Source organism: Magnolia sinica, chromosome 17 (genome assembly GCF_029962835.1).
Source record: "Magnolia sinica isolate HGM2019 chromosome 17, MsV1, whole genome shotgun sequence".
Taxonomy (NCBI): domain Eukaryota; kingdom Viridiplantae; phylum Streptophyta; class Magnoliopsida; order Magnoliales; family Magnoliaceae; genus Magnolia; species Magnolia sinica.
This window is the reverse complement of record NC_080589.1, coordinates 20373927-20446015: the sequence shown is the minus strand read 5'-3', so window position 1 is coordinate 20446015 and position 72089 is coordinate 20373927. Positions and strand designations below refer to the sequence as shown.

Sequence of the window (72089 nt, the reverse complement as noted above, 5' to 3'; positions counted from 1 at the left end):
GTATTCCAATTCATAATTTAACTGATAAACCCTCAATGGCTGAAAAACGCATGCTCACTAGAGACTTGTGCAATATGGATGTTCAATGGACTCAAAAAGGGAATGCGCTCCCCGCAAGGTATTTGTTACCCAAATACAGAATTCTCCACAGAATCTTTGTGTCTAATCTGTATCCTCGTTCGGATAATAAATCTGACCTGACTTCATTTATGGTTCGTGTTATCCATGCTATCTCAAATGGTACTCAGATTTGTTTGCCATCCTTAATCTGTCATTTCATTCTTCAGTTTCGACTCCATCCTGGTCATAGTGACATTCCATTTGCATACTTTATGACTGTATTGGCTACTCATATGTTAGTCGATATGCCTGATGAAGCACCAATCCATCATCTGATCTTCAACAATACAAATATTAATAAGATGAAGTTGGATCTGCTTCCTGAACAAGGTGGTGGTGGTGATGGTGGTCCTGAAGAAGCTGGTGTTGACATTAATATGGATGACATTTTTGAGGAACTGGATTCTGACTCAGCTAATGATCCAGATTTTATACCATCTGATGTTGATGCACGTCTAAGTGCATTAGAAGGTAAAGTTGAGAATATAAATGTTAAGTTGGAAAATATGTCTGTTGCTCATGATTTGCAATTCAAGTACATGCGCAAATATCTTAGGCGCTTGAACAAAGGCATGCACCAACTTGATCCTTCTATTCCTGCTCCATCTTCAAGTTCCAGTTCTGACTAGTTTCTATGAGACTTTTTGTATGTAATAACTTTCTTACTTAGCACTTGGCTGATTTTGATTTGGATTCTATCTATGTTTAATGCTGGATATTTGTTCTTGATGTAATATTTATGCTGGATATATGTGATGCTATCTTGAGTATCTCTATGACTCTTTTGCTATACTCTATTTCCTCCTTCTGTTTACTCTCATTCTTTATTTAGTTCTCCTTTGTCATATTGTGACAAAAAGGGGGAGAATGGTTTGTTGTTAATATGATTGTGAGAGAAGTAGCATTGGTTATGTTACTCAGGGGGAGTGGGATGTCAAGAGGAATATATGTTTGATCTTGAATATATGTTTGATCTTGTTGAATGATAATGGTTGAACGTTGAAACTGGTTGAATGTTGAATGTTGAAACTGGTTGAATCTTGTTTATCTTGATTATGTGTTTTGTCACTAATTTGACAAAGGGGGAGATTGTAAGTGCTATAGTTTCTATCCCTCTTTGTTGTCAAATTTGTAGTGCCAAAATCACTATTATACTCTGTTATATATAACTTGCATAAGTGAAGCTCTCTCAAGGATCAACATTCATAAATAAGCTAAGCTCACAACAAGCTAAGCTCTCAAGTACAAGACAAGACTCTGGAATGAAAGAACTGCTCACAAGACAAGACTCTGGAATGAAAGAACTGCTCACAAGACAAGACTCAAGCTGAACTCAAGACTCAAGCTGAAACTCAAGCCACTTTCAAGATTGAGTTACATGAAGAGTTCAACTACATCAAGACTTCAAGACTGATACTTCAAGGTCACTTGTTCCTAATGCTTCAATGTCCATACTTCATGATTGAGGTTTGTTTGACCATAGGTTGACCTTAGAAGTAGGTCATTTCGGATACATAAGTCGAATGTTATTTTTCATGTGATTGGTCTGTTCTTCGACTAGTCCTAGGCCTTCTTCGACTAGTCCTAGACTTGCTTCGACCAGTCTAAGAAATTCCTCGACCAGTCGTAAGTTTGTTACAAATTCCAGATAAAATCTGTTAGCCTTCGACTAGTCCTGGAATCTGTTCGACCAGTCGTAGGAACAGTGTCGACTGATCTTCGACCAGTCGTACAACCTTCGACTCGAAGTCCAGCGATGGTTTACAGGACCTACGACCAGTCGTAGGTGACCTACGACCAGTCGTAGAACGGTCAGAGCATATCCCGCCGGATTTTTCAAATATCTGTTGTTGCTTCGACTAGTCGAAGAGCACTCTAGACCAGTCGAAGACCCGATCTTCTCACCTATAAATAGTGCACGAATCTCAGAAGAAATTATCGAATTAATTAATCCATTCAAGCCAATCTTCGTCGAACTTCTGAGAGATAATTCTGTGCTCCATCTAAGCTAAGTGTGCTTATTTAATATTCTCTTTCCTTAGCTTTATTTTAATTGATTTTGTTTCTTATATTCCAATCTGATTTGATAAAGAGGAATTATTATTCCCTTTCTTTGGAATCAAAATCAATTAAGGCAAGCCCTATTTGGTTTAATTTAAAATCTATTAGAATTAGAACCATTGTAATCGAGTACTGGACATTGAACTTGGATATTCAATCATCTACTTTGATTTGGTTCTCTGCTACAACGAAGGAGATTTTCGTATTTTACATATTGTAAATTCCTTTCTATTATTTTGGTTTCTTTCAAGATTTGAGAAAAATCTTGTTATTTTGGTTATCTCGAGGAAAGCCAGAAAACTCAAGTGGGAGTTTTTTTAATTGTGTAAGCCCACATACAAAGACACAATTGTAAGGGTTTTGGGTGAACCTGGGAAAACCTATTTTTAGTGAACGCTAATATCCCCTGTGTGAGGATATTAGGAGTGGAGTAGCATTTTGTGTGGCTGTTGTTTAACAGTTGGTGAACACACAGGCGAACCACTATAATCCCTTAAGTTGTGGTTGATTGTTTTATTCTTCTAATTTTTTATTCTTTTTGTGGGATGTATGTATGGTGGTGAATGTTGTAATTATTTCAAGCTTTGTGAGAATGTTGTAATAGCTTAGAATTTACTTTCTGTTATTCCTTTATAAGCTTGATTTTCAATTTCATTTGAAAGTTGTTCCAGCAAGGTTGCCCTGCTATTTTTATGGTGTATGGCTGTCCCTAGAACAATACATCTTTAATTACAAGTTATTTCAATTCAGTTTATATTTATTTTTGTATTCCTCTTCGATTTGAGACTTGATACAAAGACCTTTCTAGAAATAAGGTTGTCCTACCATAAACTCTATTTTTGGTGTAAGGTTGTCCTTAGAATAACGTTTGTATCAACCTCTCAAGATCTGAATTTTGAGGTTGTTTTTCTTTCCTGCATTGTTATTTAATTTGGCTATCATTTTCTTTATTATTCCGCTGTTATAAGTTTTTATTTGGCATTGTCCTATTCACCCCCCCCCCCCCCCTCTAAGACATATAGCTTGGCCTTTTCAACACTACATCACGTAATTATAACATAGGTTCCGCTACACAACCACTTATACATTTCATCGAACATGTAAGCATCCATATGGTATTATATTTACTAAGGCATTAAATCAAACATTTGAGTATGCATAAAGTAATACAATCACTTAAGCATTAAATCAAGCATATGAGCATCAATGAAACAACACATCTAGTTAAGCATTTTATCAAACATGTAAGTATCCATAAACAACCAATGACACATATTGTAACCAAACTCGAAATATGGACATGCTAGCCATTTACAAACCATTCACCATAAGTCATCATTAAATGAGACCCTAAATAGTCGATAAATGGAAACCTAGGCATAATGGTCTGCACCTCTGCAATGATTCACCAGCTCGTAGGGTTAAGGTTTTACAGAAAATCATTAAAAGACCTAAACAAGCATACAAGCTTGTGAGGTTAGGGATGAACAGCTATTGAACCCTAAATTACAAGTAAGATTCAACACTTACCTCCAATCGTTACCGGGAAAGCTCCAACGACGGCTCCGGTTACGGCGAGGCGACTAGAGAGGGGTTGAAAGGGTGGAGGTGCACCAACACTCACACCCCAAGTTCTCTCTCTTCTCCTTTGTCCTCTTTCTCTTCTTCATTTCTCCATTTTTCTCTTGTTCTAGGCATGAAATTCGTACGGAAATAAGGGGTGCCCAAATAAGAGCCTTATATAGTGCCAACATTGGTGCAAATGGCTCCAATGGTCCTTTATTCATTATATTAACCCTTGAGGGAGATGTTTTCCACTAATGGGACCCAACGGAATGCATATTTTTCAATCTAAGTCATGGGATAGGTGTCCCATAAGGCGATCTATGTTTGGACACAAACATACGATGACCGACCATGCCGATTAACCAGGAAAACCCTAACTTAAATCGACGGTCATCGATAATCAATCGGAACTGTGGCTATACAGATATGTGTGGAAAAATGTCTTTAGTTGGTACTCCGACTTTGGCCATGAATTAACAGTCCAAAAATTACAACTTAAACAAAGAGCAAAGGAGTTAGTTTCACTTAAATTCTAAGTTTTCACCTAAGGCACCCACACATCCCATGCACTTGGCTTACTGGTCCAAGTTGTGCAATTCGAGATACAACCTCAGCTTGATGTCCAACAATGGACGTCAAGCCTACTGAGAAGAATGTCTTTATATAATCTCAGGTTTAGTAGCCCACTAACGAGCGGTTTAGAGTTTATTTGGATAACCGGGGCATTTTGGAATGAATTGGGTAATGAGATTTGTTGTGTATAATGATTAGGGTTTATATTAGTTAAGTTCACTGTGTGGCCTATTCACAACTAACGTAAATGAAGATTCGATCATAATCACCATAAACCATTGGTTCTTAGGTTAAAAGGATAATTGGTTTGGCTTAGTTTATTACTTAAGATCTGATAACTAATTGTCTCAAAATTTGGTATGTCTTTATTTAGTTATGGTTGTCTTTATTAGTTAGTGATAGGTCGGCTAGAGTTGTGCTTTATGTGAGCAAGTCACATGGTTAAACTCGATGTTTAAGTGATTGGACAGATTCATTGGCTTCCTACGGTTAATTAATCGGATTTATGTGGTTCTTTATTGGTATCACCGCGTATAGGCTAACATCGAATGTTAATGGTTAGTAATGACAATATAGATTAATTATAATGAAAATTATCAAGGGTTTTTGGAAATTCAAAATAGTAAAAATCTGGGACATTACAATCATACGGCGAGATCTTGCACCAGACTCCACCATTTCTCCCTTCCCTCTCTCATTCTCTTCCTCTTTCTCTCCTTAGCTTAGAAAAAATTTAGATTTGGGGGTTTATGGCTCAATAGTGAAGTATTTATAGTACCAGATGTGGTGTAAATTATCCTAAAGCCTAGGTACTTAATATTTTAACCTAATGGGAGGTTGTTTCTAACTTTTGGGGTCCACTATGGAGCATACAGGTCGATATACACCGTAGGATAGTGTAGATGCTGGAGGGCAAATTCTCTTAGGGTATGGGAAATCTACTTTCTTCTTTCCACTTGGTGCCTCGCTTGAAGGTTATTATGATGGGGGTAAAATATTATATTTAACCAGAATCATCACTAACCAATTATTATGATTCTAATATCGGTTAGAGCTTGTAGAAATGCTTAAGATTGAGAACTTGGAGATTTTTAACCTTAAGATGACTCGTAAGTTTACGTTCTAGATATTCCAAGTAAGAGACCACAGTTATAGAGAGGGAAAGTGTTAGGCACCCACTCTGCCCGTATAGATGTATAGTCTTTACTTCATAAGATCTGACTAATTTTTGAAGAATAATGGTAGTTCTCATGTGCAGAAAATGTAATGCGATGAAATAATAGATGTGTTTAATCGATTTGAATTTTTGATAGACAAGTTATGATTATATCGACAAGCCACAGCATACATTCGAAATGATCAAGTACAGGGTGCAAAGGATGCTTGATGTCGTATAAATGCTTATGATAAAACGACGGCCAATCGGTTAAGGTTTCTGGTGGACCTGCTACGATTATATTGACAAGTCTCAGAGCATATGCCCGCCAGACAGATATGATGGAAAATGATGAAATGCAATGTATATGCTAAAACGATGGGTAACTAGACAAGGTTTCTCATGGACAAGATCCAATTATATCGACAAGCCATAAAATATACGTCTGCAAGTCAGATGCGTGAAAATAATGAAAATGCACTATGATGCCGATGTATATGAGAAATAGGAGGTGGAGAAGGGAATGAATGTTACACGATGCTAATGCACTTTATTTGTTAAAATCGATAGAGGTTTGGATGGTAGGATGAACGATAATATCACAAGGCTAGATTGAATAGCTCATATTTGAACTTGGGTGGCTCAAGAGGCTAGGACTCTGGCTTGGCTAGGCTAGGCTAGACCAAGATTGGGCTCTCTCTCTCACTCTCACTCTCTCACTCTCCTTAATGGAAGGGATGGTTAAGGCTAAGGGTAAGGGATTTCTGAAAATGGGAGTGGATTGAAATGAGAGTAAATCCTTGAAATGAGAATGAAAGGGAGCTATTTAAAGTCTCCCAACTGGGTTTTCTTATAATTCCCAATGATCATAAGGACAAAAGGTGTTTGAAGGGTTGGAATTGGAGATTGTCATATGGCATCATCCCATGAGTTGGATCAAGTGGTAAAAGGATAATTTTGGTTAATGAAATGAGCGTCAAAGAAAATGCACCTCAACCGCACATTTGAGGTTCGAGAAAAGAGTGTTCCACATGCTTGAGGGACGCTACCTCGAAGAGGGGGAATGCCACGTGGCCGGCAGCAACTTAGTTGTTTCCAATCCCCACTTAGACTCCCTACTTTGGCAGGTAGCATCCTCCAAGCGTGTGGAGGCTCTGCTATGAGTAGGGGTGCACATTGAACTGGTAGAACCGTGGAACCGGACAGGAACCATTGGATCGGTCCGGTTCTAGACAGCACCGATTCCGGTTCCGGTTCCAAAATTCCAAGAACTGTTGGATACGGTTCGGTTCCGGTTTAAGGGCATGTAGAACCAAACCATTGATCTGAATCGTGGACCTGAACCGTGGATCCGAACCTTGGATCCGAAGATTTCATACCAAAAAGTAATCTATTTGTTTCTCCAAAATGCTCTTGATAAAAGTGGAAAATACGTTAATAGGGAGCTCATTTAACAATTTATTTTCTTTCATATCCCTCTCGAAAACAATTTGCAAACAGGTTTCAAGCTATATGAATCCATCTTGTAAGCTATCTGTTGAGCTTTAGAAAGTTAGGTGACTCAGCAGTACTTAAGGTCTACAGGTTGCATTTCATTATAGAACGAGTGGCATGTCTTTAGCCAATAGTTCCCTAAAGTGGAAGCGAACTGGTAATTACTATTTGGGTGTGATACAAAAGGCAATTGAATTTAAATGTAACTTCAGACTGACACCATGAACTGAGTACCAATACATCCCTTAAAAAAATAACTTTTGTTGAATTCTAAATACATCTCATACCAATTTGGGCTAGATTTTAAAAAGCCTAGAACCGTGGAACCGATCCAGAACCGAACCAGTTTTCACGGTCCAGTTCCGGTTCGGTTCTAGGGTGCTAATGGTCTGGTTCCGATTCCGAAAATCCTAGAACCATTAAGAACGGTTCGGTTTTGATTTCACCCCAGAACTGGACCGAACTGACTTGTGTGCACCCCTAGATATGAGGGTTGTGAAAGTGCCCTGGTTTGTCAATTAGCGTGAGTGTTGAGTTGACTAGACAGAGAAGCTCCATAGGAAGATCAATCAACCGTCTGCCTCAACCAGATGTGGGCCCGAACTCGCCACAGGTAAATCTAAGCCTCACATCCCATGTCTCAAAACACTAGGTAAATAAAACTCATAAAACTAATTAGAATATCATAGGGCTTTTAAGTTAGAAAACTTTTTCAAAATTCAGAAAAATCTCTAAGTTTTCTACCTCTGTCGATTTATCGATAGTTTGATCGATATAATCGAGAAATGTTGTCGATGTCCTCGGAACTCACTCGATAGTATCGGGTACGTATGTTGTCCAGCAACCGCATATACTTCTGGACGGAATTATTGATGTATCAACAGCAGTATCGATATCATCGAAACTTGAATCTCGAGTATATCGAAGTTGACACGATAAAATTGATAGTAAAGATTTTGTGTCCCTGTTTTTCTATGGAAAATCATAAAGACCTTTGATATATCGAAGTATCCCTCGATATTCTCGGAATTCAAGTTTCGATGATATCGGAAGGCCTTCGATGATATCGGTCTTGGACATAATTTACCAGTAATATTTTCAGGTAGTTTTTATCTTGGATCGAGGGTCACTCGATAGAATCGATATTCAAGTATTGATGGTATCGAGGTTGGATCGATTACATCGAAAATGGACATAAACTGTCCAGTAAAGCTTAACTGGAAAATCATTTGGATTTATCAATGCATCGACCCGACTACCGATATCATCGATATTCAAATTCCGATGATATCAAGTGTACCTCGATTATATCCTTGACCTGAAATATTTCTAAGGCATGTCTCTCTCATTTTTCAAATGTCAAGGAATCGATCCTCATGTCAATGAAATCGGAGTTCGAAATCTGATGACATCAATGCAAGTTCGATTCCCTTGACCAGCTGGCAAAAAGTTTCAAAAGCATATGACATCTGAGTTTATGTCATCGAGCGGCAAGTCGATACAATTGAGAGTATACGCTCGATGATATCAACCCTTCTTGATAATATCGAACTCTATCATAAATGTGACCGTTTTATATCCTTTGAAACTTTTTGCCTATATATAGAGAACTTGTCTTTAGTTGCTGGTAGAGAAAGAAGAGAGTGCTTTTGAGTGTCTAACCTCAGATCATATACCCAAAGCTCTTTCTCTCATGGAAGTTCATCCTCCAATCCACTTTCATCATTGACATTCAATAGAGTGGATTGGGGAATGAACTTCCGCATTCAAGGATCCTCCAGCTACCATCTTAATGGCAAATCATTGAGCTGGGATGCCTTGAATGCATGAATGATTGGAATCGCTCTATCTCCCTTATAGAAAAATCTTCAATAACATAGGATTCAATTATAGCCTTGACCCAACCCGCTGCCATGCATTGGTACATCTTCTGAGTTGCGGTTCAAGGAAGTAGAAGACTCTTCATCAACAAAGGAGGAGATCTTCGACAACGAGCAAAGAAGGACTCATCCACTTATCTGTAAGTTATTAGAGTCCAAAGGACCCTTGTGATCATTCCTTTGTAGGATTGGGTCTAAAGTGTTTCTCACCCCTTGCAAGTCCTCTAGGAGGCATCCGACAGGAGTGTACGTGGTGGGTACGTTGTGTTGATCCTTACTCTGTAGAGAGCATAAACAGTTAGGTTCCTTGTGTGGATCCTTGGCCAGTGTGCCTAAAATTGGGTGCTATGTGTTGACCCTTGCTCGTGGGAGCATAAACTGTCAACCTAGGTGTAGGTTGTACTGGTTAAAGGTGAACCTGATTTAAAACCTTGGGTTTGAGGTAAACCGTGTGAAACCTCCTTAGTAAAATCTGGTGCACTCAGAGGTTGAGTGCGGTTGCCAGGAGTGGAGAAGACAAGTAGTCGAACCATTATAAAAATGACTGTGTTTGAGATTCCTATTGTCTTCCATTTACTTATGTGATTTTCTTAAATACTTTCATATTTGATTATCTGAGATCACACCTCACACACACGCACAGTCATATCGATCATAAACTAAATTGCATATTGTTCATCTCTCAAATAGTTTGTGATTGGATCCTCTCTAATATATGCTTGTTGTTAGGATTAGAGTGATAGGATTTTAAATTGTTATAAAATTATTAAAAAGTTTTATTCACCCCCCTTTAGGACATATTGGCAAATTCCTACTTCAACTAAAACGGTTTTTACAGCAATTTCAGGTTGCTGCTTTAAGATTTCAGCCATTTATTTGATTGAGCTTGGTTTTGGGCTTGGGTTCGGGTTTGGTTTTAAGCTTAACTAGGTGAGTTGACTGGGTTGTGGGATTGGGTAGGCTGACCGATTGAGTTGACTCGCCGAGTTGACTCAAGGCTTTAGGGTTTTTGGTTCCTAAGGTTTAAGGTTAGGCTAACTGGGTTGAATGGGTTGTGAGGTTTAGGACTAGGGTTCCTAGGATTTATACTTCTAGTGTTATGGTTTAAAATTAGAGTTCGATTGTCCATCCATTTATTCATACTTTATCATCTTATCAGCCTGAGGTGGGGTGTCTACAGATAATTAACCCTAGTGATGATTTACATATGGATACGATCGGCTTGACATTTGAATACATTGATCGACGGGTATGATCAGAAGTCAATTCGATAGTCAACAATGGTCGATCAGGGCCACGACTATATAGATATGTGTAGGGTATTAATTTAGGTTGTTGCCCTAAATTTGGTCACGATCTAATGGTTCGAAAGCCACAACTTTAGGAAAGACCGACTACAATCAACTAACTTAAGTTCTTAATTAATTTCATTATTATTTACATATTTCATTCATTAACCTTATGAGTCCAAATTGAGCGATTGGAAACGTGATCTCGGCTTGATGTTCTACGATTGACGCCAAGCCCGCTAAGATAAATGTATTTCTATAGTCTCGGGTTTACTAGCCCACTAACGAGCGGTTTAGAACTTGTTTGGAAAATTAGGACATTTTTTTAATAAATTGGATAACAAGATTTCTTATGCCTGATGATTAAGGTTTGGATTAGCTAAGTTCACACTGTAGCATATTCGAAATTAGTAAAAATAGCAACTCAATCATAATCACCCTAAACTGGTGGTTCTTAAGCTAAAGGAGTAACTAGGACAGTTTATTTTAGTCCAACTCCAATTGTCTTGGCTTTTGGCAAGTTTTTATTTAGTTACGGTTGTCTTGATTAATCAATGATAAGTTAGCTAAATTTAGGCTCTATATGAACAAATCATAAGACTAGACTCGAGATTTAAGTGATCGGGTGGATTCGTTGGCTTACTACGGCTGATTAATCGGATTTGTGCAGTTCTTTACTGGTATTACCCAGATATAGGCTCACCTAGAGTGTTAGGGGGTGTTTGGTGCATGGGATTAGATGGGTTTAAGTGGGATAGAATTAGCAAAATATAATAATTACATCGTGTCAAGGATTGTCCGATAATCTCATGGCTTGGAAGCCATCCCACTTAATGTTTGGAAGAAGCACACCAAATGAATGTGTTTCAACCCTGCCACTACTGATCAATGCTCTGTGGGCCCCACCATGATGTATGTGTTTCATCTATGTCGTCCACCCATTCTTCCAAATCATTTTATGGTATGAGCCCGAAAATGAGTTTGATCCAAATCTCAAGTGGACCACATAGTGTTAATTGAACGCCCACCGTTAAAAACTTCTTATGGGCCACAAAAGTTTTGGATCAAGTTGATATATATTTTTTTCCCTTCATCCAAGTCTTTATGACCTAATCAATAGGTTAGATGTCAAATAACCATTACAGTTGACCCTAGGAGGTTTTTTAATGGTGGAATTCAATCACTACTGTTTTCCCATGGTGTGGTCCACCTAAGATTTATATCTAGTTCATTTTTGGGATCAAACCCTAGAATTATATTTCAAAATGGATGGAAGGCGTGGATAAAATACATACATCATGGTGGGGTCCGCCAACCACTAGCCACCTAACACAGCGACAATCCCTTGCTCAGGCGCATATTTAAAGAAGGGCCTTCAAAACTTATACTTGATGTGAGTTACAAACAAGAAGTTGTAATGGTCCATGGGATCTTAAAACCTACTCCCACCTAATTCCCTTAAAACCCGTACCCAAAACGCGGTCAATAAATAACAACGTAAGCTAATTACATCAAAAATTTTCAAAAGTTTTTTAAAATCCAAAATAATGACAATTCAAGGCACCACAGGACCGTAGTGAAAAACAATGATAATCTACCGTTAAAAACTTCTCATGAGCCAAAAAGTAATTCATCAAGTTGATATTTGTGTGATTTCTCCACCTAGGCCTTTGTGACCTTATCAACATGCTGGGATGGTGAATAAACTTCCCGGTGGACCCACGAAGTTTTTAATGGTGTGAATTCAATCATGAACTAAAATGATACGTAAAAATGGATGGCGAGTGTAGATGTAAGTAACATACATCACTGTGGGCTCCACAGTTAGGGATCCACCGACCGACCTCGGTGGACTGACGGGCGCGGCTTGGGCACTACCTCCACCAAACCTGACTAGAGACGGACTGTCAGTCATGTCAGTGAGCCAACCATTATTATTATTATTATTATTATATAAATGACGGAAAGGATGTCCACCTTTTGCAGGAAATCCGCGTCCGCGTTATTCCGCCAACGTGTAATACGTGTTGGACATCCTAGACGTCCAGAAGGATGTCGTCATCAACTACTGTGAAAAATCAGGCCGATCCAAGCTGTTTATCTGACCGAACATACAAGTTTGGCCTGCCTCATAAAAAGATCAAAGCGATTTTCACGTCAGCCGACTCCGATATTTTGAATGGCTCGGATGTCCTGAACAATGACAGTGAGGCATGGAAGGGAGGGAAGCGGATTGCGTACTGAGTAAACTCTGTGGGGTCCACCGTGATTGATGTACTTTATCCACTCCGTCCATCCATATTTGCAGATTATTTTATGGATTGGGCCCAAAAATGAAGCATATCCAAAGCTCAAGTGGACCACACCACACAAAAAAGTGTGGATTGAACTTTTACCGTTGAAAAATTCTTTCGGGATCTGTTTTGGATTAAGCTGATATTTGTGTTTTCCTTTAATCCATGTATGTGTGATCTTATGAACAGGTTGGATGACAAATAAATATCAATGCAGGTCCTAGCAAGGTTTCAACGGTGGAAATCATTATCCCTGTGGTGTGCTCCACTTAAGTATTGGGTGTACTTAAATTTCAGACTCAACAGCTGAAATGAGATGGAAAGACAGATGGACGGCATGCATAAACCACATACGTTAAGGGTGGGCCAAAAAGAGTTTAATCAGTACGCAATCCGATTTGAGAGGGACGGCAGAAATAGAATAATACGAAACTGATGAGTGGGTGAGGATAAGCGTGTTTGTCGGATATGCCAGTCTATGACAGACTCAGTCGTGGCAGGACAGGAACTCACGGACGCGGATAAGCCTTTCACAGGAACTTCCTGCGCTGGGTTGCCAGGTGGGGACACTGTTCTGTTTGTTAGAAATCTACCCCGTCCATCCATTTTGCTACGTAATTTTAGGTCATTCTACTGAAAATTAGGTGGATCCAAAGCTCATGTAGTCCACACGAGATAAAACAGTGGGGATTTAGTGACAACCGTTGAAACATTTTTATGGCCACAAAAGTTACCTATCAGGATAAGGTGTCCGTGTTTTCACTTCATTACAGTTGGGATGACCTCATAAACGGTTTTGGATGGCATATAAGCATCAAGGTGGAGCCAAGGAAGGTTTCAACTGCAGGAAATTATTTCCAGAGTTTTTCCTCTGGTATGGCCCACTTGAGTTTTGGATCCAACTCGGTCTCATGTCCTTAGAATGACCTGACAAGTAGGCACGCCCCCACCTGACATCCCATTTTATGAGCTCATTTTAGGAAATCAAACCAAAAGTGAGCAGAATCCAAGACTCAAGTGGTCCGTACTGAAAGGAAAATGTGGTTATGGAAATTCCTACAGTTGAAACCTCCCTCTGATCAACAGTGATGTTTGCATGCCATCCATACCGTTCATAACATCATTCCTACTGGGATGAACTGAAAACACAAATATTAGCATGATTCAAAACTTGTGGCCCCATGAATATTTCAATTGTGGAAGTTCAATCCTCACGTTTTCGGCCCACTTGAGTATTGGATCCAGATCATTTTTGGCCTCATGTTATAGAATGAACTCACAAAAAGGAAGGACGGAGTGGATTTCTCACAAACATCACAGTGGGCCCCACCTAAGTTCCCAGTGCAAGAACTTCTTGGGAAAAAAAAAGGCTTTCGCAGGAAATCCGCCTGTGGGACTCACATCCATTTTGTCAGGGCCTGTATGATTTTCCAGCTAATGATTTTTTAGCATAAATATAATTAAATATATATTAAAATTATAATAATTGCTTATGCAATCTCTTTAGAAACAGTGGAATTGCTAGTCCCTATTAGAGTTAAAACTCAACCTTGTTTCATAGGTGTAGCTCAATGAACCCCACTACAACTCATGCATTATATTCACCTAGGAATCTAAATCTCTACATTTATTCCACTTTCATAGAAAACTATCGTCTAAGAGAGCAGTAAGCTAATCCTAAAAGGAAACTAGGCTTAAAACTTTAGAAATAAGAAAGGAAAGAGACAATTTTTTTTTTTTAATTTAGAAAGCACATATGCATTTTGTATGCTCAAGTAACTCCACTGCCTTAAAAATTCTCCTACTCCGAGACTTGTATTTCTCGAATGGTACAAAAAACACACTCCTAATAACATTGGCCTAAATGCTATCCATTACGTTGTCATTGGTGTTGTCATTGGTGTAAATCTTATATAATGAGATCTATTCTTCTTTCACCGTACCGTGAACAAAGTAATAATATACATCAATGTACTTGCTATGTGCATGAAATATTGGATAATTTAGTTAAGTGTAATGCGCTCTGACTGTCACGATGAATCACCACCTCTTTCTGTGTGAATTTTGATTCTAGCAATCTCTTTAACCAAGTACCTTCCTTAAATAGTGGCAACTTATCCACCACACACCTGGCATGTGGCATACTTGCACATCAATCCAAACCACCCAAATCTCTGATCAAGTCGGCATAGCCATCCAATTGGTGATCATGATAGCGACAGTTGAAATGACAATGGCGTGCAGTCCAGATTCAAGAGGCAAAATATAATCATCAAGTCAGTGTGACTTTCAAGCCATAACGTGGCCCGTGATTTGGATGGTATGGATTAAGGTACTTGTTTGCTACGCATTCGTTGTGCAAGTTGCCACCCTTTATTAAACCAACCCAAGACGCAAACCAAAGTCCACAACCTCTTGTATTGAGACTTGAGTTCCCAGTGTTTGAGACAGAAAAACCAACAATCATCCCAATGACAAAAATCTCCCTTGAATTTTTTCATCAAGGTTGCTTTTCTGTATGAATTTCTTTTCTTTTTCTCTTTCGGCAGGAGCATTTCAGTCCAAAAAAATCATCTCTCTCTCTCTCTCTCTCTCTCTCTCTCTTTTTTTACACACACACACACATGCGCCTTAGTGGGATTTCCCACCTATGGGTACTCGAACCCTTGAGCCGGTGTTGAAACTCCTAAGAGGCTACCACCAGAGCAAGAGTAAGGAGCCAAAAAAAAAAAAAAATCATCTCGAGTGCTAATTACACCCATATAAAATAACAACAATCAGAAATTGTGTGTGTGTGTGTGTGTGTGTGTGTGTGTTTCAGTGCCTAATGTCCATTCCATTGCCTTCTTCACAACAGCTCGAACATTTGGTGGCAGCAGCCAAAGCAGCCCAGCAGCAAATATTGAGAAACAACTGCAGAAATAGTCGAGAAAAATCATTCAGCAGCTGGAATAGATACCTTGGATATCAGATAGCATCCATTCCAGCAAGTTGACGCAGCTTCTCACAGACGAGAAAGGTGATCATGGTTTGAGGACCCAATCTTGCAAAGATTGCTAAACCCCTGAGAAAGAGAAAGTACTTAAGAACTTTAGTGTCCAGCTTTTTGTGCAGAACTATCAAAATGTTAAAAACAAGTATTGAAGTGCATGACTTCATACATCTCTTATCATTTTGCAGCTCATACAGATGATTGGTATTTTAGGATCAGAAATGATAATCAAGTATTTTTACACACGGAGCCCATGATTCAGTGACAAAATCATTGGTTTGATGTGCCACCATGGATTGGGGATGCCTCAGAAACAAGACTACCCGAACCACCCTTCATACAGTTAAAATGATGGAAAAGGGCAAAATATTGAAGGGTCGGGATCTTATCTGGGAGATTTTTGCCCATCCATGTTGTGGCCATCAGAGAAGTATGGAATGGACCCCACATTTACAAAATCCTAAGTCAACAAAAGTATATGTTTGCTGATGAGCAGGACCCTTAAATTCCTCTAATCAGTAGCTTGGCCAAGGAGAGAGCTGCCTAACACTGATGTTAGATCCTAAAACAGCCACCATCTTTTTTCCCCTGATAGTTAGACTAAAGAGCTGAACATTGAAACAATGAATGAGAACTGATTGTATAAAAACTTTTTTATATTGCATAAAAACTTGGACAACTCTAGCAAAACCTAATTTTTCAGGCAGATCATTGCCGTTTTCTTCTTTACTTCTGCTTCATCTTTTTTTTTCTTTTTCTTTTTTCTTTTTTTTTTTTTTTCTTTTGAGAGGATAACGATAATTTATTAAATAAAAAATGGAGATAGAAATTCCCAATACAGGGACGCTGGCCAAGAAAGAAACAACATGACTAACACCATTGGGAGTCAAGGCAAACATTGTGGACCATTGACTATATGTCTCTAACCATCATTGAAAGGCTGCTAATCGGATCAGTAACATTGTTCAACCAACATTATATATATATATATATATGAGCAAAGGTACTATGCGCTCGACCTCACGATAAGCTCCCGTGAGGTCGAGCTGTGTGGGCCCCACCGTGATGCGTGTCGACCATCAACACCATGCATTTGAAGGGTCCCCTCTAAATTATGGGATATCCCAAAAATCAGCCGTATACGGAACTCAGGTGGGTCATACCATCTAAAATCATGTGAAGACACCGTTAAAACATATAAAAGCACTTGGTGGGGCCCACCTGAGTTTTGAATGCTGCTGAAACTTGGTCTGAACCCTCATCCAAGTGGGACACACATAATGGATGGGCTGGACTTGCAAAACACATCTCAGTGGGCCCAAAAAATGATTATGAATGTTTTAATGGTGCACAGCCCCTCCCCACTTCTGTATGTGGTGTGGCCCACACAAGTCACGGATTGACTTGATTTTTGAGACCTAGGCCCACGATGGAATGTTGCATCTGACTGATGGGGTAGATGTTCGAAATGCATCACGGTGGGGCCCACACAGCTCGACCTCATGGGACGGACTCGTGAGGTCGAGCGCATAGTACCTTTTCCCTATATATATATATATATATATATATATATATATATATATATATATATATATATATATATATATATATATACAGCTGCTCATAAACTGCAGGGCCCATAAAGTGGATGTTCCAGATTATTCATCATGGATTGGCCAAATCAACGGATTGGCCAAAAATATTATAGGTTCCCCATGCCTCAGACAACATACAGTTTGCTGAAGCTCCCAACTCCATAAACATGCAGCCTGTTGCTTGATGATCCAGACCATTGATCTGATGGGGCAACCACAGATGGAGGGTAACCCAAAATCCTCCCAGATTGGAAGATCCTAACCTACAGCAGGATGCGCTCGGTGGAGGTGGCAAAAGATGTCGAGTCATTTTGATGGGTTTTCTTATCGTTTTAGCCTTTCTTTCAGTCAGATGTACAGACTTTGATTAGTGGCCTGCGAATATAAGATTGATAAAGAAACAGTGACAGTCAAATTCAACAGGGAAAAAAGGGCAAATGGTAGTCACCAAAAGGTTCTAATAAACCATTAGTTCAATGTATCAAATTTCATATACAGGAAGGGGAATTGAGAATGTATTCAGTAAATCTCTAATTTGCAGAGACCAGATCCAGCACAAAACATGCTTGGATATGACGATATGAGGTCAAAACTTGACAATTGAATAGAAGAATGAGATGATATGGATCACTTTTGAAAGTTTTACCCAAATCTCGGACTTGAATACCTATGAGTAGGTACTGAGATTACCCAGACTAATCTCGTCAATGACCATGTCAGTGAGATGAATTCTGTAGGCTCAGTCAATAACGTATCACAGAAAGATTGTCACAATGAGTATGCTCAAACCATTATTGACTGCTGTATTAATTATATTCATTATATACGCTGTGTTTGGACGCACAAGTGACTTGCAAATAGTTGGCTTAAACAATAGAACTGATGATGTTTCCCAGCATTCACAATGAGGGAGGGCCTTCAACTTGGAAGTGATGTCATTGTGCCTCCGAGCCCAATCCCTGATATTCATGCTGGGAAGGTAATTACAATTTAGTCATTTCCACTTTATTGGACCTGGCAACAAGCAGGCCTAGGGTTGGTTTAGGCCTGGAATTTGAACTGGTCAAGGCCAAGCATGTCAAGCCAGCCCTGTTCAAAATTTTGCTTTTACTTGGCCCAGGCCAGACTCACATTTATTAAACTAAAGGACTGCAATGCAATTGGATTATGCATCCAAAGCAGGAAGAACAGGAGTGAATTCAAGTGCAGGACCAAGCTGGCGGCCAGTCCCAAAATGTCAGGATGTTTGAATGCCTAGGAAAAGACAGCAGGAGAGCACCTTGGGTTGAAGGATCCAATAACTAAGTTGCATACTCAATCAGAACCTCACCATCCATAATTCAAGTATCATCTTCAGACAGAGAACAAAAAATGATCAGAGAAGGTGTAAACTTGCTAACATACCCTAAAAGAACAGCACTATGGTTGCAATTAGACTGGGCCGGGTTGAAGCATGCCTAATTCCACACCATGAGCTAAGGACATGAGTCCAGGCTACGCCCAGCTCTTCTCCAGGAATTTGGGCTCGGGCCAGGTTTCAGTAGCCAAATGTTCAACTCACCAATATTAAATAAGTTAGACGACTTGGACCAGGCCAGGCCTTTAAGCAGATGGAAACCTTGGTCCAGCCAATTGTTTATTGGACCTAAAAGTAAAGCCTGGGTCCATAGTTGAACATAGCATGACGCGAAATGGCAATAGAATCAGGTGTTGGGGCAGGGAAGCATCCATTTCAAAATGTTCACAAGTATAAACAGCTAGGAAGCAGGAGCGCCCCCCCCCCCCCGGCTCTCAACTTTCTTGGAGGTAGGAAGCATACCCTGTTTTAGCTGGTTGCAAGACAAGGAACCATTACTTGGATGGAAAGAAAAAGTCACACAGGTAGAAAATGGTGAGAGAAGACAATGGAGGGAAAAAAAAAAACACCAAAGATCACTCATAATCCCATAACCAAACTCATCAACAACTAGCATCATGCATGCATTCATATAATACAAATGGGCATGCATGTAACACCCCAAAACTAGTAAACCAAGAGAAGATGAGATTCTCACCCTTTATAGAGCGCTCTGGGGCCCTCAGTAAGTATCACCTAAAACCACAAGTTAGGCAACATTAGAAAACACGAGAACTTAAATATCACCATGGAAGATTATCTTGTGAACCCCTATGAAATGTTTGGTATATAACTAGCAAAATGGCACATTTTACGTAGCAAAATCTGCAAAATTCACAGAAGTTAAAAGATAAATTTAATTCTTGAAGATTAAGTAAACTAAAACGGTATTTCAAACAACTCATTGATCTAATCAAACTATGTACTAGACTATTAGATAGCACTTGATTGTAATCAACCTAGGTAGTAGTCCATTGCATTGCACCTGTGGGAGTTTTGTGCTCTCATTGCCGGTCCCAAGCCTGGATAAGCTGGCATCAAACTTATGCACCATAACTTCCATCATGAATCCTATCAATATGACATTCCAAACTCATGCTAGGGTGTTCCCTGTAAGCGACTCGCTACATCGAATCGGGGTCTAGCAGGAAATGGGCAAGGGTTTGCTAGGGCGTCCCCCAGAAGCAATGCACCACAACGACACCCGGTTGTTGTGAGATGTGTTAGACTTTCTACATCCCATCATACCATTATTGACTTGTGCACATATTTATTCATTGGATTATATTGAGATTCTCCCATGTTTAAGTTTATATGGATGTAATCGTTTCATGATAATGTCTGTATATAGACACTCAAATTAGCCTTCACGCTGAGGTGTGGCCAACATCCATCGATTAAAAGCTTTGTCCGCTTCCCATATGGCACAGACCATTGTGCAGGAATGCACAACAAGAGTGATGCATATTGAGATGTACCTCTGCCCTGATTTATAAAATGATTAGGATGAGATCTCACACAAATCGGTAAGATTAGCTCCGTACCCAGTCAAATCGTGTATGCCTATATATTGCAGCAGGGTAGGTCACTGGTTGATCAAATGGATCCCATGTAATGATCACATAAATGATGAACGCTTGATCATTAACAATGTGTAAATTAGGCCACACATGATGCAAGACCAATTACCTACAAAACGACAAATTGATTCCAATCCAGTCGTTGTGGGAGTATGCTAGTCCTGTAGGTGACTCTTGTGTCTGTGTTGCTCTATGCTAGATGACAGGTCACGCTGAAGTGATGTACTTTGTGCATTCTCAAGGCTATGCAACAGATTCAGCTAGGTCAGAAACACACTAGGAAAGCAATCAAATCAAGATTGGATCACAAAGATGGGATAGATGAAGATCATAGCTGACCACATAATGGCGACGATGCATGGGTAACTTATCTAAGGTCCTAGATCAAATGACTGGTCGGATTCATATTAATATTTTCAGCTGGTTTTAATCGATCAAGTTTGCAAAGATAAAATCTGTTCAATCTCCAAAGTAAACAAGTGTGTATTAACAATCGGAGAAAATATGTTAAATCTCCAAAGTAAATAAGCACGTAGTCACAATCGGAGATTGGAATTTGTGCACGTGCACACAAGGAATCAAACATGCCCATATGAGTGAGATCAAATCAACGGTCTAGGAGAAGTGTTGTCCCAGTTGGAAATTGGGACAACATTTTCAGTCCACTTATGGATTTGGTGCGATGTCACCCATAGGAGGATTGTAGTCTCAAAGGTCTTGCACTGGATCGATTGGAGGGTGTCAAACTGTCAATTGAGTTTTCTTAATAGGAGGGGTGTGGTAATTCAGTACACCTCATTACCACCAAAATGTAAGACATACTGGAGTTAGTCTCTAACTGATATTTCTCTAAGATGGAGATCAATAAATACAAGTCTAGGGCTCTGGTTTGAGATACCTCTCTCCTCTCTAGCCCTAGCCTCAAAGAAACCCCTTCTCTCTTAGAAAACCTGGTCCAAATCTAAAGATCTCATAGTATGTATATTGTTTCTTCCCTCATGGTTGAGAATAGACATCTCTAGTGAGCTTCCCCTTTTCTCTGTATGTTTCCATGCGGCAAAGGAGATTATCATGGTTACTAATGCAAGGGCATTTTCACATCCGGGCTCGAGTGGGGTTGTTTTGGAAACAATGACTATTACGAGCCTTCCATCTGTACCAACAGATTCCCATTGCCACTAGTCTCCAAACAGATTTCCAAGATTTACCGACAATACCCCCATGCCAGGCCCATAAAAGAAGATCGACTGACTTTGGCATTACCCAAGAGATTTGGAAAATGTGAAGTGCTCCCACACCTTGCGGGCAAAAGAACAATGAATGAAATGGTGGTCAATAGAATCTGCATCCTTCATACACAACAAGCAAATATTTGGGAGAATGAGATATCTCCTTTGAAGGTTGTCTATGGTTAGGATTCCTTTTCTCCCTAGAAGCCAAACAAAAGCCACAACTCTCGTATCATAAGACCACTGGAGGTAAGGAAAGGAGTGAGATGAGGAAGGGTTGGCAACTAGCTCATGGAAGGAGCGCATAGAGAAAGAACCTGAGCTATGAGCTGTCCATATCAATGAATCTTCATCTTGGGCTGAAGGTAGGTCAAGCTTCAAGTGGTCGAGAAAGATAAGAAATTCTTCGAATTCATCATCCATGAGATTTCTCCTACAAGGAGGAGACCACGTGATTGATCCACCAATAGACAAACAACATCTATCCACAGTAATGAAAAGATTAGGGGCGAGACGAGCCAACCCAGGGAAGCGATCTTGTAATAATGTATCCCCGCACCACTTGTCGATCCATAAGTGAATGCGATTACTTTTTCCCAAAGAAAAAGAGGTTCCTGAACAAAAGAGATGTTCGGTAAAAGCTATGGCCTTCTAAACATAAGACACACGATAAAGAGAAGAAGACTTTATACCCCAACCGCCCGTTTGAGAACCGTATTTGGCACCGCAAAGTTTCCCTACATAACTTGCATGTCTCAACATTGAACCTTCAATGCCATTTTCCAAGAAGAGCGACATTCATATGCTCCAACTTTTTCAGACCTGCTCCTCCCTTGTTAATCAGCTTGCAAACTTCGTCCCATTTGAGTAAGTTGAACTTCCTTTTATCTTCGGACCCTTTCCACAAGAAAACTCTTCTCGATTTTTCTAGCTTAACCAAGATTGACTTTGGGCATTTGAATAGAGACATAAAGTAAATGGGCATGTTAGAAAAGGCCGTTTTGATGAGCAACAACCGACCTCCCAAAGAAAGAATAGAATGCTTCAAGCAAGAAAGCTTTCTTTCAATTTTGTCTATAACTCTATCCCATAGGTGTAAAGGTGGTTTTCCCATGCACAAGGGTAGACCCAAATAGGAAGAGGGGAAGGAACCTAGATTGCAGCCAAAGACATTAGCCGAGTGTTGAAGGTCTTCATTAAGAAGATGGATACCCAACATTTGGCTTTTGGAGACATTGATATTAAGCCTGGAAGCTACTTCGAAATAGACAACAACTTTCCAAAGATTATCAACCGAGATGACATCCGCGTCGCAGAAAAAGATCGTATCGTCCGCATATTGAAGGAACTTGCATCTTCGTGATGCAGGACATGAAAATTAAATATGATATGCGAGATTTCAGGCTTAAGATCACGTTAGTTCAGAAACAATTACACAAATTCCATATCCCACATGAAAGTCCAAACATTCAATTAAGGGGAATCTATGCGGGTCCAAACCTACACATGATAGGGCTGGATCAATAAAAATTATGAACCAAACGATACTCAAAGATAAGAAATAATCATCCATGCATGCAAAGTAATCAATCCCTAATCCAAGGGATTCAGAAATTCCAATTCGAGGAGCCCCTGGGGTAAGAAAATTGGCAAATAACTTAGGAAAAACGTAATCTAGGGCCAGGATTCATGAAAAACAGCTATGAGATGATAAAAGAGGATAAAAACCTTAACCAAAAGACGATCCCGCGTGTGGACAACAACAATGGCCCAGACAGACGTGCATGTGATCCCGTCCGTACGTGTGTGGGGCCCACTATTTAGGAAAAGGCCACCTTGGCCCTGGTCGGCCAGGGATAGTCTCCAAAACCCCCAAATTTCAGCTCGATCTGATGTACGGTTTTTGCGTGGTGCTCCGCCAAAGTTTCAGCTCGCATGCGGGCCGAAATCTGGAAACGTGCTGTAATGAAGAAATCTGATGCAACATAAGGACGAATTCAAAGTACGGATGGTGGGGGAAGATGGGAAAAAAAGATGAGGATGGGGGTGAATCGGGATCGATGTGGCTTCGCACCACGATAGTTAGCCCTTCGAAAAGGAAGGGCTTCGCACCCACTTTTGAATTCTTCCACAACTCACGAAGAGAGCAGAAAAATAAAGCAAGAATTTTTTATTAACTTCAGTGAATCAAAAGAACTACAAGGGGTGCCTATTTATAGGGAAAATCCTATACCCTAAAACTCGCATCATGTGCGCAACTTATTACTTGGCGATGAAGTAAACTAAAATAAAAACCAAACAGAGAAATCTAAAGCGTTCACAATGTTCTAAATAATAACAATAAACAAAACCTAAAATATGAAATCAATCCGACGAGTGGGCCACGATCATGAGATCCCATGATGGGCTTTTCTTGATTATCGGGTCCAATCTTTTGAACTAAACTTCGTCTTCTAGGTAGGAGGCCTTCCCTGGACGTCGTCATCAAGACAGATCAATGGTGGGGCCCTCCTACTCCGTGCGTACGTGCATAGGTGAGGCGGCGTGCGTGCGTGCACGTATGCGCGAGATGTCCCCATCACTTCGTCTCCACGACCTTGAAGCCCCAAATTAAACTACTTTCCTTTTCCTTGAGAAGCATTATGCTAAGAGCTTGTCCGATGACAACGAAGAGAAAAGAAGATAAAGGGTCACCCTGCCTTATGCCGCGAGAAGACTTGAAGAAGCTGAAAGGAAAACCGTTAATGAGAACTAAGAAGAATGGAGATTGAATGCAATATTGGATCCATCCTCTCCAAATTACCCGGCAACCAATTTTGTCGAGTAAATAGTCCAGGCATTTCCAATCGATGCGATCATAGGCCTTTTCAATATCAAGTTTGCAAACAACTCCACTCTTTCATTGCTTGTGTCCGATACATTCATGTGTTATAATGGCGGTGTCGAGGATCTTTCTACCTGAAATGAAATCTCCTTGATTCTCTAATATAACTATGGAGAGAATTCTAGATATGAGACCAAGAATTTTGGCTAGAATTTTATAAGGGCTCCCGATTAACCTTATCGGCCTAAAGTCTTTCAACAATTCCGCTCCTTCAATTTTTGGGATGAGGGCAATGAAGGTAGCGCCAAGGTCCTTGCAAAGACGACTTCTAGCATGAAATTCATGAAGGAAATCCATAACATCGGCGCTCACCACCAACCAAAATTTTTAACCAAAAAAAAAAAAAGTAATCGGGAAGCCATCTGGGCTGGCGCTTTATACCCGCACATCAAATCAAGGGAAAATTTTACCTCCTCCAAAAAAGGCCTTTCAATAGAGTATGCTTCATCATCGGACATGAGGGCGAAGATAAGATTATCCAGCCTAGGACTTTTCCACTCATCGCAAGATAACAATTTCCTATAGTAGCTAACAATGGCATCAAGTGTCTAATTCTTCCTCGTAGTTCTAACATACTGACACCCTCCACTACCAAACTGCTTATTTTATTCACCCGAGCACAAGCACTAGCCATATTGTGAAAGAATCTAGTATTCTTATCTCCCTCCTTAAGCCATAAAGCCCTTGAGCGCTAACGCCATTTAATTTCCTCCTCTTTCGAAAAAGAGGTGTACTTTGCGTTCAATTCAGCTCTCTAAAGTTTGTCTTCTTCCAACGGATGATCCATCTCTTCTTTCCAATCTAAATCATGAATCTTGGCCAATATTGCTTCGAATTCTGCCTCTCTGGAGCCCAAACCTCCTTTTTCTAGGTTCTATTTTTTTCTTTAAGCAATCTAAGCCTGTCCCAATCTGAACCCTGTGAAACTCGAAACTTGAAAGGAGGACCACCACTCGAGGACTAAATCGTTGAAACATTCAATTTCAAGCCAAACTAACTTGAAGCGGAACAGACGTGGCCCCAGTTATCTTCTTCAACTTCTAGAATGATCGGCCTATGATCTAAAAATAATCTCGGAAGAGCCCATTGAGCGACAAGGGGGAATTTCTTGATCCAATCTTGAGAAATGAGGAATTTGTCCAAGTGTGAAAGCGTAGAGGCAATTTGGTTGTTGGACCAGGTAAATTTTGCACCTCCCAAAGGAAGATCAACGAGTTCATGGAAATCCACCCACTCAGAGAATTTCCTCATACTACTAGTCATCCTTCCCCCATTCGACTTTTCAAAAGAGAAGTGAACAACGTTGAAATCTCTTCCGATGAACCACTACAGGTCCCACCTGACGCGAATAGAAGAGAGCTCTAACCAGAACTGATCTCGCAATGACGGGTAGCAGCCATAAACTGTGGAGAAAACCTAGGAAAAATTGGAAGCATAGTTGTTGAGAACCACAGTGACCAAAAAGGATCCAAAATGGCTGTCAACGAGCTTCCAGCAATCTGTATTCCAAGCCGAATTTATGCCCCCCGCGGAACTAGAAGCATTGAGGGCAATCCGGTCGAAGTCTAAGATGCCCCAGATAGAACGAATCATACCTTTATCGACAAACAGAAGCTTGGTCTCTTGCAAGGATATGATCTTGCCTTAGATTTTTTGCAAACCTTTCTAACTCGGGCACTTTTCAGCCTGCTGCCCAACCCTCTTACATTCCAGGAAAGAACTAACATTGGTCAATTGTTATGCCCATTCTCGCCCTTTTACCATCACTTGACCTGGTCATGGAATCGTAATTTGTTGAGCACTCCAAACTAAGAACTTCCCACTGCCCCTTTGGAGATTATTTTTGCTTTGGACATCTGCTCTTCATAAAATCTTTGAGCTCCTTTCCTTTTGACGATCTAAGCTTGAGATAGATAATTTTTTTCTAAGGAAATAGATTATTTGGTGCAAATCTGAAGCAAGCCTTGCAAAGTTTCTGAAGAGGGTTCGCCCACACCTCTCGCAGCGCATAGCAGAGTCAAGATCAGGGGATCCTTCAATAGAATATCTTCCGGAGCCATTGTTTCCACTGCAAGAAGCTCTTCGTTGTGATCTTCTAACCTATCATCGCACGTGGATTCATCATTGCTCACATATTCATCAGTCGAAACATCTTCCCCTTCATCGGAATCTCATGACTCTTCGACTTCAGGATCTCTCGATTCTTATTTGGAGATGCTTGTGCTTGCCGAAACAGAAGCTCCATTAACATGAGCCACTGTTTTGCGACGAGGGAAGTTCTTCTCAGTCTCCAAGAACATCTCCTTTTCCTCCAGAGACGAAATCACAAGAGTGAAATGGGAAGAGGAATTGTAAAAAGGGATCAGATTGATAGCATTGCATGTGATGTTGAGAGGCACACGTTGTTGTAAGCTTAAGTCATTAATACATGTGGGATGGCACACAAGCGCCAATTCATGGTTCGGTTCAACTCCGGGTGGCGAGATGTTATTGGTTTCTGCAGTCGCACGTGCCAAAGAAGGACACGTGTTTAGAGAAAATGTAGCCTTGGATTCGCCATTTTTGAACTGAGGTTCGGACTGTGTGTCGGGGGAGCTCCAAGGCAAACTCGTAGCCAAGGAACGTTCCTCATTGTAGAGAGAGTTCCGAAGCTGAGGTGGAGCCTGTGCGGTTTCGACGGCTTCATCTAAGGCAGGACTCAGAGCCAAGCGCTTAGGGTCGAAACCGAAGTTCGAGCATGTACACAACATACTTTTTTCTCCTTCAGGGCAGAGAACCTTTTCTGCTACCGAGAGAGATGTTCGATCGTCACCTACCACTGATAAATTAACTGGAAGAGAACACGTGTCCAAAGAAGGTGTCGGTTGTACACAGGAGAATGGAAGTGATGCACCTTCTTCCCGAATCCGGTTAAAGCAGGTTTTCGACTAGTTTTTCTCTACCACTCATCTATTCCAAACTTCTCCCCAGCATTGTGGATGTCCCCACGACTCCTCTTTCTGAACTTTCAGAACTAATTCCTCGTCATCAACAACAACTTTGATGGAATCGGGAATGGGATTGCTCCATTTCCTCTTAATACATCTCTTCTCCATTCTCTGTTTGCGGATCAATGGCGACCATCTACCCCAGGCAAGACCCTAACGCAAGGAAGATGTCGTGAAACCGTAGTTCCATTGGGATCCCCAAATTGAAATCCAAATCTTTTCTCTTCGAAAATGGTTGTTCTCTGACCATTGTCTGAGTTTATGAATCGGCCCTTTTGAACTAACCGTCCCCGCCATTAATACTTTGTGAAACCTTTCGCCAAACCTGAAGTTAACCCAAACTTCATTTACTTCTATTGGCTTCACCGAAAAAAATCATGTCGGGGATGCCAAAATCCCGAAACCATCCTTGAACTTGAGCGAGGGTTGTGTGGGGCATTGTCTCTATAGTCAACAACCATTGAAGATTGTTTAAAGATTTTTCGATTACCTCCAGTCTCACATGAAGAATATGATCGTCCTTGCAGGTGGATGCCCATATCGATTTGAAGTCATCTTCTCCCTTCTCGACAGAAGAGAAGTTTTGTTGTCCTTAAGTGAAATTGGGGGTCTTCATCTGAGCGTCGATCTCTGTAGCTGGAGGAAGTTGGTGTTGTTTTTCCACTACCACATCTCTGAAAGAGATGACACTGGTTGTTTTCTGAGATTTGATTTGATTCGTTGTGGGGTTAGAATGGCCATTATTAAGCGACCTCTTCTTCTGAACCTCCTTACCAATGCTCTTCAATTTCCCTTCTCTGTTCTTCCAGACAGGGCCAAATCGTGCATGTTGGACGGTAAGTTTCAATCCCCCAAATTTTTCTCCATGCATCAGTTCGATCACCTTCTCTAGCTCCTCATTGGAGCTCATCCTAACAAAAGAAAAACCTCGGTATAGGTTAACGTCCATCACTATTATGGCCTTCCCGAACACCCTTGAGGAGTTGATCGGTGGCCACCCTTCAGGGAATCCAGAAACATAAGAGCGTCGGAAACTCCATTAGATGGCTATTGGGGTGAAGCTTCCTCAATGGTTACATTTTCTGATTTACCTTCTGTCATCCTTGCACACATCATTCTTCTCTACCATTCTGTCACCGTTGTCACCATCTTCTTCCTCGATTATCAGCCTCCCTCAATCCACTTGGGTGGATAATTCATGAGTGGAGAGACTGAGAAGGATGTTGCCCATAGAATTCAAGCAACATGGAAGAAATGGAGACGCACCTCTGGAGTTTTTTGTGATTGCATGTACCACTCAAACTAAAGGGGAAATTTTGTCATAAGTTCAACTGGATCTGATTAGAAGTTTAGATATTTACTTAATTAATTTGTTCTCCCATAAATAATCTGTTTAGACTTAGACTCTCATAAGCCATAACTAGTAAGAAAATGATTGGCTAACAAGTGAGGATATTGGATGGCAACATATAGAGAGGGTAGGTAGTACCAGGCACCAAATGAAGTGCAACTATTGTGATAGATTGATAACTGGGGGAATCACGTGACTTAAACAACATTAGACACACCGAAAGGGCTAAGTCCCAAGGTGCCAAGAGAAGTAATGATCTTGATGCAAGCCAGTTTGGATGAGTCGAAGGGGAAACGAGATGTCATCAAGGTGTTCCGTATCGGTATCGGTGGGCGTAACGGTGCCCACCGTTACCGATACAGATATGGCCCGTATCGGCCGATATGGGCACGGCCGATACGGGTCCCATAACGGTGCAATTTTTTATTTTTTATTTTTTGCCAAAAAATTCTGAAAAAATATGGATTAAATCCAGAATATTCCAAATATTTCAAATATTCCAAATATGCATTCATTTATAATTTGGAACATGCTTACAGTGGTGTAACGGTCCACTCTTTGGTGAGAAGTTGTATTGGTCTGCCTGATGAATTTATGAACCTGACAACCTAGTATTGGCTATAGATCTTTTATATTTAATTATCTAACTATAACATCAATATAAATTAATTAGAATGAATCTAATACCAAAATATCTCATATTTGTAGGTATTGGTATATTATATACCTTGTGACTTGTGTACGTTTTATTTCAACATACAACCTAGGAACTTTTATGTCCAATTATGTAATTCATATATCTAACAATTTAATAGAATTCTTCACAATAAATCTTAAGAAAAATTTTGAAATTATATTCAAGTAAATAGTGTTGTCGATTTAGAGCTGATTTGATGGACCATTCGATACCCCAAATCAACGTTAAATTCATGCAATCTATTGGCACTTATCTCACTAATGGATTGGTGGATATTTATTGAACAGTGAAGAATGAAAAATATCAAATGATCATATTTCAAAAAAACAAGTGTTTGCAAATTAATGGTGAAAATCATTTAAACAATTTAATTTTGGAATGGTGAATTGGCAACAATATTGTCATAATTTAATTTATTAATTTTGAGTTAATATATGCCTCATGGACAATTTTTATGGCCATGTACATAGGGCCCACCATGATGTATGCATTGTATATCAATGACATCCATCTATTTTATCAAATCATTTTAAGGCATGGTCCAAAAATGAGGTAGATCCAAATCTAAGGTGGACCACTAGTGGGTGAGGCCTTGAAATTGGGGTCCACCTTGATGAGTTTGTATATCTGTGCCATCAATCTATTTTGCCAACTCATTTTAAAGCATGATCCAAAAAATCGGGCGGATTTAAATCTTAGGTGGACCACTAGTGAATGACACCCTGAACATAGGACCCACCTTGATGCATTTGCGTATATCTATGTTGTCCATCCTTTTTGCCAACTCATTTTAGGGCATGGTCCAAAAAATGAGGCAAATCCAAATTTGTGGTGGACCACATAATAGGGATTGAATTCCCACAATTAAAACTTATATTATTGTTATTATTATTTGTTAATATTATTTTTTAGGTTGTAACTTGTGTTTTCCTTGATCTAGGTCCATGCAACCTTGACAACGGTTTCGATGGTAAATAAACATTACAATAGGCCATAATAAGTTTTTAACAGTGGGCATTCAATCCTACTGTGCGGTTCACTTGAGATCCGGATCTGCTTCATTTTAGGGACCATGCCTTGAAATGATCAAGAAAAACTGATGGGTGGCAGGGATATATAATATAACACATAAATCAAGGTGGGCCACATGCACAAAAACAATGCAAGTGCACGGTGGACATTCAATTCTACTATGCGATCCACTTGGGACCCGGATCTGCTTCCTTTTAGGGACCATGCCTTGAAATGATTAGGAAAAACTGATGGGTGGCATGGATATATAATACAACATATAAATCAAGGTGGGCCGCATGCACTAAAACAATGCAAGTGCACTAAGCGGCATGCGCCGCAAACTACCAGATAAAATAAGGTGCGTGGCTGTTTTACAGCCACGCCCCCCATTCATTTTTTTCAAGACTACGAGAGGGAGAGGGAAATGAGAGGGGAAAAAAAATTAAAAATGAGAGGGAAAGAAAGGGAAAAGGGAGAGAGCAGGAGAAAACGAGAGGGAAAAAGAGAGAGGGTGGAGAGGGAGTTGCACCAGAGGGGAAAAAAGAAGAAGAAGAAGCAGGAGGAGCTGCAGCGCGCCACGAGGAGCTACAGTAGCGCCGCGATGAGTAGCAGCAGCGCCGCGGAGAAGAAGAAGAAGAAGAGGAAGCGAGAATAAGGGTTTTTTTTTTTTTTCTTTTAGTTGTTACAGGCTCATAACGGCCATTTCGGTTCCGTTTTCTACACCTCTCCGTTTCAGCCCCATATCGTGTAACGGTAACCGCCGTTATTGTTACGTATCGGCCATTACGGCCGATACGTAACCGATTTGGGATACCTGGAGTAATGGCCGATACATAACCGATTTGGGATACCCTGGACGTCATGCAGAAGAAGAGAAGAGAGGTTCTAGAAGTGGCCCGACAGGAGGTTTGGTCCTGATTATATGGGCCTTCATGACGAGGAGAATCTTGAATCTGATGAAGATTCAAATCAGGAGGAGACTATGACTAGGAGAGAGTGTGTGCGCACTGCTCGTGACGATGAAGAACGCCGGCGCATGTTTGGCGAAAGCAAGTCCATAAATGATACGGGGGGTGGGAGTAGGAGTGCAGTTGGTAGTGAGACTACAAGTGGGGTAGGTTTAGTGGATTATGGCGTATATTTGGCAGCCGACGGGAGACATCTTCGCATGATGCCCTCGTGGATGTGGATGTGGACATGGAGTACAGGAGACCCTCCATTGATCTAATGGAGTAAAAAATGTGGAGTAAAACTTTCATTGAGAAGTTGGGTAAGGCAGCAGCTAAGTTATTTATACATGCCAACACACTCCCAAATGCAGCCAACTCTCCGTACTGGCAAGTGGTAATCAGTGCGGTAGCACAAGCAAGCGAAGGAATTAAGGCACCCATGGCCAAGGAGATTGGGGGGAAATGGACAAATGCAAAGCATGCGTCGCTACCTTTTGACCCATATGGCAAGCCAGAGGATGCACGATCATGTGCAATGGCTGGACTGGCCCAACCAAACGCAGCATGATCAACTTCATGGTGTACTGCCACTTGGGAACAGTGTTCCATAAGTCAATCAATGCATCGGATGGAACAATGCTTATTATATTTTTCCTTAATAGATAAAGTGGTGGATGAGATTGGAGAGGGGAATGTGGTGTAGATAGTGGCCGATAACAAAGCAACATATAAGGTTGCGAGAAAGATGTTGATACTAAAGAGACCACATATATTCCAGTCACCATGTGTTGCACATTGTATTGGTCTTGTGGTAAAAGATATTGGGAAGAAGAAGAGTGTTGCGACATTGGTCGAAATAACGAGAGAAGTGACGACGTTCATTTACAACCATAATCAAGTAGTCATCGTAATGAGGAAGTTCACGAAGGGGAGAGAGCTACTTAAACCTGCATCTACTAGATTTGCAATGAACTTTATAGCCCTGGAGAGTTTGTACCGACATCAGGGAAAGTGGAGTGAGATGTTTGCTTCCCGGGATTGGCTCAACACAAATTATGGGAATAAGACATCAAAGACACCGGTTGAGGTTGTCAAGACCATAAGGGACAACAATTATTGGAAGGAGGTCACAAATATCCTTAAGGTGATGGAGCTACTAATGATGATACTCCGTCTTGTTGAAATTAATGAAGCACAGACCATGGGTGATGCAGGACAATTAACCACTTGCTCTAAAAGCTCGAACTGTTTAAGTATGGCGAATTATTCCTTTTATCTCATAGCCCAGGCCCCACATCTCATGGGTTAGGACCTCGGCCGAACCCCCTTCGTGGGCCCCAAATCACATGGGTCGTCCACCCTGAGTGTGTCCCCGCATCCCATGGGCTACCCCACTAGAGCCCAGTGTGAAATGCGCATTACTCGCCCCTGGTAAGGAGTCTCGAACACGAGTCCTCCCCCGTGGGCCCCAAATTGCATGGGTCACCCACCCCGAATGTGCCCCTACATCCAACAGGCGACCCCACTCGAGCCCAGTGTGAAAATGCCCCTGCATTAATCACCCCCGGTGAGGAGTCTCGAACACGAGACCTCCCGCTCTGATACCAATTTGATGCAGGACAATTAACCACTTGCTCTAAAAGCTCGAACTGTTAGAGTATGGCGAATAATTCCTTTTATCTCATAGCCCAGGCCCCACATCTCATGGGTTAGGACCTCAGCCAAACCCCCTTCGTGGGCCCTAAATCACATGGGTCGTCCGCCCTGAGTGTGTCCCTGCATCCCACGGGCTACCCCACTCGATCCCGGTGTGAAATGCGCATTACTCACCTCTGGTAAGGAGTCTCGAACACGAGACCTCCCCCGCGGGCCCCAAATCGCATGGGTCACCCACCCCGAATGTGCCCCTGCATCCAACAGGCGACCCCACTCGAGCCCAGTGTGAAAATGCCCCTGTATTAATGGGCGTCCTCTACAATGTCATGGATAAGGCCAAGATGACGATTCGTCGTGATTATCAAAATTACAGTTTACTGGAAGATGATCAATAAGATATGGACACAACAACTCCATCACGATCTTCATGCAACAGGTGACCAAATCCGAGGTACCGATATGCCCAATCATCTGACGAGGATGATAGGTTCGTGTCAGGCTAAAAAAATGTGATAAAGAGATTAGAGCGTGACTTTGATGTGTAAATAAGGGCATTGAATGAATTAGATACATTTGAAAATCGCCAGACAGTTGCTTTGGAGATGCTCTTGCACACCATGCAGTATCTTGGTTGTAACCGATCAAATTGTGGATGAATTTTGGAGGGAGTGTGAAGGCTTTCCAAAAAATTATAGTGAAAGTTTTAAGCCAAACAACTTATTCCTCTAGCGACGAGAGGAATTGGAGTTGTTTTGCACTCATACGTTCCAAGAATATGAATAAATTGTAGACTGGGACATTGGATCAACTTGTCTTCATGCATTACATGAGGCTAAGAATGTGGCAATATAAGAAGAGCATTATAAGAGCCGACAATGACACCAACTACTGTCAAATAAACTTCGAAAACATTTATGATAAAAACGACCCGCTTCTACCTTTGTTGGAGGAAAGGAAGAAACAGGTAAAAGAGGACAGTAAAGAAATGGAAGTGGATGAGCCAGTTGTATGCATGACGCAGCAAGAGAGTTGTGTAGCTGTCTTGGACCCACAAAGAGGGGCAGATTTCATCCAGAGCCTGGCTCAATAGAACAAGCACTAGTGATGGGGACATCAGAGGACCTAGTGGGTGTACCAAAGACGGAGATGACCACCCACATCAGCGCAACTTTCTTCGTGGATGGGAGACGAGTTCCAGATGGGGCCTGTCAGGCCATTTTGAAGACCCCACATGCATTGGACATGCATCAGAAAGCCCTCATCTTAGGATGATGCATGTGAGCTGCTTAGGAGATCATTTTAGTCATAGGATTTCTATGTCGTGTCAATCCGACCATTGGATCTTGTCAATCAGGTCACCGAGCCACCGGATTTTTTAGATCTGGGCCCCTTAGGTCTGATCTTGCTTTCTTTATGTTTTTTGTTATTTTTAGGAGTTATTTGATAGTTGAAATTAATAATATATGTTTTAGTTTTCTTATTTTGGATGATGAATCACTTTACTTAAGTAAGTGGCATAGTTGTAATTATGTTGAATTTTAATTCCGAATTTTTTAATTATAAAACCACAAGGGGAGTAGAGTCCCAACCTTAGTAGAGATTTGAGAAGAAAAAAAGAAGAGAGAAGCTCTCTTGTATGAAGGAATTTTCCTCATTATTTTCTAGGGTTAAAAAATAAAAATAAATAAATAAATAATAAATAATAATAAAAATCTCCCTTCCAATTAAATTGTGGAAGGGTAGAAGCTTGTTTGGTGGTGGATTCCCCAATGTATTCTTCGTCTTACATCCTTTCTCTTTCTTCTTCGAAAGGTATTATTCTTATTCTCTTATCTTCATCTTTTCCGTTCCATTACAACCTTCTAAACCCTAGATTTTCAATTTCTTATTTTCTCCAATTTTTAAAAACCCTAATTCCAAAATCCCCAATTCCCATGAACCCTAATTTTTCTAATTTCAGATTTTCCAATTTCCTAACCCTAATCATAAAACCTACAAATCTATCCATTAAGTGTGAAACGTGCCTATGCTAAATTGGAAGTTCTATCCTTCCATCGGTCCTAGTTTTAATTGATTTATGTGATTTCTTAGCATGCGGGCATATGATTTAGGTTAAATCAGATTTTATTTCCTATTTTTTACTCTAAATTAATTGGTAGGTTAGCATCTTTTGTTAATTGAATTACTTTATAGACTCTTTCATAATCTCCACGTTGCATGCTAGCATTAAATCATGTGTCCTGCATCAACTAGCAGCAATTAGACCGAGAATGATGATCATGGCGGTGGCAATGAGGATGCACTTGATGTCAGTTCCACTTCTGGTGTTGCTCAACACACCATACAGCCGTCTACAGATCGTGAGGCCGATGAGCATCAACTGAGTACACAAGGCGGGACTAATGAGTCTACTGAGTCACGATATGGCCAGTCAAGGAGGGAGGAGCATCATGAGGAGGTTGGCACCAATGGAGCACCAAAACATCATCAGGCTTTCATTCACAGACATTATGGATATTATTATGACCAATGGAAATATACGGAACTTGTTCTTCCACCACATTTATGTTGGAGTAGTACTCTCGATCCACATGTTCCATATGGATACAGATATTCAAATCCAAATCTAAGTTATTCACCATAGTCTCACTCTCAACAGTACAAGTACAAGCAACAGTATGATTATTCGTCTCGCACTGGTGACCATCCTTAATCAAGATCGGGGTCTTTGCGTAGTCAAGATCAGTCATCCTCTAGTTTCGTTGACTTGGTCTTTCCCTCTGGGACTGGATATCATGGATATGCAGCACATGTTCCACAACCATCACCAAATGATCACGAGGACGTTGAGGTCAACCAACCAAAACAAAGCAAATTTCCATTTTGGTGGGGGTGACTGACTGGTGAGTTTTATTAAGGTAAGGATATTTTAAAAAAATATTACTAGCATTCAAGATAAGTATTTCTACACCCACACATTCACCAAGAAAGCACATACTTAAACTGCCGAACTTATGCTTAAAATGACTCTCCTGACAAACAATCAAGTAATCCATGATCAAGTTGCAGGGGAGTTAATTAAACGAAAAAAAAAAAAATCTTGAGGATGACGGGACATGAATCACAGGATAGGACACAAGTCTCTAGTATGTTGAAAACTTTAAATGAAATGTACATTGTAATGTGTGCGAGTCCTTCGGTATATAATGTACACTAAATTACAGTAAATAATAACAAGCACCTACAAATGTAAAACATTTTGGTATTACATTCATTCTAATATATTTATTCATTGGTATTAGATAGTTAGAAAATTAAATCTAGGAGTTTTGCAGTTAATTCCAAATTGTCATGTTCATGAATTCATCAAAGAGTACAACATTCTCACAAGAGAGTGGACCGTTACACTACCATAAACATGTTCAAAATTATAAATGAATGCATATTTGGAATATTTACAATTTTTCGGATTTTCTGAATATTTTTCCGAATTTTTTGGAGCAAAAAAGTATCGTCCATTATGCCAATTCAGCATATCGGTAATGGTAGGCATTGTTACAACCACGGTTACCGCTACGGAACACCTTGCTTGATAATCTATGGTCTAACTGAAGGTCTGGCCCTTAATAAAGTGGAATGGAGGAGCAGGATTCATGTAACCGACACCAATTAATTGGGACAAGGCTTAGATGATGGTGGTGATGATGATGAAAGGTATTTCAAACGAGATGATAATTAAGCATCATAACATGAATAGCTAACAATTTCAAAGAAATGATTGAAGCAACGAGGAGGTCTGCGAGGGAGGCCAAACCCTTCTTCCCACAATCCCACAATGCAGTGATCCAAACATCCATCCACTAGGTCCCACCTTGGCTGGCCTAAATAGTGAAAACCCCATTCATAGAGATTCTCATCATCCATGACATCTGAATCATTATGGTTTCACCCTTGTGTGGGCTGCAAGTATCTCTAATCTGTGAGACTGTTGCATTATGGCCCATATATGTGGGGACCCAGACGAAGAACCCAGACAACCAATGGAGGGGCAAGAGAGGGATCCTCCTTTGTATTTCTGAAAAGCAATGTATATTGATTGAAAAGCACCATTTGACATAGCATGCTTGGTAGCAATATGCTTCTGAGTTTCTGTATCATAATAAATTTGGCGTAGAACTTGCATACCTGGTATGCACAATGAAATCCATTTCTATAACTTCCAGCTCTTTTAGATTCTCGTTGCAACATGAGACGGGTTTTAATCATGTCCATTGGTGCAGTTATGAGCGTCCCAACAGTCCCAGCTATGGCACTTGAGCTTCACATATGCACAGAAGAAAGCAGTTAGAGTGAAAACTGGAATAAGCCATTTGGCTAACTCAGGAACTCAGAACAGGGAAGGCATATTTCTGTTCTTAATTCAACAACACAAATTTATCCAAAGAACAAACAATATGAGGAGTACCACAGTACATGAAATGCAGATAGAACCCTTCTTCAAGACGTGTCCACCTAATCAGAGCCTAAATCAAAGAAGTGGATCAGATCAAACAAACAGTTGAAAGAAAAGCAAAATGGAAAAAATAATAATAATAATAAATAATAAATGATAAATAAATAAATTGTGAACTAGCAGTGTTTTAAATAGCTTACATTTGAGTAGCATGTAGCTTACTCTATGCACCATGCCTTAGGCTTCACACTACATAACTCATGACAGTATCTTAAGCCACATGTAGCCTACGCCACAAGCTTATTAGCATCCATTACGCACTACATAGCATAAGTCACATGCTATATAGTTTATACTACAAATTATTTTTCACTAAACACTAGAATCAATTAATGCTTTCAATGATTTGTTATATTTTTCTACTTTCAATAAAATTTAGTTAATGTTTTCAATTTATTTATCTTTATACTTAGTCTTTGCCTTATTTTTCCTATTATTTTAAGATGTCTTTCTAGTAGAGAATGGTTTGATGATAATAATGTGAAGAAAAGAGGAGAAGATTGAGAGAGAAGGAGGAGAGTTTGGGAAAGATGTTGTGTTAGGCTTGCTTGCCCTAACACACAATATTTTACTATAATAGAGCATATAGCACTCCGCAGGAGAACAGGAAAATGTGCACATGCACTTACACTAAAAGGGCCACATACGGGCCACATACACAATGCACTAGCATTCTCTATAGTCCCCTTCAAGTTGGAGCATAGATGTTGATCATGCCCAACTTGTCACAAACACGATGAAGAGCATCTCAACTCACGGACTTTATAAGAACATCATCAAGTTGATCCCCAAATTGAACAAAAGGAGTGACGATTTCCTTAAAAGCTACTTTCTCCCGAATAAAGTGACAGTCGACCTCAATATGCTTGGTTCGCTTGTGGAAAACCGGGTTACGAGCAATATGGATGGTTGCTTGGTTGTCACAGTGAAGAGGAACAGGATCCGAAGAAGGATATACAAGTTCTTCAAGAAGGTTATGAAGTCACACGAGCTCACACGTCGCATGAGCCATAGCACAATATTCTGCTTCAACCGAGGACCAAGCAACAACCAATTGCTTTTTGTTATTCCATGTTATAAGATTGCCACCTAGGAAGGTACAAAAGCCAGATGTAGAGCAGCGATCATAGGTACTACCTGTGCAATCAGCATCGGAATAGCCAGAAAGATGAAGATGACCATGCAACTAAAAGCGGAGGCCAAGACCCGGGGCTAATTTTAGATACCAAAGTATGCGGTAGATAGCCGTGAGATTGGAAGTACGGGGAGCTTGCATGAATTGGCTAACAACGTCTACCGCAAATGAGAGATATGGGCGAGTAATGGTCAGGTAAATAAGCCGACCTACAAATCGTCGATACATCCCGAGATCAGTAAGGAAAGCACCATCATCTGGTCGAAGCTTCTGTAAAGTATCCATGGGAATGGTAGCAGACTTACACCATAACATGCCAGTCTCCATGAGAAGTTCGAGCGCATATTTTCGTTGTGACAAGACTAATCTGGATGATGAGAGACCAACTTCAATTCCGAGGAAGTAGCGAAGAGGACCAAGATCCTTGATCTCAAACTCGGTCTTTAAAAATTCTTCGACCTCCCTCGTTCCAACAGAATCACTACTGGACAAAACAATATCATCCACATAGACAATGAGAACCATGATGCCCGTCGATCGACGACATATAAAGAGAGAATGATCGGCATGACTACGAACAAAGTCGAACTCCAAGAGAGCCTGACTGAATTTTTCAAACCATGCACATAGGATTGTTTAAGTCCATAAAGAGCCTTCTTCAACCGACATACAAGCGCTGGATTGTGAGAAGCAACAAAGCCCAGAGGTTGATACATGTAAACTTCCTCTGCAAGGTCCCCCATGAAGAAATGCATTCTTAACATCAAGTTGGAACAAGGGCCATGATAAATTAACAGCCAAGGAGATCACAACGCGAATCGAATTAAGCTTAGCCACTGGAGAGAATGTCTCAAAATAATCCACACCATGAGTCTATGTATAACCCTTAGCAACAAGACGGGCTTTATAGCGATCAATGGAGCCATCTGGAAGAAACTTGATCATATAAACCCATCGACATCCGACAAGTTTATGACCTAAAGGAAGTGGCACAAGGTCCCAAGTATGATTCTTCTCAAGAGCAAACATTTCTTCTATCATCACCTTCGTCCAGTCAAGACTTTAAAGAGCATGTGAGAGAGACCGAGGAATAGTCTGTGATGAAAGGGAAGCTACAAATGACTGAAAAGTAAGTGAAAGATAATCATATGAAACGAAATTACTAATGGGGTATTGAGTACAAGATCGTGACCATTTGCACAAGGCAATGGAAAAATCTTAACTCAAGGTAGGAGAGTCACCTGAGCCAACATCCAAAGTGAGCGGAACCGCTGCTTATGGGCATGTTCATGATCCTCTTTACATTTGGAAGAAAGAGGCTGATACATAACCAACTCATCCCACATATCCCGAAGCGTCGAATAGTAATCTTTTAATGATCTTGAGTTTTGTTGGAACCGACCAATTTCTTGAATAAGCTGGAATACCCGTGAAAAATTCTGAGATTCCGAGAACATATCATGAAGCGTATCCCAAATGCCTTTAGCTGAGGATAAAAACACCACTGAGTGGCTAATCAAGGAATCCATAATATTCAACAACCATGCAATAACTTGATAATTCTCCTTTGTCCAAGACCCGTAGGCAACATCTTAGAGCTTGGGGGATCATCCAAAATATACAACAACTTCTCACGGGCTCCTAAGCACACTTCTACAGATTGTGCCCATTGAAGATAGTTCTCATCATTCAACTTAGTGAAGGTAATCTGCAAGGGGTTGGATTTAAGAGACCCTATGCCAAGAGATGAGGGCCCTTTGTCAGCCATAGGAGAGTCCAAGAGAGATAAACCTATGCCAAGAGAGGCCCTACGACAAGAAGGATTGATTCAAACAACTCTATCACACTCAATCCTTCAAGATAATAAGAGATAAACCTCAAACAAATAGCAGTCATCCAAAATAACATGAAACTCGATCAAAAACGGCCCAACCGAGCGAAAAACGGCCCAGCCGCATGTCCATTTGAGGTTAAAACCCTCTCAAACATGGATCTTAAGTAAAAAGAAAAATCCTCCATAGGTAGCTTGGGAGGAAGATTTCGGTCCATCTTGAGCAAAGAAACCAAAGAAAGGCTTACCAATTTGAGGTAGATCGAAGAAAATCGGAAGATGGGCCAGATTTTTGAATTTCTCTATTTCGCTCAAAATACCATGAAAGGAGGTCCCAAAAATTCTGAAAAAATCATGACAAATCTTCTAAAATCAAAATTTATCAAACCCCTAAACTTTTAGCTCAAACGAAGTCCATGCGTCCGTACAACACTGACGTCAGCAAGGTGACGTGTCACCTCTCAATCTGTTGGACGCGAAATGCCTAGATTTATGCTCTGATACCCAATGGAGAATGGTTTGATGATAATAATGTGAAGAAAAGAGGAGAAGATTGAGAGAGGGGGAGAGTTTGGGAAAGATGTTGTGTTAGGCTTGTTTGCCCTAACACAATATTTTATTATAATAGAGCATATAGTACACTACAGGAGAAGAGGAAAGTGTGCACATGCACTTATACTAAAAGGGCCACATACGGGCCACATACACAATACACTAGCATTCTCTATATTTGGTTGATCAAATTTCATTATATTTGGTGCAATCAAGTATAACCGTAAAAAATCTATAAGTAGCTACATGCTATGTAACTTGCACACATGCTTCAAATCGGTAGATGCTATGGTACGCACTATTAGCTGTTGATTTTGGAGAAAAAGAAAGGAAAAAAAAAAAAGAGCAGAAAAGGAGGAGAAAAACGTGAGAGAGAGAATGGGACGCTCTAGTAGCCCCACACGTCGCATCACTTGTTTTATTATATTAGGGCTATCACTTTAATATGTGAAATTACAAGAATACCCTCAATAGTTAAAAACCACTACCAAAGAGCCAAAGGCTCATGTACATTTGCCCCCAATACATAAAGACCAATCCCAATCAAGATGATCACACATGTGATCACGTCACAAGTGTGGACACGTCACATTTGTCCACACATGTGATCACGTCACACATGTGATCATTCTAACACTCCCCCTCAAGCTAGAGCATATATATCATAAATGCCAAAAAATCTGTCTAGATGAGATCAACTTAAAGCCTTTGTGAACATGTCGGCAATTTGATCTTCAGATTTAATGAATGGGGTTGATATTTCCTTGTTCGCAACCTTGGATTATTGGCAATATGTAACACAACTAGGTTATCATAATACAGATTCATGGGAGTATCAACCACAAAACCTAACTCACACATTAACGTCTTCAACCACACAAGTGCACACGTGGTATGGTCCATGGCTCTATACCATGCTTCTGCACTAGAACGAGCAATGACTTATTGCTTCTTGCTTCTCCAAGCAACAAGATTATCTCCTACAAAGGCACAGTAACCTGTGGTGGATCGCCTATTTAAAGGAGATCCAGCCCAGTCTGCATCAGAGAATCCTTCCACTCAAAGGTGTCCATTTCGCTTGTAGAGAATTCCATGGCCTGGGGCGCCCTTCAAATATTTAAGTATGCGGAACACAGCTTCCATATGAGATACACGACAGGCTTGCATGAACTAACTAACTACACTGACCGAATATCCGGTCATGTAATGGTTAAATAAATCAATTTACCAACCAACTAGCAATACATGCCTGGATCATCAAACAGGTCTCCTTCATCTACACTTAACTTAGAGTTTGTATCCATGGGAGTTGTAACCGGATTAGCCCCCAGTATACCTATCTCTTCAAACAAGTCCATAACACTTCCTTCGTGATAAATTAATTCCCAATTTTGACCGAGCTACCTATATACCCAGAAAGTATCGAAGATAGCCTAAATCCATTGTACAGAAGTATTGCTGCAAGAATTTCTTCAAGTCGAATATGCATTTACAATCGTTTCCAGTAATAATGATGTCGTCCACGTAAACAACATGAACTATAGTGTCAGTCTCACTTTGCCTAACAAAGACCAAGTGATCAGCCTAACTGCATTTCACCACAAACTGAATTACCACATTACTAAATTTGTTAAACCACGTGCATGGAGACTGCTTTAACCCATAAATTGATTTTCTTAGCCGGCAGACTTTATCAGACTCCCCCTAAGAAATAAAGCCAGGCGATTGCTCCATGTATACTTCTTCAAGAAAATCACCATAAAGAAACGTGTTCTTCACATCTACTTGATGTAGGGGCCAGTCCAAATTTGCAGTAATGGAGATCACCACACGAATTGAATGAAGCTTGGTCACCAAGGAGAAGGTATTAGAGTCTACTCCAAAAGTCTGAGTATACCATTTTGCCACCAATCGGGCCTTTAAACGATCCACAGTGCCATCAGACTTGTACTTCACCATATATACCCATCTACACCCTCCTGCACATTTCCCTGCTAGTAACTTATCCAAAGTCCAAGTTTGATTTTGATGAAGCGCAACTATTTCTTCTTCCAGAGCTCTTTTCCACCCATCTGTATGAAGAGCCTCCTAAAACAATCGAGGGACAAACATAGACGACAAGGACAAAGTAAACCGTCAAAATGAAGGTGATAGACCATTCAAGGAAACAAAATTGAAAATAGGATGTAGAGTACAAGAATGTATACCCTTTCAAATAGCAATAAGTTGATCAACTTTATTCACCAAGTTTGGTGGAGACTAAAGAGGAGGATCTTTAGATGTGGTAGAACTGGCGGAGGGCACATTACTAGGCACTTCAGAACTTCTCTTGGAACATCTAGAGTAGACCTGCAATAGTGGTGGATTTGGATGTGACTTGCTAGCTTGCTTTCCAGGTAAATCCGTGTTCGTCACCACAGGAAGGGTGGTAGAGTTTTTGGAAAGTTGCAAACTTGCAATGTCTTCCCATTATCTGAGAAATATGGAGTATTTTCAAAGAAGGTGACATCGATGGACACATATCATCTACGGGTGATAGGATTATAGCATTTGTAGCCACGCTAAGTATTTGAGTACCCCAGAAACACACACTTTACAGCTTCGGGTTCAAACTTATTGGAAACATGATCAAATTGATGTTCAAAACATACACATCCACAAATTTTAAGAGGAAGAGAATGAAGGATGCTAGGGATACAAGACAAAAAAAGGAGTTTTACCTCCCAATACTGACGAGAGCATCCGATTTATAAGATAGCATGCAGTTAAAACAGCATCACCCCAAAAACTCTTTGGAACCTTCATGTCCAATAATAATGCCTTAGCCACTTCAAGCAAATGACAGTTTTTACGCTCTACGACTCCATTTTTCTGCAGTTTGTGTGCACAGGACGTTTGATGAATGATGCCATGAGATGAGAGATAGGAGTGAAAAAAATTTGATGTGTACTCATTGGCATTATTTGGTCTTAGAACAACACTTTAGCATCAAATTGAGTTTGGATTTGAGCATGAAATTCTTTAAAACACAAACACCTCAAAACCATCTTTCATCAACTATAATCATGTCATTCTAGAGCAATCATTCACAAAGATAAAAATAGTTAAAATCAAATAAACTAGAAATATGAATAGGCACCCAAACATCTAAATGTATCAAATAAAATGGTTTATCACTAACTTTATCTTCGTGGGACAGAAAAGACACTCTGTGATGCTTACTTAACTCACAAGCTTCACATTCGAACTTAGACGCATAGGACAAAAACGGGACAAGATTCCTCAAATTAGTTAAAGATGGGTGCCCAAGCCTAGAATGCCATTGATGAGGAGAGATGTTAGTTTGCAATGTGGCTCCAGCTCCAATCGTTCCACTCTTGAGATGGTAGAGTCCATTAGATTCATGCCCTCCACCAATCATCTTCCCCGTCTTTAGATCCTAAAACTCACAATAAGAAGGATAAAATTCGACAAAGCAATTTACGGATTTGGTTAGTTTACTTACACGGGAACTTGGTAATATACAAAACTGAAGGCAATGAGAGATCTGATGTAGGACACATAGTGCCTTCACCAGATACACTGGTTGAAGTACCATCAGCCAGGGTAATAGACGAAATAGATGAAGATTGGACTAACTTGAACAGCAAATTACACTTACTGGTTATATGATCGGAAGCACTAAAATCAATAATCCATGAAGTACTCTCATAAAATGTAAGACAAGATGTACCTGATTGAGCAAGGATTAGCAGTAGAGGAAGAGGCTTGTGAAAGTGCCATTGTTTGTCAATTAATGTGACGGTTGAGAGTCTATTGAGCCCCACATGGAAGACTACAAGCTGAAGACTCAACAAGGTGAAAGTGTTCAAAGATTTCCAAAGCTAAATTAAACCTCACATCCCATGACCAAAACACCTCAGGTAATAACCCTCTTAAAAGAGTTCTAAATTTTCCCAAATTTAACTAGGAAAACATCTTGGAAAGGTTAGAATTATAGAAAACCAAGTTGCCAGTACATCTGAAAAACCACAAGTTTCTGCAACTTTCAATGTCATCGAACACCATTCGATGACATCGAAATAGAGCTTCATACTGTCCAGCAACCAAACCGAGATTCTGCAGAAAATCTTGATGACATCGAACTGGTTTTGATGACATTGAACTTACACGTTCGATGACATAGAACCTATCCCGATGACATCGAAAATGAGCACTTATTGGTCGAGCAAGCTCAAGAGGAAAATCAAGAAAAAGATCGATGACTCGAACACCGTTCAATGACATCGAATGTATGTTCGATGACATTGAAATGAGATTGGTTTTACTCAGAAAGTTTTTATAAAAATCTTGAAACGCTTCGAGTCATCGAACTAACTTCGATGACATTGAAATTCAAATTTCAATGAATGTATGTTCGATGAGATCGAAATGAGATTGGTTTTACTCAGAAAGTTTTTATAAAAATCCTGAAACGCTTCTAGTCATCGAACCAACTTCGATGACATCAAAATTCAAATTTCAATGACATCGAATAATTGATCAAAGATGTCCAACAAGCTCCAAGCGTTTTTAGTGAAAAATCCCATTGACATCGAACTAGCATTCGATGACATCGAATGCCACTCGATGACATCGAGCAAATCTATTCAGCACTTATATAAATTCTAAGTGCAAAGTGTTCGATAACATCGAATAGGTTCGAGTCATTGAAGGAAACTTCGATGACATCGAATGTTGTTCGATGACATCAAACCTTGACAAAATCTACCATTTTTTTACCATTGGGATTTTTGCCATTATATTTGGGGGCTCGTTTTCTTGGTTTCTAGTGAGAAAAATAGTAAGATTTAAGAGAGTTATTGCTATAGGAATACTACCTACCATCTTAAATCCCTTCTCTCATAGGAGTTCATCCTTCAACCCTATCTTAAATGCAATCATTGAAGAATCAATAGATTGGATTGAAGAATAAACTCCGCCATTCAAGGATCTTCCAGCAACTCATTTATTAGCAAATCATGGAGTTGGAATCCTGTAAATGCATAATATTCTGGAATCTCATCTACACTTAAAGACCAACATTCAATAGGGAAGATTCCCCAAAATACCTTCACCCAACACCGATGACTTGCATTGGGAGCATTTACAACTGTTACAGATCAAGGGAGCTAAAGACTCTTCATCAACAAGGAAGATCATCTTCAGTATGTGCTAAAAACGGGGCTCACCCACTTACAAGTTATTAGAGTCCATAGAATTTGAAGACCTTTCCTTGTGTAGGACTAGGATTCAGAGTTTGTTTCTCAAACTCGCTAAGACTTTTCATAGGCCTCCGACGGGAGAATACATATAGAGTCCTTGTGTAGGACCTATTTGCCTTGTGTAGGCATGTTTGTTTGTCTTGTGTAGGCAACTAGTACATACCTTGTGTAGGTTGTGAAGGTTCTTGGTTAACCCGATTTAAAATTGGATAGTGAAATCCGGCACACTCTAGGGTGGAGTGCATCAGCTGGGAATGGAGTAGGCACGTAGCCAAACCACTATATATTGTTCCGTTTGTAATAATTGTTCTTGTTCATATGGATTGATTGTTGGAATGTTCACTTAATGCACAATACATGCTTGATATAATGCAGCACTTAGATCTCTCACTATCTTAGAATATGAATGTGAATGATTTCTTAATAATCCTACTCAACTTATCTTAAACTAGTAGAATTTGTAGTTTAGTAGGATTAAAGATTTTAAAAGTCCTATTCACCCTCCTCTAGGACACTTGGTCATACATCCGTACTTCAATAATAGCTGTTTAACCACAATTTCAGCTTGAGTGGAATGATTTTTCATAAGTTTAGCATATTCTTCCTTGGACATAATGACTGTCACCTGAAGTACTCGGCCCAACAAGCATGGCAAGCTTGGATACATAATTTTCTTAACTATCCTCCAATGAGTTGACTTGATTAGCTCAGGCAAGCTTCCCATGTAAATCCCAACATGAATCAACATTATGATTGTTAACGCCACAATGAGTACAGTGATGATTACCACGACTACAACCACTACCACCACGATCACAACCACAACCACCTTCAAATCTACCGCCTCGAACACAGCCACATCAAATTCCCCCATCACCTATGCCCGATGCAAAGATAAAAGTTGAATGATTTTATGAGGTGGAATTCTGAGCGGACATGCTAGTTGTCCTTTGTACTTTGGCGAACACTTCTATCATTGAGGGAATTTCACTACCTTCGAGAATCTAAGACTTCACGGGCTCGAAACCAAGTCAAAACCAAAGAGGAATTTAGCAACACGAAATTCCTCCCTTTGCCTAAGCATAACCTCAAAATCCGTTAACAATGCTTGGTACACATTCAATTCTTCCCATATGCCGCGTAGGGCAGAATAATATTCTCCCACACTTCATCTTCCTACTGGAATGCGAATATATTCTGTAGGAGTTCATAAATACGAATTAAGTTTTTCTCATCAGAATACGTCTCCTTCAAGGTGTCCCAGACATCTTTGGCAATCTTGAGGAAAATTACATTGGCACTAATATGTGGTTCCATGCTATTCCATAACAATTCCCTAATTTGGACATCCTCTACCACCCAATCATCATAGTCTATCGCAATGATATTAAGTTTAGGCGATGTCGAATATTTAACTTTTCTCTTTCTATTCAGACAAACTTCTACAGATGTGACCCACTGTAGGTAATTTGTGCCATTGGATTTCGTTGATGTTATTTGGAGAGGCACCAAATCTAATGAGAATAAAATACTGCTCTTGGGATCATTTTTGGAATCCATTTGAATCATAACAAATAATTTTTCTTGAACACAAATTCTTCAACAATTTGACCTACTAAATCAATACTTGCTTCCAAGCTTCAACTTGTCTCAATCAACACAATAAAGGAGGGCTTCATGAAACTTTTAAATTTTCAACCTTAAAATTTGATTCCATACTTCAAATTGACCATAGATTGCATACACGATGAAAGATGGCCCGCTCAGTCTCATCACATGGGTAGAATGCAAAAGCAAGCCTTATATACCTTCATTAAACATGATTTCACAACCCATCACATGGGGTACAACAACCGGAGGAGATTAGGTTAGCTCATACCCAAACACGTTAGGGTTTCCCACCAGAGAGAATGCAAAAAAAAAAAATTACATAAGATGAAGAAGTGAGAGATCAAGAAGAAAAATGGATTAACATAGCTCTGATACCATGTTGATTTTGGGGGGGGGGGGGGGGGGGGGAAGAGCAAAAAAGAAGGAGAAAAATGTGAGAGAGGAATGGGATGCTCTTGAAATTGCGTGGAATAGGATACCACGACTATGTGCGGAAGTTCGGCGGAGCTACGAAATGATGGCTATGACTAGAGAGGAGGGTGATTAGGACCAATTAAACACAATTACTTAAATTAAACTAAGCAATTTAACACTAAAGCTTTCAAGCCATTAGTGGGTACAATCACATAGACTACAAAGGATGTAGCAATTAAGCAACTAGTCTATAAACATGATAGTATACATGTGTGTGTGGGATGTGTTACCTATCAACTCTCAGCATTCATCTAACCGTGCATACATATAATTAAGCATTCAATCACATAAGCACAATTAAACAATTGCTTAAAGACAATCCTAAACACAAGCATGTATAGTAGTTCGGTTTCCCTACTCCACTCCCAGTGGATGCACTCAACCCATGAGTGTACCGGATTTCACTATCAGAAGTTTTAAATCGGATTCACCTCTAACATTTACGATCCTAGACAAGGACCAGCTCCCGCAAGAGACTCTACGTGATTTTCTATAAGCTCGCCACGAACCTCAGTCCTACACAAGAACCTACTGACGTACACTCCTGTCGAAGGCTCCCGCAAGAAACTTTAGTCAGTTTCCTATAAGCTAACCAACAACCTCGGCCTTAGTCCAATGACCTATGTTTACTCCCGCCGGGGGCTCCCATGGACACTAACACGTATGCACCCATGTCCAGTGAATTTGACCCTATATAAGAACATATTCGGGTTTGGGTCACAAACTCTTACCATCAATCCTATACAAGGAATCAATGACACTTGTCAAATTGAGCCCCATTGATGCATCGTTATTAAGTCACTTTTACAAAGCTCACCCGTGCTTGAATCTGCTCCTCAATTGATCCCCTGATCATGATGTTGATGTGTTGCCAATGCTTCAGCTCGAAAATCAAACACCTTGCATGCGATGTTCTGATGCAATGACCAAAGTGATGGGAGGTTGGGTAGAATCTCCTACAACTGAAGGGAAGTTGTAAAGCCTAGGGGATTCACCAAGAATGGTCTTCTAAAGGATTTAGACAAAGATTTGACTATAGGTTCGGGTCTAATCTCTAGAAAATGTTAGAGATTGAGTTCATCTTCAACATTAAGGTTGGAATCCCAATTAGAGTAGTAAAGCTTAAGAAGATGAATTAAATCTCATGGAATATGAAGTTTAGGATGTGGGATATGATTGAGGATTCACTTAAGCTTCATTTGCACCCAAAACCCTCTCAAATGCCCAAAGACCGGATATTCTTTATAAAGGAATCGAGTTCCAACGTTCATAAAATGGGCAGAAACAGTTAGTATTTAGTCGCACCGAATTAAGCTTTGGTCACACTGAATTAGATAAAAAAGCCGTTAGACTGACTTGGGCACCTTCAATCGCACCGAAGTGGTCTTCGGTCGCACCAAACATGATTGTCGGTGGGACCGAATGTGACACTCGGCTGTAGCCGAATTACGTAGAATTATGCCTCAGCACATTTGTCTTGTTTTAGCCATTTTCATTTAGACCGAAGGTGGGTTCGATGGGACCGAAGGTTACTAAAATTATGCAATTTTTCCAGCAACACGAGACCTCTAAAGTCAATCTAATGATGGTCAATTTAAGCTCATATGGCTTAAGGGATGATCAATAAAAGTTTTACCTAGTAGGTTTGAGATCATCTAGAGGTAAGCTTATTTTAAGTCAAGGGTTAAGGTGACCAAGGCACCGCATTCACTTGTTTTTTGCTCCTTGATGACCAACCTTCACTTGTGTCTTCTGTCTTCAGCTTTCAAGGGCTCAACTGACTACATGACACAAAGAAGACTCACATGATTGACAAATAGTAGAGAAGGATTTGATGAGGATAATGTGAAGAAGAGATGAGAATATTGAGAGAGAAGGAGGAGAGTTTGGGAGAGATGATGTGTTGGGCTTGCTTGCCCTAACACATAATATTTTATTATGATAAAGCATATAGTACACTGCAGGAGAATAGGGAAGTGTGTACATGCACTTACACTAAAAGGGTCCACTAACCACACACAATACACAATACAATACACTAGCATTCTCTATACTCCCCCTCAAGTTGGAGCATAGATGTTGATCATGCCCAACTTGTCACGAACACGATGAAGAGCATCTCAACTGAAGGACTTTGTAAGAACATCAGCAAGTTGATCCCCAGATCGAACAAAAGGAGTGACGATTTCCTTAGAAGCGACTTTCTCCCGAATAAAGTGACAGTCGACCTTAATATGCTTGGTTCGCTCCTGGAAAACTGGGTTACGAGCAATATAGATGGCCGCTTGATTGTCACAGTGAAGAGGAATAGGATCCGAAGGAGGATAGCCAAGTTCTTCAAGAAGATTGCGAAGCCACACGAGTTCACACGTCGCATGAGCCATGGCACGATATTCTGCTTCAGCCGAAGACCGGGCAACAACTGGCTGATTTTTGCTCTTCCAGGTTATAAGATTGCCACCTAGGAACGTACAGAAGTCGGATGTAGAGCGGCGATCAAAAGTACTACCTGCACAATCAGCATCGGAATAGCCAGAAAGATGAAGATGACCATGCAACTGAAAGCAGAGGCCAAAACCCGAGGCTGATTTTAAATACCGAAGTATGCGGTAGATAGCCGTGAAATGAGAAGTACGGGGAGCTTGCATGAATTGGCTAACAACCCCCACCGCAAATGAGAGATCTGGGCGAGTAATAGTCAGGTAAATAAGCCGGCCTACAAGTCGTCGATACATCTCGGGATCAGTAAGGAGAGCACCATTATCTGGTCGAAGCTTCTGTGAAGAATCCATGAGAGTGGTAGCAGGCTTGCGCCCTAACATGCCGGTCTCCATGAAAAGATCAAGCGCATATTTTCGTTGTGACAAGACCAATTTGGATGATGAGCGAGCAACTTCAATTCCGAGGAAGTAGCGAAGAGGACCAAGATCCTTGATCTCAAACTTGGTCTTCAAAAAATCTTTGACCTCTCTCATTCCAACAGAATCATTACCGGACAAAACAATATCATCCACATAGACAATGAGAACCATGATGCCTGTCGATCGACGACATATAAAGAGAGAATGATCGGCATGACTACGAACAAAGCCAAACTCAAAGAGAGCCTGACTAAATTTTTCGAACCATGCACGTGGAGATTGTTTGAGTCCATAAAGAGCCTTCTTCAACCGACATACAAGTGCAGGGTTGTGAGAAGCAACAAAGCCAGGAGGTTGATGCATGTAAACTTCCTCTACAAGATCCCCATTGAGAAATGCATTCTTAACATCAAGATGAAACAAGGGTCATGATAAATTAACGGCCAAGGAGAGCACAACGCAAATTGAATTAAGCTTAACCACCGGAGAGAATGTCTCGAAGTAATCCACACCATGAGTCTATATGTAACCTTTAGCAACAAGGTGCACAAATTAGTGCACTAACAACTCTAGCAACCCCACACGTCCCACCACTTATTTTATTATATCAGGGCGTTCACATAAAAATGTGAAATTACAAGAATACCTTCAATAGTTAAAAGCCACTACCAAAGAGCCAAAGGCTCATGTACACATGCTCTCAATACATAAAGACCGAACCCAATCAAGATGTCCACACATGCGATCACGTCATAAGTGTGATCATTCTAACATTAGCTATTTAAAAAACCGATCTTATAACTTGTAGACAACGCCCATTTAAACAATTCAGACTCTGCTAAAATAATCAGAATAGGGGCATATAACTTTAGCACATATCATCAAGCTCCTTATATGGTGAGCTGCAATTAAAACAAGTGCTCCAATGGTCTATGATCTAAATTGTTCATTTGGTGGGTCCCACCATGGATGGATCCCACCATTGCAAATTGCATGGACAGGACAATCTCACCCATCTAATTGGTGAACCTTTTCTGGTTCAGTGCTGACCATTCCCCATATCCTTTTTTTACTATCCATTTGTAGGTCAGGTTTGAGACAAGTTTAGATTGTCAAATCATAGTTTTTTTTTAAAATCATTAATTAGGGAGATTTTTTTTATATGGGTGGAAATGGACCAGTCTAGAGCCATGCCAGGGTTGGCCCTAACCTGGCCCTAGTTCCCTAAGCCGTGGCCTTGGGCCAGATAAGGCCAAAAGTGTGAAAAGATTCGCTAATAGTCAACCCAGGTCATGCCAAAGTCTATAGTAACCCTAGGGAAAGAAGGGCCCTTGTCTGTGTGGCCCCCTGTTGGTAGTCTCGTCCCAGTGGTTCATTAACATAGTCCCATTTATATAAGTAATGCAGGGGTATTTTCACACCGGGCTCGAGCGGGGTGGCTTACAAGATGCAGGGGCACACTCGGGGTGGGCAGCCCGAATGAGGTGGGCCCCACCCATGTGAGGCGGGTGGCTCATGTGAAGCAGAACCCATGTGAAGTGAGACCCATGGCGGTGTTCAGCCGAGGTCCTAACGCATGGGATGTGGGGCCTGAGCTATGAGACAAAGGGATTGATTCGCCATCCTCTATCAATTCGAGCTTTTAGAGCAAGTGGTTAATTGTCCTGCATCAATCAGGTAGGGGACCATTTCCTGGGAACATATATGGAAGGGTTCACTAATAATGACAAGTGAGAGTGTAGCCCATACAGCATCTTGCTCGTCGTTGGGCCTGCTAACTACCAGACACCCATGAAGATACCGGGCAGGCAGTTAACTCTCCCTTAGGTAATCTTGCAATGGATGGCCAAGAAACCGTATGGGAGCCACCACACAACACTGAAACAACAAAAATCAGTCTAAAAGTCCATAAAGCAATGAGTATGTAATGGTTCGAAACAGTCCAATTTATGAATTTTGACAGATGCCCTCTCCATCCATGGTGAACCCCACCATACAAATGGTTTTGATCATTGAAACATAACCCCACCAAACCAAACAAGTACAGAGAATGCAGGCAGGCTAAAAGTATCTTTAAACCATACATTCTTTCACATGATTGTGGCCCACTTGATAAATGGACCGGGTCAACAGGCTGGGCTGGACCATTCATCATCGGCCTGGGCCTAGATTTCAAGCCCAGTCCTCGGCCTCAGGGCAAGTTTAGGGGCCCAACATCTGGCCCTACAGGGCCAGGCCACCCAACCCATTGCCACTCCTAGTTTTTTTTCTACAATGGCTAATCCATGGTGGGACCTGCCTGATGAATGGTCCAGCTCATGGACCATCCTACCGATGTCCAATTTGAATGACCCACACCAGATTTTTAATTGGTGCGGTGCGCTCAAGTTGGATTACCCAGTTAAAAATGTCCCAGCATAAGAACTAGACCTGCTTTGATTCATCATAGGTTGCAAGTTGAGATGCAGTCAGAGCAGCAGCTCTGGCCATTGCAGGCCCAACTCCCTTCCAGAGCCCTTTTATTCCTTCTTCTGATGCAATTCCGCGCATTTCTCTGATAGCGCTCCCTCTTCCCAAGTTCGAATTCATCTGTAACCGTACCTGTAGTACAAAAACACTTTGTAACATAAAGAATCTAGCAATGAAATGACACGATCAATTCACGGCAGCATTATAAAACCTTTAAAACTTCCATTGGATTGGTCAATGCAGTTGCAATGGCACCAGAGAAAGCTCCAGATGCAATTTTCACCAAAATATTAGTGGACCCAAACGTCAAGTCGCATACATACTTGCATGGTTCATACAAGCCCAGACGGAGACCTCCATAAATAACTGATCTTGTCAGTGATGGTCCAAGTCCCAAATAAAGCGCTCTAGGCCCTTCAGTTTTCATTGTTTGAGCAAAAAGCTTTCCCTGCAAAGTTACAAGGGTATCAGATGACAACAAAATCCAACAGCAACCCAATCAGATAAGGCTGCATGCGGATGCATACAAAACGGAGAGCAACAATTAGCACAATAGAGAGGAAATAAAAATTGTCAGTATCATCTTGAGCTTTGCTAAGCACACACGTGTGCAATGAAGCTCGTGGACATGCCACATGTGCCAGCATGGCACATAGATGTGAAATCCAATCCATCCATCAGGTTGGTCTGACCTTCTACATGTTTTCCCAAAAATAAATCTTGTTCACTCAGCATATGGGCCCCAAAATTGGAAACAGGTGGATGGGTTCTTCAGACAAATTTTTCAGAGCTGTACATTTGTTCTGCAACCTGTGGCCCACCTGGCCAGTGGATCGTCCTGATTCTTGGGCTAGTGCATCAATAGAGTGGTCCTTTCTGACAGATGGATTGGATCTTAGACCTATTGTGCCATGCTAGTACGTGGCGTGTACAGGAGCTTTATTGCAAACATTTTTGGGCTTGGTAAAGCTCATCTTCCTTTAGCACTCATAATTTGGAAGCAGCCCTCTTTGTAGTAACATTCCTTCCACGTCCAACTTGAAGTAACATTCAAATTTGGAGCTTAGTCCATAAATATCAATACAAAATACCAAGGCATTGCAATTTATTCATTTCCACTTTATTGAACTGATTATTGTGATTTGATTTTTTAAAAAAAAGGATTGATTATCGTGATTCAACTCAATTGTCCATCGAAACACAACCTAAAACAAATAACGTTGATGAAATAGCCAGAAGTGGCTGGGAAATACCATTCCAGTTAAGGGACCTTTCTGGCCAATGAGCTGCATCTGGAGTCTAACCTTGAGAACATCTGCAGTCCATATTTCAAATCAAATTCTAGCAACCAAACTCTATTAGAGGAGGCTGTATGGAAAGATTTATAGTAGTCAAAGGTGGCAAGTGCAAATCATTGCCAAAAACCACCGATTGGTAGAATTTGGGCCTTTTATGCAAGCCATCAAGCTATGTAAACAAAGACAACACATTTTTTTAATTCTTTATGCACCAGCACATGTTTATTTCAACATGCCTGGCACTCGCAGACGCTGCTCATACCAAAAAAAAATAGTTACAGCTGCTTGTATTTTAGCTAAACCCACACCCCTTTTCACAAGCACTTTGCCCTTGGATATGTGTGTGCGTGTGTGTGTGTGTGATATTTTTATTTTTTAAGTAGAAAATTGGCAACCAAAATACTTGAGGGATGAAAAAAATGGGGTTCTAGAGTAAAAACAGTTGTAGGTGATTATTTTTTCTTTTTTACGTATAATAAATTATCACAATATAGAACTAAAATATTATATTTTTACTTTTTTAAATTGATAACAAAAATTTCATTGAGAGAAGGTGAAATTTATTGTGATAACCGAACCAACAATCCCTTAAGACAATGGATAACCGAACCAACAGTATGGCTATTTCAAGAGACACCTTCCTTTGCAAGCGCATCCAAAATTGGATTAGCACCTCTGATTGTTTGACAAACGCAACCTAAAAGGTGAAATTTTGTTTAAAATATCATTTACAAGGAAAGCCCTTCTCCAAGGTGTTAGGCACTTTCTAGAAGGCTAGAATCCCTAGAGTCGTATTCGACAATAAGGAACCGAAAAAAGTTTTTATTTAAGAGCGACACCTCCACTTTCATTGCTAGGATCTCAGTGAAACTCACATCAACAGTCCCCGTCAAGCACTGACTTGATCCCCCCTTGGTGGTCAAGGATTAACCCACCAATTCCAAATTAGTGGGATTCCCCATGGAGCTCCCATCAACATTCTACTCACCACCCTGGAGGCAAAGGGATCCAAGAAGCCACCCTCTTAAAAGTTTGAAATCTTAGTTGCATGAACATTACCTAGGGGCCACTCCCGCTTCAGACTCATGCTCCTGCTCCCTTTTCCTAGCTGTTTATACTTGCTGACATTTTGAAGTAGGCGCTTCCTCACTCCCACACCCGAATCTGTTACCACCTTGCTTCACGCTTTGTTAAACTATATTTGAAATATCACCCAAAGTAACTAAGCTCCAACTAAGCTCCAGCTTCTTGGAAGATTGGCAATTCTTACCCCTTCGAACTCTTTGGCCAAAATAGACAAACCTACAAGGAAGAAATTTGATATGCTTTGCCAAAGTCTGAGTAGACCTAGATATGTAGTTGAAAATCATTTTGCTCCTTTACTTCTAAATACCCCACATTATTGCAAGAGGAAGCGATCCTGACAAAACTCTTACTCTTGGCAGGAAAGTGCCACCCAACCGCCTTAGCATGAGCTCCACCACTGAGGGAACCACCTAGGACGTGGAATGGTTGAAGTAAAAATCCCAAATCTCCTAAGGGCCTGTTTGGATTCGTGAAAAGCATGGGAAAGGAAATAGTATTTCTCAAGAAAACTTATTTCCATGAAATTGTGGGAAAGGGAACATTGTTTTCCTTGTTTGTTTTATAACAAAATTTTCCTAAAGTTTGGGACCTATTTGTAATATTGTTGTTGGGCAAAACTAAAAATTTTCCTGGAAAAAAAATCCTACTTACTAGCATATGCCAGGTTAGCACATGGTACGATTCAAGATGGACAATTGCACATGCGGCATACGTGGCATAGTACATATGTGGGGCACTTGAAGTTGAATTGTGGCACACGTGGCACAAATAAGGCACTTGAAGCTATAGGATCATACGTGTCACAAGAGACATTAACACATTTGATGCGTGGACAGTTGAAAATACATAGTAGCACTTGTGCATGTGGGCATGTGGCATATATGGAGCAATTGAAGATGGATGATTGCACATGCGGCACACTGGTACTTGTGGGGTGCAAGAGGAGATGGAAGGTGGTACATGTGACACATTAGCACATGTAGGAGGCTTTGCATATGTAGGGCTCAAGAGAAGATGGTTGGTAGTAATGGTATATGTACCGCATTGGCTCATGTGGCACAGTGGCACATATGGGGCATAAGTGAGGATTGATGATGGCTCATGTGGGACATGTGAGGCGATTGAAGATGGATGGTGGCGCATTTTGCTTTCCTCTTGAGAAACCGATTTTCCTTTCATTGTAAGAAAATACCTTTCTTTGGGGTAGTGAGAAAATAAATTTATTGATTTTCCACAAAAAAGAATAAGTGGGAAATGATGTTTCCCACAAATTGTCACAAAGAAAAGTGAAACAAATACTAGAAAGTTAATTTCACGGGAAATGGTATTTCCTTTCCATGCCTTTCAATGAATCCAAACATGCCCTAAGCTGTTTCACAGTGGAGAAAAATGTGGTCCACAAACTCCACATCTTTCCAACACATAAAGCATATGTTGGAAGGAGAAGCTTTCCCTCTGGAATTCTGTCCAATTTGAGAATCTCGTTCTCTGCCGCTATTAATAGAACACAACCACGCATAGAGGAGAGCAAGAGCTCCAAACCTTGGAGCATGGGTGCTTGACAGAGTTCTCCAGGACATAAAGCTTCACAACACTCCTTTGTCAAGAACTTCTCAAGGGGCGCATTGGCCCAAGTGAGCAAAACATCCTATTCCTAGGGAGGTGAACCTTATCTAACACCTTGAGGAGAATTCACAGACTAAAGTTCAAAATTCCACAAATTCCTGTCGAGAATCAAAGTCCACATCACTCGAACCCCCAATTTTTCAAAGCGAGTTTTGACAAGAATGTTCCCTTTGAAATAGAGTCATATCTTGTAAGCCATCAAGAGTGTAGATTTCTCCATCCTAAGGTCCATCCAAAACCAAATTTTGTCACCCAAAATGATCTCAAACCTCACCACCTTAGAAAAAACTTCTCCCACCCTTCTCTACCCATCCCCAAACTTCACAATAGCCTTGTAAATATAAGATCCTCTCCCCGTAACAACACCTCTGGACTCAAACCTCTCCTTTTTTTTCTCGTATGTGCTACCAATTACTATCCTCCAAAGAGCTTCATGATCAATATTGAACCTCCGAAACCACTTAGCAAGCAATGCCAATTTTTTCTCTTTGATTGTCCCTATTTTTATTCCCCTTCATTCTTGACCTTCTAGCGCCCTCCTTATCATAAGATGAAACTTGCGACATTCTCCCTTCCTTCCCACAAGAAATCCCTTTGAAACTATTTTCAAGCTTCTTAGGTAACTTAGAGGGGATATCAAAAAGAGAAAGGTAGTAAGTAGGAAGTCTCGATAAGGTAGCTTTTGTTGAGGAAAAAAAAAATCGATCAGCAAAAGTCTTGCAGCTGCCGGGAGAAACATATGATCTTTTGCATGAAGTCAATCTCTTTTCAAATATTTCAACCCCTCTAGATCCTAAGACATGTTAGCAATCAGAATTTTAAAAGCCATCGTGTAGTACACCTCATATCTATGAGTAACAACTGCGCATGTGTCCATGTCCAAGTTGCATGCTCCTCTAGTTACATAAACTTCTCTCACTTTTGAGGGATAAAATGGCCAAGAAGCTGCATAAATCCAAGTGAGATCTACATTGTCATGAATATGAAATTAAGCATCCTTATTGCCCCCTAGCAAGATTCAATGTCATTAGAATGACTACATGGAGATGACAGAATCTTACCCAGTGTTAACAGTTTCAAAAACAACTCTCCAGAGACCTATACATACCTCCGATTCAAGGGCATGATGAAATATTTGTCAAATTAGTTTGGCATCTCCTTGACATCCTTGAGTAGAAAAAAGAACCACATGATGCCATATCGGATTCACAAAATGATGATTCTTCCAGGGAAGATTATCATGTAAGTGTCTTCTACTCTATTGATGGACTAAATCCTGGGTAAAACCATCATGCTTCAGGGCGTCTGAGAAGTCCACCAATAATTAGCCATTTTTCTTTGTAAAATGATAGTAAAACAAACCATTTATTTCATTGCTTTTCCATTGTTTCTGAGATAGTAAAATGAGCTTGATAACTTAATGCCATCATTGGCCTACCTGGCTAATGCCACAAGTGCCATTATTCCCACTCACATGCTGGAATTTCAAGGTGGTCAAATGCCTTTTACGCCAGCAATATCATAAAACCGACATTTGAGTTCCATGCCTTCGCAAATCACAAAAACATCACTACTGGAGTTCTTTCAATTTACGACCCATCTGTTCTAAACAATAGTTTTGGTCAAAGTGATGTACTGCATGAGAGGTGTGCTTCACCGAGTTGCATAGAAATTAGTAGGCAATTCATTTTTCAGCAATAGAAGTTTCCATCGCTTAAGGCAGAGTGTTGGGCAGCTAAAAGGTAGTATTTGCAGAGTTTTACTGAGATGAGGATGTCGAAATGGATATGTGGGAAGATTAGGAAGGATAGAATTAAGATTGAAGTGAATCTGAAACAGCCTGTGAATAGTCCTGGTCAGTGGTTAGAGATAAATTGAATATGAGCAGATCGATATGGTTCAGTCAAGTGCAACAAAGGCCAGAGACCATGGACTAAAGTGGCGATTTAGTAGTGCAGCTCATCAGGGGGCCAAAACCGGTACAACCCACCCTATCTCAGACCGTGCCGGTTGGTTTTGGTACCATAGTGACTCATTCCATTCCAGACCAAATCCAATTCGACTCGGATGATACCGAGTTGCATCAGACTATTTAAAACCACACTGAAGATGGCTCCCGTCAAGATGGGAACATTGATTAAGGTTGAGCAATTTGTACTTTCCTTTACATTCGCATTCAAGGTCTAGACTCTAGACTCCAAATTGCAATTACATGACTTTCAGATGGGAACGGAAAGAAAGGTAACTGCAATTTGATAGCCACTTCCTCATTATGGATACTAACTACTAAGAAGCAACATTAATTCCCGTATGGTGAATGTTTGAAATTCAATTCACACATCAAATGCAGTTGAAATGAAAATTTTAGGAAGAGACAAAAGACCTAAAGGATGAGTTACGGCCGTCGCGGTAGAAACTGCAATCCCGCTGGTTGACAAGTGATAAACAGCATATGACACCGAAATGGCAGACCTGTGCTCCATTTTGTCCATGACATGCCCTGAATACATGCATTTGTTCAAAAACATATATACATATGTATGTGCACAATATTACTAGGAATGAAGAGGTATCATGTGATCTCATAACTCGAAAATATGCAATACCGGGGCTCTTGATTTGTACAAGTGGGGCCTATGGTTGAGTGATCCAGACTGTTTAACACCGCTGTCGGTGGATAATTTACCTTGATGAGACAATCCAACAATTTGTATCCTGAAAATAGAAGGTTAAGAAGATAAATGGAGCAATGGGACGATTTAGCTGAAATAATGCCCATGATCAGTCTCTAGGGTCTTCCAATTTGTGAGATTGTTTACACATTGTCCATCCACAATGAGTTGCATCAGCCCAGTAGTTTGGATCACAAATCATCGGCCCGAATTGTCTTGAAATCATAGCAGAAGTCTATGAGGTATGCATATGCTCGGATTGAGGATCCAATCATTCAGTATTTCCTCTCTTTGGAATTATGTGAGTGTGAAATTAGAGATAAAATGCTTCTTTTGTTTGCATCAAGACCGTAGAACAATTAATACATGAGGTATGGTTTTATAATGAGGAAAGATCACATACAAGCATAACACCATTGCTTGCTAAGCTTACCATCCACCATTTTTTTCTGCCAAAAGTGTCATATGCATAGGACATCCAACTGCAGCAAAATGTGGGACTCATCATAAAGATCACCATGAGCAAAAATCAGTCCAATCCACTCATTAGGTGGGCCAATCCACCGAAATCAGTGGACGGCAGACAATCTGATCCTATGGACAGATGTGGCCAGCCTGGTTTCCAGGCTTGGTGATCTTCTTCATGGAGCCCACCTTTTGCATGGCTAGGATTCTTGCATATATGAGATCCAATTTCCTGCCAAAGCGACATTTATGTAGGAAATCCGAACCATGCAAAGGGTGGGGTCCACCATCGAGATCACATGGAGTGAAATCAGCTGATCCACTCATCAGTCCGCCATACCATCAAAATCAGCTGATAGCAGACATCTAATCCTACATGCAAATGTGACCCATCTCATTTTCACGCCTGTTGATATTATGGAGCCCACCTTTTGCATGGCTCGGATTCCCACATACGTGACACCTGATTTTCCCGCCAAAGAAATCATGTGTAGGAAATCCAAGCCGTGCAAAAGATGGGGCCATCATGAAGATCACCTGGAGCCAAAATCAGGCTAATCCACTCATCATCTGAGCCGTAGCATCAAAATCAGTGGATGGCAACTATATAATTGAATGTACAGATGTGGCCCACCTGATCTTCACGCCTGGTGATCTTCATTGTGGGGCCCACCTTTTGCATGGATGGGATTCCCAAATACACGACACGGTGGCGGGGGGAAAGCTGAAGCATGGCGGGCTTAGAGAGCTACGGTTGGATGTGATCACTGCTCTTTTACGAAGAAAGAACGACCGAGATTATAGGGAGGTTTTGACATTCGACGGTTCTGATTGAGGGAAATGAGATGAAAATAGGAGATAATTGGGGAATGGTACCTGTGATTGGGGTCTTTTCCGCGGCTGAGTTCGCCATTTTCTTCCTCTTTGGAAGCTCTCCGGTCGCTACTGGTCCAGACTCGGACAACAAAATACAAAAGAGGGAAACGGAATAAAGCTGGTGGACCGCGGTATTTCGCCAAGCTGTGGCCCTCACCGAGTGTCTTCAAGTTTCACGTGCAGATGGTGGTTTTTTCATGTGCAAATGGCTGTTAGAGCACTACCATGGGTGGGGCCCGTGAATGCGGGCGCGGATTAGGTACTACCCCCGCCTGCTCGGAGCTCGGGACCGGCGGAGGCTCCGAGGGCCACTGTCGGGCCAGCGTGATGTATGAACTTTATCCACACCGTCCATACAGTCTTCCATATTATTTTAGAATATTATACCAAAAATAGAGAATATCAAAGTCTCAAATGGGACACGGTGAGTATTAAATTCCTACCGTTGGAAAATTCTTAGGGACCACCGGAGTGTTTTATCAAGATGATATTTGTTTTTTCACTTCATACGGGTGTATATGACCATATCAAGGGGTGGATGGAAAGAAAACGATAAAGTGGGCCCTAAGAAGGTTTCAACATTTGTCATCCTCAGCACCGCTGCTTCTTACGGTGTGGTCCACTTAATCCTTGAATCTGCCTTATTTTTGGTACAATACACTATAAGAAGTTTGGACGGTGTAGATAATGTTAATACATTACGGTGGCCCCACAGTGGCCCTAAGAGCCTCCGTTGTCCCAAGCTCGGAACAAGTGAGAGTAGTAACTAATCCGCGCACGGTAGCTGGAAACGGATTGGCTATTCCTAGGAGCCGGCTCGACTCAGCTCAGCCACTAGCTCGAAATCAGCTCGGCTTAGTTGGGCTCAATCCTCGAGCTTGACTGGCCAACTCGGGTTGGTTCAGTTAGCAGCTCGGCCAATTCAAGTCGAGTTCGCCTATGCAGCATTTTCACAAACGTCTGAACTGCACCTTGAAATTTTCAAAGTATTTGAGATAGTAGCAATGGTTTTACAGGTATTTTATCAGACACTTTCTAAACAACATAAAAATTAAGAAAAAAGAAAAAAAGAAAAAAAAGGTATTGGTTTCATATACATACCTTCCTTGGCACCGGTCACACTTCGTAGGGTCATTTCATCAAACACTTGGTGAGCAACATCAATATCAAAGTAATCGAGTCACCGAACTGGTTCGATCCGAGTTCGGTTCAAGCTAGGTTTGATTTGAGTTGGGTTGAGCTGGGCCAGCTCGAACTCATTTTCGAGCTCAAAAAATCAACTCGACTTAGCTCGAACTCAGCCTCGAACCGAGTCGAATCGACCTTTTTCGAGTCGAACGAGCTAACCAAGCTAGCTCGATTCGTGTACACCTCTAGCTACTCCCCTGCCACGCTGCCACCAGCCAATGGTTGGTGGTAGGTGCTCTGTGGGCCCCACCATGATGTGTGTGTTTCATCCATGCCATTCATTTACTTTTTACATGTGACCAAAAATGAGATATATACCAATCTCAAGTGGACCACATTACAGGAAACTATGTTGAATGAGCGTTGACCATTAAAAACCTTTCAGGGCCATGATCAAGCTGATCTTTGTTTTTTCCCTTCATTTGAGCCTGTATGACCTAATCAACATATTTGATGTCAAATTAACAATACAGTGGGCCTTAGGAGGATTTTAATGTTGGATATCCAATCACTATTGTTTTCCTATGGTGTAGTCCACCTAAGATTTATATTCCTCTCATTTTTGGGATCAAGACCTAAAATGATCTGTAAAAATGGATGAACGAAATGGATGAAACAAATACATCATGATGGGGCCCATAGAGCACCAACCATCAGCCACCACGGGTTGGTGGCAGGGGAGTAGCCAATCCCATTTCCGTTTAGTTGAGACACAACTTGCCTATGCCCCCAAGCAAGAGAAAATTACCACTATACGACCCATTTATGGCCCATTTACCTGTTTAAGCCCACTTCTTTTTACTTCACCAGAATAAGCCCCATATGTACGGATGCCTTCCCAAAGGTCGAAAATGCCCCTCCTATAGCCGACGCACGTTATTCACGCTGTTAGCCGCGTCTCCACCAAAAACCCTAGTTTTTTCTTCTTTCCTCTTCCTGATCCTTCATCCTAGTCGTGGATTATCATTTTCTGATTACTTCTCCCCCTTTATGACTGTCCACCCTAGCAGTAAAACCCTCATTTTACCGCTTTCTTCTTTCCCTTTTATCTGGTCGAGAATACAAACCCCACACACGTCCTTTTCCGTGGCTAAGTTCGCCATTTTCTTCCTCTTTGGAAGCTCTCCGGTCGCTATTGGTCCAGACACGGACAATAAAATATGAAAGAGGGAAACGGAATAAAGCTGGTGGACCGCGGTATTTCGCCAAGATGTGGCCCTCACTAAGTGTCTTCAATTTTCACGTGCAGATGGTGGTTTTTTCATGTGCAAACGGTTGTTAGAGCCCTACCATGGGTGGGCCCCATGAATGCGGGCGCGGATTAGGTACTACCCCCGCCTGTTCGGAGCTCGGGACAGGCGGAGGCTCCGAGGGCCACCAAGGGGTTGCCGTGATGTATGAACTTTATCCACACCGTCCGTTCAGTCTTCCATATTATTTTAGAATATTATACCAAAAATAGAGAATATCAAAATCTCAAATGGGACACACGGTGGGTATTAAATTCCCACCGTTGGAAAATTCTTTGGGACCAACGAAGTTTTTGATCAAGATGATATTTGTTTTTTCGCTTCATCCGAGTGTATATGACCATATCAGGGGGTGAATGGAAAGAAAACAACAAAGCGAGCCCTGAGAAGGTTTCAAAGGTGGTCGTCCTTGGCACTGCTGCTTCTTACGATGTGGTCCACTTAATCATTGGATCTGCCTTATTTTTGGTACAATACACTATAATGATATGAAAGGAAGTGTGGACGATGTGGATAACATTAATACATCATGGTGGCCCCTCACTGGCCCTCGGAGCCTCCGTTGTCCAGAGCTCTAAACAGGCGAGAGTATTACCTAATCCGCACGCCACGAATGCGGTTTAGCTCGGAAACAGATTGGCTACTGTACATCGAGTCGAACCGAGTTGAGCTAGCCTCGGCTCGGCTCGGCTCAGCCACTAGCTAACCTCAGCTCGGCTCAGTCCTCGAGCCCGACTAACCAGCTCAGCTCGGTTCGATCAGCAACTCGGGCCGGTTCGAACCGAGTTCACCTATGCAACATTTTCACAAATAGCACCTTCAAAATCTCATGGTATTTAGATAACAACAATGGTTTTATAGGTATTTTGTCAAACACCTTCTAAACAACATAAAAAAATCAAGAGGGAAAAAAAAAAAGGTATTAGTCTCATATACATACCTTCCTTGCCACCTGTCACACTTCGTTGGGTCATTTCATCAAACACTTGGTGAGCAACATCAATATCAAAGTAACCGAGTCACCGAACTGGTTCGATTCGAGCTAGGTTCGATTCCAGTCGAGTCGATCTGGGGCCAACTCGAACCATTTTCGAGCTCAAAAAATCAACTCGACTCGACTCGCACTCAGCCTCTAACCGAGTCGAATTGATCTTTTTCGAGTCGAGCGAGCTAACCGAGCTAGCTCGGTTCGTGTACACCTCTAACTACTCCCCTGTCACGCTGCCACTAGGGGTGGGCATCGAGCCGAGTCGAGTCGAGGTGGGCCAAGCTCAACTCGGCTTGTCCATGATGTACTCGAGTTCGAGCTCAGCCTCAAGCTCAACATTGAAACTTGGCTTGTTTACCAGAGTTATCGAGTCGAGTTCGAGTCGAGTCGAGTTGAGTTTACCTTGAGTCAAGCTTAAGCTTTTTCATGTGTTAACCATTTGGGCTTTTGATCTTTTCATCAAAAAAGCTAATAGACTATCCAATAGCCACTTCTTGAAGAGGATAGTTACGTTAGTTGTTTGTGCTAATAATCTTTTCATAAAATCAGTCAGTAGAATATCAATGATATTATTACTAATCTTTTCATAGAATTAAGTTTGTAAAATATCAATGATATCATTACCTCATTTAGACCTGAGAAAAACATTGTTGATGGTACCTCAATTCATATTTAAGAAAAACATTGTATAAGTTTCACAATCCTAGGTTATGAAATCATGACTGTGGATTTGATTAAGTAAAAAAAATCAACAATGGACACTCAGATTAGGCATTTATTTGTGATCTCATAATAAGTGGGGCCAGTAAGATGTCCTAGGTTAGATTGGGCATTTATTTGTGCTTGAGAACTTTCCATCTACTACATATTGAATATGGATAGTCGAATTAAGGATTGATTCTCGTGTTACGTGTTAACCGAGTCGAGATTGACGAAAATCAATGTACAAAAAAAGGGGGTGAGTGCTAACAGAGTTGGGATTGACAAAAATCAATGGTCTTCTTCTCTCGATGAGATCGATCGGGCAGGCCGCAGCTGGCAGGCAGCGTGCTGGTTGTGCATTGATGGTGGTGGTCCAGTGGATTGCTACTGGTCGAGCGCCGGGCGGGCGTGCAGTGGGTAGAGAAAGAGAAGAAAGGGAAAGGGGGTGCGTGCAGGCAGCGTGCTGCGTGCTGGTCTTGCTGGAGAGTGGAGAAGACTGGTAGTTGGTGGTCGTGGTCCGGGCGGGGCGGGTGGCTGTCAGCGGGTAGAGAAAGAGAAGAAAGGGAAAGGGAAAGGGGGTGCGTTGTGTGCAGTCGGATAGAGTAGCTAGGGTTTCTTTTCTTTCTTTTTTCTTTTTTCTTTTTTTTTTAAGTTAAAACTTATAACTTACATATATATATATATACAATATTTATTATTATTACTAATCGAGCCGAGTCGAGCTGAAATGCCCCCGGTCGAACTCAGCTCGAACTCAACTCAAGTTACAAAATATAAGCTTGACTTGGCCCGAGTCAGCCATTCAAGCCGAGTCAATCCGAGCTGACTCGAACCGAGTCGAACAAGTTATTCGAGCTAGCTCGACTCGTGAACAGCCCTAGCTGCCACCAACGGCTGGTGGTCAGTGCTCTGTGGGCCTCACCATGATGTGTATGTTTCATCCATGCCATTCATCTACTTTTTACATGTGATGAAAAATGAGATATATCCCAATCTCAAGTGGACCACATTACAAGAAACTATGTTGAATGTGCGTCGACCATTAAAAACCTTTCGGGGCCATAAAAGTTTGGGATCAAGCTGATCTTTGTTTTTTCCCTTCATTTGGTCCGGTATGACCTAATCAACATATTTGATGTCAAATTAACAGTATAGTGGGCCTTAGGAGGATTTTAATGGTGAATATCCAATCACAATTGTTTTCCTATGGTGTGGTCCACCCGAGATTTATATCCCTCTCATTTTTGGGATCAAGATCTAAAATGATCTGTAAAAATGGATGAACGGAATGGATGAAACAAATACATCATGGTTGGGCCCGTATAGCACCGACCATCAGCCACCACGGGCGGTGGCAGGGGAGTAGCCAATCTCGTTTTCGTTTAGCTGGGACACAACTTGCCTGTGCCCCCAGGCAGGAATCAGATTGGCTGGTGTACCACACACCAGCTATATAGCCCCCAAAAAGATGTATTTATTATATCCACACCGTCCATCAATTTTTCAAGATCATTTTTAGGTGATGATCTAAAAAATGAATCACATCAAGAGCTCAACTGGACCACACCACAAATAGCAGCGGGGAGAATGATTTTCACTGTTAAAACATTCATAGGGCCCATCATAACATTTATTTCCATCCAATCCCTTCATAAGGTCAAAAATACCCGTATGAAGAAGAAGAAAAAATCATATTGATCCAAAACTTATATGACTCCCAAAAGGGTTTCAATGGTAGACGTTCAATTCCCCACTTTCTTTTTGTATTGCGGTCCAATTGATCGTTACATCTGTATTATTTTTCGTCTCAAGCTGACGAACTCTCCAAATGGATGAACGGTTTGGATATAACACATGCCTCATGATGGGATCCACGGAACTTGCTGATGTCAATACACCAGCTATATAGCTGGTGTGTGATACACCAGCCAATCCGTTTCCCCATTGGCACAGGAATTTCAGTGGTCGGAAGCTATGTGGGTCCACTTGAGTTTTGTATCTGCCTGATTTTGGCCTTATGTCCTATTGTCATGTTGAGAAACTGTTTTCCATCTAATCTATTAATAAGGTAACATAAGCCTAGATGAAGGGAAAAAAACAAATATCAGCTTCATCTTAAACTTTCGTAGCTCTTAATGGTCAACTACCACTGTTTCTTATGATACGATCCACCTCATACTTCATTTTTGGGATTCTGCAAAAAGGGCGTGTTTGGATCGTCGGGACCTGGCGTATTGCATTGTTTTATTATTAATAAATACACTATACGTCGTTTGAATTGGATTTGAAATCCGCATCTGTACGTAGCACGCGAATACAGCGCCAAACCAAAACTGCATGGATACGCAATTCGGACGTACATTACGAAGACATCGGGCAATGCAGCGAAGTCATTGCATTGCACCGCCTCTTTCACCAGAGAAGTCTTTCAAAAGGTTGCGTGCTTCGTTGGTCCATCTCCTCTTCCCGCGCCCTCATTCTTCTTCTCTGTCGTTTTCAACCCTCTTGCGAGAGGAATGGATGGGTTTACGGCCACATCTTAGACGTAAACGCAGTTGTTTACTTCGTTTTCTTCACTTACGTTGGAGATGGGATGTACTCATCTTAGGGTCATCATTCCATAAACATGACTTTTTCTTACACCAAAAATATCTTACCCTAAGGGCAAAAGTGAAAGAAGGTATGGGTTTCTCTTCCCACTATACAATCTGCGACAACAACTGATCATTGTTCTAAAAGGACCGTATCCATCATCTCATTCATGGATATCGTTTCTTTCCGTGTACCCTCTTTTACAGGAGGAGATGAGTACTTCCATATAGTCCTCTCTCCTATACCCTACGCAGAGGGTCTATCCGGTGAAACTTTTCAATCCGATTTTCTGCCATGTCTAGATCTACATGAGGTGAAATCGTATTTGAACTGAATCCTGTTGATGGATTCACCTCGTGACTTGTGGGACATGACCACTGCATTTCATACACTATTGGAATATTTATGATATCCATCTGCTGATGCTTACTCTTTTTCAAGTTTCTGCCTATATCAAATGCTTCCCTCGCCCATTTCCTCCACCCAAAAACCACAGTTCTGTTGTCTTTGTCACGGGTTTGTTTCTTGCAGTGCTGCATTAACTGTAGAAGGTAATACTCCAATCTCAATATGTTATAATGTCTCAATATAGCAACCGAGTAAATGCAAGTCGAAACCTGTTATTTCTAAATATGAATATTCATCACATATGATACATCTGTCTGAAAGACTATAAGATCGTATTTCTAGCGTTTTGTAAGCAATTTTTAAAAAAAAAAATTGGACGAAATATCGTTTCCATTCTACTTTCAAATTTCTTGTTGAAATTAGATTATTTTACAGAATTTTGTGACGACCATTGATGCAGAGACCACTATTTGCATACGTGCAGATCGTCATACTAATCAGTTCATTAACAACGAACAGAGGTGCGCAACTATACTCTGTCTAATCATGCTTAAATTCAATACATGTGTATAAGGCCATCATCTATTTCCTAATATATGTAATTTCCTATCGGGCGACTGTTAAAATTTCCCTAATCAATGACTCTCTCTTTTTTTTAGACTGTCCTCTTCTTCTTTTTTTTGTTACACCCTCTAAACACTGCTCTCCCTTTTTATGTATATATATTTTCCCTTTTCAGCTTACGGCTAAATCGTTACATTATCTGTATTCATCGTATTGTATGTGTATTGTTTCTTTCGACTTTGTTTTGTTTGCTTCATTTGGTAATCGGATCTTTAATTTTCAGTAATTTTGTAATGGGTGTGTGTTGTGTCTATGTGAAAGCAGAACCTCAATTAATATTACATCCACGATCAGCCACAAACATCAGTAGATGGATATCCAACAGTACAAACCTCCATTGGCCCACTCTACAGTGATATTTGTATCCTATATATTGATTACATCATGGAGGGCCAGATGAAGGGCCTATAGAAGCAGACAAATTGATCCTTATAAAATATGTTACTGCCAAGATAGGCCGATAAATTGGGTGTCATTCTGTATGTTAATCTATATAAGTTGATTGACAGTTTGGATGAAACCCATAAACCGTGATGGGGCCCACATAGATACGACCTGGTGCTCAATGGTGTAATGAGTGTATGTGGTGAAGACGAGGTCCATACCTCGTATTGTATGTGGTCTGCTTAACCATCCATTTCAGATCGATCCTTCAACAAATAGTGAATATGCGTACATCCACTGATTACATGTTTAAAGCCAGTCATTCCCAAACAATCTGTTTGTAAACGAATAGGGCACTTGATACAGTGCACATCCGCCATTGTACATCTGTCGTATTAAATAACAATGCAATACAACCCTATACGCGAATCCAAACAGGTCCTAAAGTGATCCGGAAAAGGGATACAGAAAAGGTACATTAAGGTGGACCCATGGTAAGGGCCACAGCGGCTTGCCGGTCTCACCCAATCCGCTTTTGTTTGAACGAGAAATGTTTCCTACTATGGTTTTAAATGTCCACATATTTGGCTGTTAAACTTGAATGGGATCGACGAAGTGGTGTTGCTTTGGCACATGGCCCACATTAAGTGGGCCCACTCCTGATATGATATGTAACACAGTGAATTAGGTGTGCTCCGACCTCACCCAACATGGTGCAGCCCTGACTGTGGAGCCCACCTTGATGTATTTATTGTATATCCATGCCGTACATCCGTTTTGTCTGTTCATTTTAAGTCATGACCACAAAAATGAAGTGGATCCAACCGTCAAGCGGACCACACCACTGGAAATAGTGATAAATGATCATTACAAGCTTTTTGAGAGCCGCCAGAGTTGTAGATCAAGTTGATATTTATTTTTTCCCTTCATCCAATTATGTGTGACATTTTTCCTTTGTTTTGCTTCTTTTTTTTTAAATTAATACACGAGGTATCCCCACCTTTTTTGAAGCGAAACTAATACATGCGAATACACACAATTACTCACATTGTGTATCAGGTAGTGCCAGGGAGAGGAATCAAACTCACACCAGTAGAGGGCAAACCCACGATGAAGGCTGCTCGCCGAAACCTCATTGCATAGTTATACATGACCTTATCAATATGTCAGATGGAAAATAAGCATTACATGCGCATTGCAGTGGACCCTAGGATATTTTTAATGGTGGGTGTTCAATCACCACTTTTTCTTATGGTGTGGTCCACGTGAGATATTTATTTCCTTCTTTTTTAGGCTCATGCCATAAAATGATATGGCAAAATGGATGGATGGATGGTGTAGATATACATTTGCTTTGGATTACTCTGGAATCTCAGTATTTTTACTCAATGACCTTTTTTAACATTTAGATATCTAATGTTGGGTGGTTTATAACGTTTTATTGACGTGATTTTAGTGCTGCAGATAATAATTGGATTGTTTTAGGGTATCATTAGTGTGCCATGTGTTTAGTGGATTAGTAGCCTATATACACCTTTACTATATGCGCAACTCTCTCACCCTTAAAAATAATGCAAAATAGGCATTTGCTTTAGATTACTCCGGAATCTCAGTATTCTTACTGAGATTTCAAAACATATAAAATGTAGATTTGAGGTACCTTTGATTCCATTTACCACCATAACCAAGGTTGCCAAGCAAAAAATACAACTATTTGGATTTGTAACACACCCATTTACCACCAAATCTAAGGTGCAAAATGGGGTGTTAATCAACTGCTCATAACCAAACGAGGGGAATTGAGCACATACGTACCAACATTTAGGAGGAACCAAACATTCGAATGGTTTGAGAAATTCCAGCCATTAAAATGAAATCAACAATTTTGGGAAGGCTTTTACCTACCAACTGCAACCAACTGCAACCATCTGTAGCAATAGCAAGTTAAGAAAAAAGAAGAAGAATTGAAAGCCACTTGGGGAAATAGTTCTTTCATAAGCCAAGGTCCATTTGTTTTGCAATTTACCCAAGCAAATACATGTAATTATCTAAAATCATTCCTTTTCCAAGCAATTGATGCCAAAACTCGTTGAATTACAGCTACCGAGACCCCTCATCTATATGGTGGGCCCACTGATTATCTTCTTTTCCCTTGCTTCTAAATGAGATTGGTACAATTGCATGCCTTCATACTATTTGCATTGGCCATCTTCATTGCCACATTTTGCATGCATGCCTCCATCAAGTCTTCCATCTCATTCCATGCAGACTTCGATTTGCGCATGAAAATCCTCTAGTTACCTTCGACGGTGATTGGCCCAAGCTTCCATTATATGTATCATCTTGATAGTGATCGACCTGAGCTTCCATATTATCTCATTCACCTTGCATGCATTTCTCCATAGAAGCTTTCACCTCCCTCAACTTTCCAGTTGTTTGGCTCAAATTCAGTTGCGTGTGTTGTGTGTGCGTACTGAAGCCAGATGTGGCTCTAATCAAACCGAACGCTTATGACC

The 72089-nt window shown here is 40.8% G+C and overlaps 1 protein-coding gene and 1 long non-coding RNA gene across 6 annotated transcripts; one reads left to right on the top strand and one right to left on the bottom strand.

The window, feature by feature from the left end:
* Positions 1 to 14461: 14461 nt before the first annotated feature.
* On the top strand, positions 14462 to 15411 carry LOC131230741 (uncharacterized). The gene is made up of 2 exons (XR_009164082.1): positions 14462 to 14938; positions 15291 to 15411. It is a non-coding gene; the product is annotated as an uncharacterized LOC131230741 (long non-coding RNA).
* On the bottom strand, positions 15033 to 61648 carry LOC131230739 (uncharacterized). 5 transcript variants are annotated; one of them, XM_058226693.1, is made up of 9 exons: positions 61498 to 61647; positions 59868 to 59984; positions 54728 to 54789; positions 53686 to 53922; positions 53436 to 53606; positions 37238 to 37287; positions 36950 to 37082; positions 19075 to 19112; positions 15033 to 15497 (listed from the first exon to the last, which is right to left on the bottom strand). In XM_058226693.1, exons 1-9 carry the CDS (start codon positions 61532 to 61534, stop codon positions 15401 to 15403), a joined length of 942 nt encoding a protein of 313 aa, XP_058082676.1. In that variant the 5' UTR covers positions 61535 to 61647; the 3' UTR covers positions 15033 to 15400. The 5 variants fall into 5 exon arrangements, with proteins under 5 accessions (XP_058082676.1, XP_058082678.1, XP_058082679.1 ...); XM_058226695.1 differs by lacking the exons at positions 15033 to 15497; positions 19075 to 19112 and adding an exon at positions 43516 to 43666 and having other exon boundaries at positions 36983 to 37082; positions 61498 to 61648; XM_058226696.1 differs by lacking the exons at positions 15033 to 15497; positions 19075 to 19112 and adding an exon at positions 43516 to 43666 and having other exon boundaries at positions 36993 to 37082; positions 37230 to 37287; positions 61498 to 61648.
* Between the last annotated feature and the right edge of the window lie 10441 nt (positions 61649 to 72089).

Excerpts from the sequence above, each read along its gene's own strand:
- LOC131230739 (XM_058226692.1), bottom strand. The coding sequence starts at position 61,534 with ATGGCGAACTCAGCCGCGGAAAAGACCCCAATCACAG. Across the intron at positions 59,985-61,497 it reads GGAAAAGACCCCAATCACAG|GGCATGTCATGGACAAAATG; the intron begins GTACCATTCCCC and ends GCATGTATTCAG. Across the intron at positions 44,235-53,435 it reads CCTATGATGAATCAAAGCAG|GATCTAAAGACGGGGAAGAT; the intron begins GTCTAGTTCTTA and ends TGTGAGTTTTAG.